This window comes from Arachis hypogaea, chromosome 6 (genome assembly GCF_003086295.3).
Source record: "Arachis hypogaea cultivar Tifrunner chromosome 6, arahy.Tifrunner.gnm2.J5K5, whole genome shotgun sequence".
NCBI classification, from domain to species: Eukaryota; Viridiplantae; Streptophyta; class Magnoliopsida; order Fabales; family Fabaceae; genus Arachis; species Arachis hypogaea.
In genome coordinates, this window is record NC_092041.1 from 101,834,271 (window position 1) to 101,906,359 (window position 72,089).

General features: G+C 36.3%; 2 protein-coding genes, 1 long non-coding RNA gene and 1 other non-coding gene across 4 annotated transcripts; 3 read left to right on the top strand and 1 right to left on the bottom strand.

The window, feature by feature from the left end:
* Window positions 1-15,563: 15,563 nt before the first annotated feature.
* LOC112805823 (monooxygenase 2-like) lies at window positions 15,564-32,499 on the top strand. The gene is made up of 4 exons (XM_025848153.2): window positions 15,564-15,591; window positions 15,770-15,892; window positions 28,391-28,566; window positions 32,260-32,499. The coding sequence occupies exons 1-4, from the start codon at window positions 15,564-15,566 to the stop codon at window positions 32,497-32,499; spliced, it is 567 nt and encodes a 188-aa protein (XP_025703938.2).
* A 5,109-nt stretch (window positions 32,500-37,608) lies between these two features.
* LOC140173372 (uncharacterized) lies at window positions 37,609-38,706 on the top strand. The gene is made up of 3 exons (XR_011862001.1): window positions 37,609-37,681; window positions 38,232-38,330; window positions 38,642-38,706. It is a non-coding gene; the product is annotated as an uncharacterized lncRNA (long non-coding RNA).
* Window positions 38,707-43,120: 4,414 nt separating this feature from the next.
* Window positions 43,121-43,818, top strand: LOC112698254 (uncharacterized). Its single transcript, XM_025751578.3, has one exon. The coding sequence runs from the start codon at window positions 43,219-43,221 to the stop codon at window positions 43,636-43,638; it is 420 nt and encodes a 139-aa protein (XP_025607363.1). The 5' UTR covers window positions 43,121-43,218; the 3' UTR covers window positions 43,639-43,818.
* A 20,512-nt stretch (window positions 43,819-64,330) lies between these two features.
* LOC112700214 (small nucleolar RNA R71) lies at window positions 64,331-64,438 on the bottom strand. The gene has a single exon (XR_003153128.1). It is a non-coding gene; the product is annotated as a small nucleolar RNA R71 (small nucleolar RNA).
* Window positions 64,439-72,089: the final 7,651 nt, after the last annotated feature.

Sequence of the window (72,089 nt, forward strand, 5' to 3'; positions counted from 1 at the left end):
AAATAGACTTTTCACCCAGGTTTTGAATCAGTCATAATGGGCATTACTTGCCCATCACAAAAAATGAGGTGGCAATTGACGTCCCCCAAGAACGGACGAAGGCTACTCGCGTGTAGGGGCCGCGCCCCTATCATGAGCGGCCGACCCGTTGAGAACCACATCAAAGGGGGGGTTGAGAAGAACGTGCCAACCACGGTGCTCAAGACCATAGTTGGCACGTTGGGAGCACTGTTCCAGCCCAGCCCAACAGACCAAAGACCCGGGTCCGAACATTCGGCCGACCCGACGGTTAACCGAACCCAAGCCGATAAGTGACCCGAACGTCACCCCCCCTCTGCGTGAACCTGGACAACTGGAAAGGAAACTTTCAGGAAAGAGGACCTATCCATGTGGGATCCACTCCAGGACAGACTATATAAGGGGAGGGCTCTATTCTTCCCCAGAGGTATGTCACCTAACCCTAACCCTAATAGCCGCATCTTGTACGGACACTGACTTTAGCGTTGGAGTCCTTGCAGGTAGCCCTACCTTATCCTCCACCCGTTAGACCAGAGGAGTCATTCACCGGAGCTCTCCAGTACCCATCTCCCAGTCATCCACACCTTCACTTCCTCCCGATCCGACCCATTTGATACCCGAACCATCAAACATTTATAAAATACCCATGTTTAGTATTAGTTCAATAAAATTTAAAAGGTGTCTGTTTTTACTTTTTAGTATTGGTCCTTGATCATGATCACAACAACACTACATCATTCAATAAAATTTAAAAGGTGTCTGTTTTTACTTTTTAGTATTGGTCCTTGATCATGATCACAACAACACTACATCATAGGTATATTTTAAAAGGTACTATCCAAGATAGGGATGGCAAAAAAATTTCGCAAAGCGAATATCCACAATGGAGATTAACGAACGGAGACACACAAAATTTCAATGAAATGGGAATACGTCCCTGCGAATAAATAGACATGGGGGTGAGGACAGAGGTACCCTCTCCATGCATACCCGTTAAATTCCTACTAAGAATAAAGTTACTAAAATATCGTCATTTATGTATATTGATATTTTTTATTGTGTTTCTTTTAATGTGTGTTAGATATTTTATATATATATGTGGATTATATTAAATTTGTCTTTGGATTGTGTTTCAATATATTAAATTTAGTTGAATTGCATTGGATTATATTATGATTTTATGTTGATTTTTTAAAAAAAAATAGAGACTAACATCCAAGGTATCCGCCTTTCCCGCATAGAGAAATAAACGGAGACCCATGATGAAAATAGAGCAGAGATGGGAGACATTTTTCTAAATGAAAATGGGGGATGGAGGAAGAATACCCGCCCTCATGGATATCTATTGACATCCCTAATCCAACTACAAAAGATAATGAATGCTTCACTGTCAAAAACTATATCATTTCCATGCTCATTTGACAGCAATGGAACATACACCACTGTAAATAACGAAATACATGAGAACTCTGTTTCATTTCACATTATCTATTGATGTAAGGATATATACAAATACATTGTTTACTATCGTAGAGGACCTAATTAGTATTTTTTCCTTCAAAGAATAATTAGTTTTAGGTCAAAATTCTCGAGAATCTAATTATCACTTAACTCCTTTTTTTTGGACATGTTCAATATTACACCACTTAAACTCATGGTTTTAAGAACTGAATCAAACTGTTTAGTTCGACTCAGTTGACCAAGAAACTGCCATGAAGCTTCAAGGTAAAAATTGCTTGGCAGTAAATTGGTCAAAAACCGTAAAAATTAGTTAAAAAATCGATTAACTAGTCGAATTGATGTCCTTTTTACCAGGTAACGATTTAATATAATAAATTAAGATTAGGTGATTTTGGTTCCTAAGGTTTATGACAAAAATTTTATTCCTCCACAACCTTTTTATGCATTCGAATTCGTCCCTACTGTCCAACTTAGTTTAAAATCGTCATTTTTCTATTTTTGGACAAACATACGCTCCTTCTTTCCACTCACCATCATTGGCTCCAAAATTCACCGCCATCCCCCCTTCCCTGACTTCTTCCAATTCACCACTCTCCTCTCTCGCCTCTCCTCCACCCCACGCCTCTCCCGCTTCGCCCTCCAACAACCTTCCACAAGCGCAACCTTGCTGCCATCATCCACTTCCTCTGTGATGCTCACCATTTCGATGAAGTCCACAACACCTTCTCCCTCTTCCTTTTCTCTAGCTTCCTCCCTGACCACTGCACCTCCAACATTCTCCTCTCCTGCTTCCTTCCCTTTTAAACCCTGCACCGAACCTGGGCTTGTGCCCTTTCTTTGATCCAAGCTAACCACGTCTTTGTTCCCTCCATTGTCATCTATCACTGCTTAATGGATTATTTTTGTAGGTTCAGTCAACTCCCAACAACAACAACAACAACAACAACAACAACAACAACACAACATTCATATTTTCTTTTTTGAAACAAACAAAGAAAGAAGAAATTAGGCAAACTTGGAGGAAGAAAGAGGAGAAGGGGAGAGTTGGGCAATGACAGGGATGGAATCCTCTACCACTATCACTTGTTGGTTCACTTGAAGCTTGGCGGCACGTTCTTTACCGCTGGCCCATCTTAATCAAAGCTCGTAGGGAGTGCATGAGGGAGTAGGGGAAGCAGAGCAGGAGCGAGAGGAAGAGAGGGAAAGAAGTCAGGGGAGTGAGATGGTGAAATGGTGAGGTGAGAGTGAGACGATGACATTTTGAGGAGATCGTGATAGGTGGAGTGAGGGTATAATTGTCTGAAGGACAAATTTAAAACTAAAATGAACGTTAGGGACAAATACAAATGCAAAAAAAGGGGTAAATATATTTCGGTCTACACCTTAGGGAGCAAAATGATAAACTCCATTTTTAGGGTTTATGTTGTGCTTAATTTAGAGGATTTTATCAACTTTTCTCACATTTATTCAATGAAATGGCATGGTTTCATGATTTTCTCCTAATTTGTTCTTGAGAGTGAAAACATGCTTTTTAGGCCCTTAATTGCTAATTTTAATTCACCTTTGATTCCACTAGATGCCTTGATGTGTTTGTTAGTGAATTTAGGTTGAAAAGGCTAGGAATGGATCAAAGGAGTGAAGAGAAAAGCATGCAAAGTGGAGAATTCATGGAAAATCAAGAATTTGGGGTGCATGCAACGACGCGCACGTGTGAAATTGAAGTCGCATGGCGATGTGTACGCGTGGGAAGTAAAACATCAATCGACGCGTACGTGTGACCCATGCGTATGCGTTGATTCTCGCACGTGACCTCATTAAAGTGAAAACGCTGGGGGCAATTTCTGCGCTTTCCAGGCCCAGATCCAACTCAATTTCTAAGGCTATTACATGCAAAATTCAAGAGGGGAGAAGATACACACACACTTTAGCTTAGATGTAGGATTCTAGAGAGAGAGGCTCTCTTCTCTCTCTAGATTAGGGTTCTTAGTTTTATTTCCATTTTAGATCTAGATCTACTTCTTCTTTTGCTTTAATTTTCCTTTTTATCTCTACTTGTTCTAACATTTTACTTTTCTTGTTCATTTTAGTTTATGAGCTCTTATGTAGATCCCCTTTTCCTTTCAATGCAATTTGTGATTTCCTTGTCTTCTCATAATTGCTTTGGTTTTCTATTGTTGATCTCTTGCTTTTGTAGTTATAGTTTTCTTTAATTCTTGCAATTTATGTTGTCTACTTTGGTTGCCTTCTATGTGTTTGATGAATTGTTTCTTTTAGTCATGAGTTAGATTTTTCTCCTCTTGGCTTAGGTTGAGTAATTGGTGACTCTTGAGTTATCGAACTCTTTTGTTGATTGATAATTGGAAGTTGCTAATTAACTTGAATGCCACTAAAGCTAGTCTTTCGTTATGATTTGACTAGGACTTGTGGAATTAAGTTAATTCATCCACTTGACTTTCCTTCATAGTTAGAGGTTAACTAAGTGGGAGCAATGGACAATTCTTGTGACAATTGATGATGATAATGAGGATAGGACTTCTAGTTCTCATTCCTTGCCAAGAGCTTTCTTAGTAGTTAGTTTATTTCTTTTGCAATTTACATTTCTTGCTCCTTATCTCAAAAATCCCAAAATATACTTTCATAACCAATAACGAAGCACTTTATTGCAATTCTTAAGGAGAACGACCCGAGATTTAAATACTTCGGTTATTATTTTTATTGGGGTTTGTACTTGTGACAACCAAAATTTTTGATTGAGGAGGATTGTTTGTTGGTTTAGAGCTATGCTTACAACGAGATTTCATTTGTGAAATTCTTTACCGACACAACAATTTTCCCTTCATCACAAAATCGCACTTAACCCAATAAATTACAAAAAATTAATTTTTAAAAGAATTATATATTTTATGCATAAATGTATTATTTTACTATGTATGATTCAACCTTGATTAAGTCTTGATTGAATTTTTGAACCTTTAATTCCATCGGTTCAATTTTTTTAACCTTACATTACAAAAAAAACGCTAAATACCGCTGGATATTAGTGGCGAATTCACCGACGGATTTGCTTAAAATTTGACAATAAATTCGTCGGATAAAAAATTACTGTCGGATTTGATTTTCTGACGGTAAATTCGCCGGTAATATTTGGAGGAAAAAAGAAAAATTGGCGCGATCATTACCGTCGGATAAATCCATCAGTAAAGCTCAATTAATGGAATGTTGCATTTTAGTCACGCGCAAAATTTGCCCTGAATTCGAATAGCATGCCCTTTCCCCTCATTTTGAAAGATCCTCTCTCTCTCTCTCTCTCTCTCTCTCTCTCTCTCTCTCGTTTCACTCTTCACAGTTTCGAAACACTCCCACTTTCACTCTGCCAGTGCGAATTTTCTCTCCCCCTCTCAGACTCTCATAGCGGAAAAACTCCTCCCTCTTCTCCACTGTGCACCCTGACTCGTATCCCGCGATGGCTTGACCCTTTTATCTCCCTCCCTCATCCTTGAAGCGCTTCTCTCTCTGTCCTCTACCACGGCGCCACGCACCAGCAGCTCCTGTCATTCTCCATCCACCAACAGCCGCTGTCGTCCTCCACGCACAACAATAGCACGCACTAGATGTAATCGTCCTCCACACATAGCAATACCTCCCTCCACGCCGTCATCCTCAAGAATGGAGCCTCCGTGTCAGGTTGGTTCCTGATTGTTGTTGATTATTATTCTTTTATTTCTTCACCGATGGCTTCTGCTATTTTTTTTGAAATTGTTAGTGACGATTTAGTTTTTTTTTTAATTCTATTTTGATGATTCTAAGTTTAAAATTTTGTTTATGATTCTAATTTTTAATTCTGTTATGATGATTTTGTGTTTCAAAATCTGTGTTTATTATTCTGATTTTTAATTTTATTTTTATGATTCTATTTTAAAATTCTTTGATAATTATGCAGTTTGATATTAGTTCAAGTGAGAACATTTGCGACATAGAAGGAGCAATAGAACCTGGTATTTCTCTTTCAAATGATTCTGCAAGTGTAAGATCCCCAATTGCATTGCTCTGATTTCTGTTATGGTGTTATTTGAGTTAATTAGTTGATTGTTATTAATTCTCTGAGTTAATCTTAACTTGTTTATTTTTTGTCTTATTAGTTTAGAAATTATTAAATTTAAATATTTAAAATTATATATTAAATTTTTAAACAATTATTAAAAAATTTAAATTTTAAGTTTACCACTGAATTTACCGAAAAAAATTTGACGATAAAAATTACCGGCGAAAATTTTTCGAAGATAATTAATGGCGGACGAAAAAATCTGCCGTTAAATAATTATGGGCGAAGTTTATATCGACGCTAAATCCAACAGTAAACATATTACTAAACGAATTTTTTTTTATAAATCCATCAATAAATTTCTTATGGTGTTAACACACATGTTAAAACACACACAGTAATTTTGGCTATCTTCTAATAACCTAGCAATCGTGTTTGTCATCATAAATATTTTATTATCAATTCTCTAAACTTAACTAAAATAAGTAATAAAAAATATCATTACAAAATATGTATGATTTTTAAATTTTGGCATATTAATAAATTCAATTTTGTTTAACATGCATTTTATCCAAATACATAAATTAACATTATATTGTACCGAACTTTTAAAATAACATAAAAAAAGCAATAAATTAAAAATATAATTAAGGATTGAATTGAAATCATCATATATTATGGGGATAAATATTAGTTATTCTTGAAGATTAATATTTTTTTCTTCTCATGTTAAGTGTATATAAAAAATCGGTCATTTATATAGAATATATGTGAAATATGAAATATAAATTAAAAAAAACATAAATAATATATATACTAATACATAAATAAATAGTAATCGATTTTTGTTGTCCATGTAATATTTTTGTTTTAACTTCAAGTTATTAAATACTAGGGGTGTTTGCGGTGCAGTTTGGATCAGTTTTGAGTCAAAAACTCATCCGATCTGAACACTAATTTTACTTGCGGTGCGGTTTGGATTGGATGATATTTTTAAGAAAATCCAATCCGATCCGATCCAATTTCAAGCGGTTTGGATTGGATTGGATTTGCGGTTTTGTAAATTAAAAAATTAAATACATATAACAAATCTCAACATCAAATTTTAAATAATTAACAATGACATAACAAGTCTCAACAATATCTTAAAAAGCCAACGATAACATAACATAGAAATAAAATTATAGGTTAGTTAAAATAAATAATAAATAACATTTTGAGCATCAACTATTTATTAAATAATAATAATACATGAATAATATAAAAATGTATAATAAATTAAACATGTTATAAGTACAATTATAAATATAATAATAAAATAATAATATTATAGCACATTGTGCGGTTTGGATTTGATTGGATCAGTTATGAAAAGTAGATCCAAAATCCGATCCGATCCAGCGGTTTGTAAAAAATAAAATCCAATCAAATCCAAATTAGTGCGGTTTTAATCGATTTCGATTTAAATTGGATTGGATGAACGGTTTAATTTAAATCGGTTTAAATTTGAACACCCCTATTAAACACGAGTTAATAGAGGAGAGTTTAAAAAGTATCAAATAATGCAAAGTACAAAATATTTTCCTTTCCTATATGATGCATGTTGCATGTAATTAACATAAGGCAACCAAAGAATACTCCGCCTCGGCTTTAAGAAAATGCTCTCCAGAGTATTTGAAGAAAAAGACGCTATCCTTATCCATCAACCACTATTCTCTCTTGCTTTCTCTATATTCTTTTGAAAAGATATATATATATATATATATATAGTTTTCTTTTCTCCATTTCATCTGTTCCACCTGGCTTGGATCTAGCAATTCATCGTATTAGTGGCCCCTAAAAGTACTTAAAACTAGGGAATTTTCCTGAATACAGTGCCAAAACACCAATACTACTTATTAGACTTCGTATCTTAATGAAGTGACAATACATACACAGCACGTATATGTTTATGGTTGTTGCAAATCATCTTTTGTCAAAATAATGCAATAACAAATCCTTAGCTTGTCTCATTATGTTGAACTGTTGAACAACATTCATGATCGGCTTGTTTATTATCGGAAATTTTGTGAAACAATAAAAATCAGTCTAAATTAGTTTAAAATTGTTTTATTTTATATTTATTAATTATCTCTGAAACAAATACATAATATTAGATATAATAATTAATAAATATATAATTTTAAATATTATGTATATAAAATTATAGTGCTAAATTAAATTAAATAAATTTAGATTATTATTTCTCTAACAGATTTAAATAAAAAATAATATTATTTTAATCTTTAATGTTTGAATTAAATTTTAATTTTGTCTTTAACATTTGAAGCGTCTTATTTTTATTTTAAATAACTTATTTTATCTTATTCTTTTCTTCTGATCAAAATTAATTTTTTTTCAAAAATATTTTTTTCAAAATATATCATATATATGTATATAATTTCGTTCTAGGGTAAATGGATAATTTTGCTTTTTTAATAATTTATTTATAGAGTAAAGTATCGTTTTTTTCCTAAACGTTTAGGATAAGTTCTAAAGTTATCCCCAATGTTTCAATCGTCCTATTTAAGTCCCTAATGTTTCAAAATTGACTCAATATTATCCTGCCATTAGAGATCCGTTAACAGAATTGACGGCAGGTAGGGACTTAAATAGGACGAAAACGTTGGAGAAAAAAAGATACATAAAAATACATTTTAGTTTTATCCTTCAATAGTATCAATTTTTTACTGTATATAGCATTCGATTATTTTTTTAATCACATCTAAGTAAATTTCACTTAATCACATTACTTTCATTCTAAATAAATTTATTTTTTTTTATAATTTTACACTTAAAGTTATAAGTTAATATAAAAATATAAAAAAATTATTTAGAATGAAAGTAGTGTGATTAAGTATAATTTACTTGGGTGTGATTAAAAATAATTGAATATTATATATATAGAGTAAAAAATTGATATTATTGAAGGATAAAATTAAAATTTATTTCTATGTATCGTTTGTCTTCAACGTTTTCGTTCTGTTTAAGTTCTTTACGTTTCAAAATCGTCTCAATTTTGTCCTGCCGTTAAGTTTGTTAACGGATCTCTAACGACAGAATAATATTGAGCTAATTTTAAAACGTTAGAGACTTAAATAGGACGATTGAAACGTTAGAGACAACTTTAAAACTTACCTCAAATATTGGGGACAAAAATCATACTTTACTCTTATTTATATATAATAACCTTCAATATCCTACTTATTATTAGGATTCTACTGAGTGATTCTTTGTTTTATAAAAAAAAAACAATTAAATATTTTTCGTTAAATTCTTGTTACATTATTAAGTTGAACGGTACGGTTGAACCACATTCATTATATCCTTAGCTTCTTAGGATTATAGGGAGTTTTTTATCTTAAAAAAAATAAAAAATAAAAAAACCCCAAGAATTATCCATAATTAAGTGAGAGGTCCGCTACTCAAATTTTCATAAATCATGTCATTCTGTTTAAGTTTATTATCTCTCGTTTAATTAATAAATTTATTCATGTTTTAGATTTTCCTCCGTCTCTAATTAACTACTAAACTATCTCTTCTCATTTGATCTAATTTAGGGTTGGTAATGGATGGGATATGATTTAGATTTTATCCTAATCTTACTCATGAGTTAAATTTTTTTTTTAAAATTCTACCCTACTCTATTCGCGGGTTGAAAATTTTTTAACTCTAACCTTATCTGCACCCTAAAATTCTAAACCCTACCCTATCCGACCCTACTCGCAGAAAAATAAAAAATTTTTAAACAAATATAAAATTCAATCATTCCAAATTTCATACATATTAATAAAATAAAAAATAAAAAATTAAGTTCAAATTAAAATTATAAATAATAAAATCTTAAAGAAATCTAACATAAAATTACAAATAATATGATCATCAACTAGTTTAATAGTTATTTCAAGTTTTTATAAGAGAAAGATTGTGAGTTCAACATTCACTTTCTTCATTATATATATATATATATATATATATATATATATATATATATATATATATATATATATATATATTTAATTATTCTGTTGGTCCCTATAGTTTTACGGAATTTTCAATTAGGTCCCTATACTTTTTTCTTTTCAATTAGGTCCCTAATAATTATTTTTTTCAATTTAGTACCTACCGTGACAAAACCGTATGAGATAACAGAATATTCTATTCGAAAATCAAATATTCTCGTGTTTGAATTAAAATAACTAATTAAATCCACTTCCATTTTTTTAAATGCCAAAACTACCCTTAGCATTTTATTCCAAAATTAAAGAACCCTAAGCAGCGCTTGCTCTCTGAATCCAGTGGCGTTTTCCCGCCGTTCATCTGCGTCGTCGTCGTACTTGGTCTGTGCTGCATTGCTCTGCTTTGTTCGTCTTTGGTCTGCGCTGCGATGCACTGCGTCTGTTCTGTTCGTCGTGTTCCGTCGCCGTGCCTCACCTGGCAATAAAAATAATAACGGATTAGCGACGTGAGAAGGATGCAACATCTTGCTTGACATCAACGACAGTGACCATCTCATCTTCGATCGTCTTTCCCCTGCAGGAAATTGAAGATTGGGAATAAGAACTGCTCTCTCCAACCGTTAATCGGCACTCAGCTTCGATTCTCTCTTTCGGCTGGATAACACTTCCCTCTCTCCTTTTATACCTTTTCCTCAAGGTATCTATGCTTATGCATCATTGCATATTATAATAGTTTAGTGCTGATGTAGGTTCTATTTTTTAGTTTCAATTCAAAAACTATTCCTAATTTATAATAACCTCCAGAAGTAGTTCTATTAAACACATGGATGAAATAAACTTATAGCTGATGCTACTAACAATGAGGAAATAAAAGATGGTGGTCAACCGAATCTTGAATCCAAGGATAATCACAAATTGGTTGACAATAATACCGCACAAACTCTCACTGATGAAGATATTGAAGCCATGCGAAGGTAACATTTTATGCGATCCTTATTTAGATGTGAAAAAGAAAATGTTTATTAAAGCATTATTAACTGCTCGTGATATGAACAAGATGAACTCATTAAATTCCATACTTCCAACAAATCAAGTTTTGTCACAAAGAAAATCACAAAATGGCCAAGAGGTTTTATTTTTTTTCATTTTTATCTTGTATTATTATTAATTTGATGGTTGATTGTTAAATAAACATGCATGATTATATATGGTCCAATAATATTCACTTGTTGATATTGTTTGACATGATTTAATCCATAAATGTGTGGAAGAAATTTTAGACTGTTGCCATATGTTTTGTTTGAGAAAATTATGTGCAGAAAAAATTGGTTTTTTGGTTTGAAAAAAACGATTTTAGTTATTACTTTTTCACAAAGATGATGGTGCTCCAACTTCTTTTATTCCAAAAGCAGGCTAGCTACTATGTTCCAAAAGGGATAACATCTCTTTCACCTCCAAATGGTTTGATGGAGAATTAAGACTTCCTGTGTTCATGTTCAATGATAACTCAACTTATTATTTCCGGAACATGATTGCATATGAGATGTGTCCAGATTTTAATAACAATTTCGGATGTAGCTCATTCTTTAATTTTCATTCATGCATTCTTTGATTGATGATGCCGAAGATGTAAAAGAGCTCAGATTAGCTGGTGTGTTCCAGAACTTGCTAGGGAGCGATGAAGAATTGGCGAAATTCTTCAATGAATTGGGCCATGACTTGCCAACTAAATTGTTCCATTACATCAGAACTGATGCTGTGGCCTATAGCAAAAATAATATCCAAGTCAAGTTTCAAATTCAAAAGCATTATAGAAAAAGATGGAATAAGTGGCTCGCTGAAGCACGCAATACTTACTTCAATACCCCATGGTCTCTGCTTACCTTTCTTGCTGCATTACTAGCCTTACTTCTCACTTTGATTCCTATGCTTGTTCAAAGAGTGAAATTGCAACACAAGAATTAATTTTCAGCTGTATTATATTGAAATTATATTTTTTATGATTTTTATTTTTAGATTTTAAATTTCAATAACACAAATACGTAGCCTTGAGATTTTTTATGGTTTACCATAATATGATAAAGACACAAATTATATTTCATGAATTTAAATAGATATAAAATGTTATATGATCATAATGAATATTTGAATGATAGAAGTTTACTTTTATATATACTTATTAATACTATTTCTGTTTCATTTTATCCCGTCATTACCTTTTTTTTGTATATTCTTAAGATAGGGTATTTTAAAAGTCAAGAAAAAGGAGAAAGTATTTTTGGTATAATTTGTATATCAATAAGCAAAAGAATGATAATGACAAAATAAAAGGGATTATATGAATATTTTTCATGTCGTAGAATCATTGAATATGGATTATAGTAATATCTTTAATTGAATATTTATAATTTTACTGAATTTTCAATTAAATCCTTATACTTTTTTTCTTTTCAATTAGGTCCCTAATAGTATACAAGTAATTTCACAATTCTCTAACATTTTTTTTACGTTCAATGTTAACAAGGACTAAATTGAAAAAAAAAATGTATATAGACTCAATTGAAAAGAAAAAAAGTATAGGGACCTAATTGAAAATTCAGTGAAACTATAGAGACCTGCAGAATATTTAAACCTATAATATATTAGGGGTGCGAGTAAGGTATACCCTATATCCGTATCCGATCCTACTCGCAGGCGAGTAGGGTAGCGAGTAAGGTAAACAACCCTATCCGAACGGGTTAGTCCGTGAATAGAATATAGATTGTCAATTTTAATCTAACCTTACAATTAAATACTCTTGCAATCTACTGTGAATAGGATAGATAACTCTACTTAAACGAGTTATTTTGGATTAGACATCCACAAATAGAGTATAGATTGCAAGCCCTAATCTAACCTTACAATTAAATACTCTTGCAGTCTTCATATATAATATGTGCTCACACCTCCTAAACCGAGATTCTATCGCCTTTTGTCAAAATAATGTATAAAATACAAAACTTCGGGCTAGTGGGTTGGGTATAAGTCCTCTGCGTCTCGTTACGCTAATCCAATAACGTACACAAAATAAGCTTATCCCAATTGCATGATTGCTGACTAATTAACTAGAACCAACTACATGTTTAAAATGTATTTAAAGTTGAGCAAGTAAATATTAAGTGAAAGATATGATAGACTATGAAGCCTAACATCAAAGAAAATTAGATTCCACTGAGAAATTAAAGTTTGTCTGATTCCTTTTCCGTTTTCTCTGCGCTTGGCAGTCTGGATTTTTCTAGCTAAAGCATTAGTAAAGAAAAGATATTATATAAAAGATTCTATTTGTAGAAAGTGACCAACTTCATATATTCCAAAACAAGCTAAATTAACCAATAATTACAATAATAAGAAGATAACACTTCTAGACTTTTGCTTAAGGAGTTTTTATTACTAAATAAAGGAAGTATATAATATGCTCCGTGATGTTATATGACCAAAGTAATTAAGTTTAATTAAGTCTAATAATTTATTGATATAATAAAAAATTAATTAAAACAACGGAGACATAAAAAAAACTTAGTTAAAATTAATTACAAAAATAATTTATTCATCTAATATCTCTTTAATCTATCCACTACTACATTTTAAAAATTTAATAACATTTATCTCTTAACATTTACTAAAGTGTAGTAATTATTATAAAATTATATATAAAGTAACATTTATAATGAAATGTTAGTAAATACATGTAATTAAAAAAAACTTAAAGAATATTACCTATTTCTATTGACATGAAAATAAATGAACATCCCCTCTTTTGAAAATTAAAACTGGAGACCTAACTTAACGGCTGGGACGGAAGAAAGAACGGGGAATCTGCTAGTGCAGAGAATCAATGCGCTAAAGCTATTGGCGTGATCTCACTCCAAATCTTGCTCTTCTTCACACTCTCGCTCTCAATTTCACTCGCACTCTTGATCGCGATCTCAATCGTGCTTTCAATCTCGCTCGCACTCCGCTCCTTGAATCTCTCTCTTATTTTAACAAACTCTATTTTTCTCGCTCGATCATATATAGGGTTTGTTACTCTCTGTTTTGAGGTGAGTCTGACGGAGAAAGAGAAGAAGAACCTCGTTTCGTGTTCTCTATTCTCTAATTTTCACTGCTTCATTATTATTATTGCAATCTTCTTAAGAATTTTGTATATATTTGTTAAGATCTGTTGGCCATGAATTGATTGAATTCCTAATGTTAAGATTTACTCAATTCAAGCCCAGGAGCCTCGGGCAGGATACTGATGATTCCAGAATCGCATCTCCAACTGCTAAGGTACTCCTTTTTCTTTTCTCGCTTCATTTCCCAAATTCATTTAGTTATAGTAGAAATTTTTTGTACTAGAAAGTAAAGTGTTAGTAGTTAGTAACTAAAAAAGAAGCATCACTTGGATATGATGTGACATGTTACGACTATTGCGTGCACTGGGAGTTATAGGCTGAACTTTTTGTCAATTTTGTGTATAATTGGATTTGGTTCAGTTATAGCAGCAGATTTGTCTTGTTCTACAAATATATAGAAAGTTGATTAGCAAAATTTTGTAACAATATTATTACTGTTTCAATAGAATTATTTGATTAATCAATTATTCATTATTTTTAATACTTTGATGCAAAGATCTCTAATGGGATTTTTAGTCTTGTTGCTTCTATACTTATACAAAAATTCAATCAAATGTATATTTCTACCAAATTAACTGTTTAGGAAAAGAATGATTTGCAGTCATGATTCATGCCTGATTGAGCTATTCTGTTATTGCTAGTAGAAAAGAGCGCTAAGAAGCCATTGTTCATTGTATTGCACATTGTTCAGCATTACTTTGATTTGGCTGCTAAGAAGCCCTAAATTATTAATCAAACAATGATAGAGGAAATCTTGTTTACAAATTGTATTGTTACTTGTTAGTATAAAAGAGGTTGAGAATTGGTGTTAGTAACCCTTTCCTTATCCTCATGCAAATATAGTATAATGATTCTACTGTTGCTGTTGTTGGATATACAAATATTGTAAGTGGTCTAAGTTTATTTGTTTTTGCTATTTGTTGCATTTAGAAGTTAGAACCATCATTATTACATACTTGTCTGGGAAAATCTACACTAGTTAGTAAGCTATTAAACAGTGATCTCTATGTTGTTTGTTGGTAAATATAGTAACCCTGATCCTCATCACAAGATTTTTATTTTATTGTGTGTGTTATGTAAAAAGAAAAACTTATAGTATAAATTTAAGTTGAACCTACTAACTAAACTAAGCCTCAATACCTTTGATCCTCTTGCTTGAAAGTTGAACTAAAGGGGAATGTGAACCAGAACAAGCTCAACTGATAATAATTATAAGAAATAAAGAATGAATAGTAATACAAGCATGATGATTTCAGTAATGTATTCATTTTTCTTTTTATCCTTTTTTTAAGCACAAATAAGGTCACTTCTGGACTGCTCATTCGTGATTCCATTTTCTAGGCTCATTTGTGATGGAGTATTTGCATTTTTACTCTTACATGTAGGTTATAAAACATTGATAGACTGCTTCCCAACTTCTGCTTGTTGCCGCCACCGTCAATCCCCATTTTAGCAACCATTTAAGCTTTAAAACAAGTAGGATTTTCTTATCTATATCTTAATAAGTGAATGCATGTGTTAGATTATATGTTGTACTTGATTTTATGCATTATTGTCAAGAATTCTTTGATCTCTTCTTCTAATTTTTTGGTAGAAAGTTTGAAGAGGTACTTCTCCTATATTTAGTCTTGAGATTTTATCTTACATACCTTCTATAATTTATATTTTATATATCTATTGTATTTCTGTAAAATTCGTGTCCACATGTGGTGTCATTGTGCATCATAGCTCTTCACCGTTGCTTGCTTCTTCACCGTTCAGGACTTTAGGTCTATGCCTCTTTTCTGCCTCAGTAAAGAACAACAAAATCATCCGTGCCTATCGCTTTTTAGCTCCTTCAATTTGGGATTTACATGGTCTATTGGGTTCCATGTTAGTTCAAGATAGAACATGTATGTTACGAGAAATCACCTTCAAGGTGAAGAATAAAGCTCAAGCACAATCTTAGCATGGATACTATTCCAAGCGTCTGCACTTAAAAGGTCAAATTACTTGCTTGAACTACAAGCCACTAACACCTTATGAGGGCTTAAGTATGTTTTTCTCTCTCACATGATCATAGTCCTAATCCCCTTGATGGTTTCTCAAACTTGTAGCGGGTTCTTTCTTGGAACCTGTTGGTTTTAACACTAAAAATTATTATCAGCTGTATAGGATGGTGGTGAAGTTTGAGGATGGCAAAGAACTACGCTCCTTCACTTTCAAACAAGAGGATCAATGTAACACCCTACCACACAAAGTCTTATGCTTAAGTCATAAAACAGAGGTGGTGAAGTATTACGACCTCTAAAAGTAAAATTATACATATATAACATAATTGAAAGGAGTTTTTATCTAGGAGCTTTTGGAGAAAAGTTAACACAAAAGCGTTAAACAGAAAAGTGCATCACTCACATAAGTGATAACGTAAACGAAACAGGATACGAATGAAACAACACATAAGTATATCTAACATAAGAGAAGAGTTCCAAGATATAAATAACTAAGCTTCTGACTCAACTCGTGAAGTTATAACCAGCCAGAGTACATAAACATATATACATATACACATGAGAATCCTAAAAGAGCCTAAAATACGGTTTACAAAATCTGTTTCTCCAAATCAACCTCTAAGAGGGATAAAGCATCATATACATAAATAGTGGAGATAATAAGTATTTATATATATACATCAAGCCAAAATAAGTCCCAAAATACAAAAGGTCTTTGCTGTAAGAAGCTCCCAGTATGCCTCAAGGAGGTGCCTCATATCCTGCGTCTGAAAACCACAAAATATGTATAGGGTGAGAACCAGAGTTCTCAATATGGTAACAGTGCCTACATAACTAAACATATAAGGTCTTGGGAAAGCCAGAGGCAATCCTAGAACTTTCGACAATTGAATCAATCTTAAAAAATAATTAAACAAAAAACAGATTAGGCGACTAACTAAGGATCTTCATTCTGTCTAACACTTCCCTTTCCAACTCCTCCGAACCTCCCAACTGCCACTGGACATATTTATTTTCAAACACAGGTTTTAAATACAAAGAAATCACAATTAGAATGCAGATACAGTAGATAAACAAGTAACAAGTAGTTCATATAATCAGTTAGGCATTCCAAACAAAGCACACCAAACAAACACATAGATGCATATAATGCATGCCTGTCCTATGGCTGATGAGTCTCATCTGTCGGTTATCAACCCAATCTGACATGTCTGGTAGCTAACCCAGGCACAGTCTCTCTGTTGTACATTAATACCATTAGAGGGGATCCGTACTTTGTCATCGTTAGAGGGTATCTGTGTCCTGTCACAATTAGAGGGTATCTGTGTCCTGTCGGGTATCGGTGCCTTGTTACCCTTACAACCAGAGAGAAACATACAAGCATACTGACATTCAATATTTTCTATCATGACTCATTTACCACATTCATTCATTTTTACCCCTTTTTTCATCAATAAAATGCTTATTTCCATCATACACCACACTCTTCTACCCAAGGACCAAATATTAGGATTTAAAACAAAATTTACCAAGGCTTGAAAGTTGAAGGAATGGTTTAAAAGCACAATTTCATATTCCAGAAAAATAGGAGTTCGTGTACGCGGGGAGTGTGACTCGAAACAAAGGCCTGCGTCACGTGTTACCCTTCACATACGCGACCCTTCAAAATTTCACTTCTCGCGTACGTGAGCAGGTGCACGTACGCGAGACACCAAACCCGAAGAGAATGGCCACATCACGTGCGAGACTCGCGTACGCGAGTTATGCAGGGTAGCCAAAATGTTCATATGTTGCAGAATTTTAGTTTTAGACTCCGAACATCCGACGCGCATAATGTTTTCGTTTTAAAATATTTTTTATCCATTTTTCAAACAGTGTAAACTTCTCGGACTAAATTTTCTTTCAAGAAAATTTTGAAAAAATTAGAAGGTCCGAAGGCCAATTTATACTCCGTCAAAATTGGTCAAAAATTAAGCTTTTCTCAAAAATTACCAAACCTCAACTTTCAAAACATTTTCAATCTCAAACCCTTTAAAACTTACCAAATTTGCATCAACCACATTCAATCCTTCCTCAACACCCCTCAATTACTCCACAACACACCAATTCACAATTATAATCACTTCACACAATAATTCATATCTAAACAACATCATACATAATCATCAAATTCTACACACACACACACACACACACACACACACACACACACACACACACACACACACACACACACACACACACACACACACACACACACACACACACACACACATATATATATCATCAAACATCACAAACTTGTATTACCCACCACCATCAATTTTCTGATGCCATTATTCATCAACCCAACTATTTCACAACAATTCAACATAATATGCATATCAATACATGGTTCAACCTTTACATACATTAATATACATCACAACATTACTAAACCTCATACATATCCACCAATTTCAATCATCAATATCACAATTAATTTAATCTTATTCTACGGTCAACTAGCCTAAATTTTTATGACACATTATATTTTAGTTACGATAAACCGAAACCATACCTTGGCCAATTCCTCCTAATGCACGGAACACCTCACAATATACCTCACCACAAGCTTGTCAACCTCAGCTCCTCCCCAACAAACCTAGCCTCCAAAACTTGATCTCAAGCTTCCTTTTTCTCAAATTGACTCCACTTCACAACCAACTTTCAATCTAACATCATAATTTACTACTATAATTTACATAGAGTTCACTAACTCAATAATACATAAAGAGGTTGAGGGAGCTTACCTTGCTCACAGCTCAAGTGACCTAAACTCGACAAAACCCATAAGCTAAATCGAATCTAAATACCAAAATTAAACAATTTTCAACATAATTGCTCATCAATTTCGAAATTGGGAAGGAGAAAGTTGAGGAAGAAAACTTGACTTCCTTACCTAATTAAGTACTGCAATTTGTAGAGCTTGACGCGTTGGTCACATGGCCACAAACGGTGCGGTGATCAGAGCTCCGGATCAAAAGTTATTTGGATTTGATTAGAGGGTTAGGTTTTGGAACTCTCTTCTTCCCCCTCTTAAAGTTTCCAGTGTGTTTCAATGTGTGAGTGAAGGGAAATGAGCTAAGCTCATGGGTATTAGTGTTTTGAGTTGGGCCTTGGGCCCAATACGGACCCAGTTCGCTCAGTTCGGCCTATTCAGCCCAATTTTGGGCCAAATTCTTTAAAATTAGTGTCAAAATTCTTATTTTAATTAGCTCTATGGTGCACGAAAATTACACTCACTCATATGTAATTCCGCACAACTAATCAGCAAGTGCACTGGGTCGTCCAAGTAATACCTTACGTGAGTAAGGGTTGAATCCCACGGAGATTGTTGGCTTGAAGCAAGCTATGGTTATCTTATTATTCTTAGTCAGGATACCAATAGGGTTCTTTAGTTTCAATTGTAAAAAGTGAAAGGGCATAAAATAAGTAATTGTTACTCAATAATGGAAAATATGTTGGAGTTTTGGAGATGCTTTGTCTTCTGAATCCTTACAACATAATGCTTTCTTACTTTCAAACATGCAAGGCTCCTTCCATGGCAAGCTATATATAGGGCGTCACTGTTGTCAATGGCTACTTCCCATCCTCTCAGTGAAAATGGTCCAAATGCTCTGTCACAGCACGGTTAATCATCTGTCGGTTCTCGATCATGTCGGAATAGGATCCATTGATCCTTTTGCGTCTGTCGCTACGCCCAACACTCGCGAGTTTGAAGCTCGTCACAGTCATCCAATCCTTGAATCCTACTCAAAATACCACAAACAAGGTTTAGACCTTCCGAATTCTCAAGGATGCTGCCAATGGATTCTAGCTTATACCACAAAGATTCTGATTAAGGAATCTAAGAGATACTCATTCAATCTAATGTAGAACGGAGGTGGTTGTCAGACACACGTTCGTGGGTTGAGAATGGTAATGAGTGTCACGGATCATCACATTCATCACGGTTAAGTACGAATCAGTATCTTAGATAGAAACAAGCATGTTTGAAGGGAAAACAGAAATAATTGCATTAATTCATCGAGACGCTGCAGAGCTCCACACCCCCAACAATAGAATTTATAGACTCATGCCATCAAAAAGTACAAAGTTTATTTCTAAAATGTAATGAGATACAAAATAAGTCTCTAAAGGTTGTTTAAATACTAAACTAGTAACCTAGGTTTACAGAAAATGAGTAAACTAAGATAGATAGTGCATAAATCTACTTCTGGGGCCCACTTGGTGTGTGTTGGGGCTGAGACTTAAGCTTCTCATGTGCCTGGGCTGTTTCTGGAGTTAAACGTTAGGTTGTAGCCTGTTTTTGGCGTTCAACTCCAACTCCCAACCTGTTTCTGGCGTTCAACGCCATAATGTAACATGGAACTGGCGTTAAACACCAGTTTACGTCGTTTATCTTCAAGCAAAGTATGGACTATTATATATTACTGGAAAGCCCTGGATGTCTAATTTCCAACCCAATTGAGAGCGTGCCAATTGGACTCCTGTAAATCTGGCATTAAACACCCAGAAGATGCTTTTTTCTGGCGTGTAACACCCAGATGGCTATCTCTACTGGCGTTGAATGCCCAGTAGATGCTTCTTTTGGGCGTTTAACGCCCAAAATAGCTCTTACTGGCTTTTTCGCACCAGTGACCTTCTTTTTGCTATTTTTATCCTCTGAATCCTTCTGTGACTTTGTGAACTCGTGCAATTTCCATTTTACCTTGAAGAAAATTAATATGAACCTATGAAAATCAATTAATTGAAAAATAAGCTTTGTGAATGGCTGGGTTGCCTCCCAGCAAGCGCTTCTTTATTGTTTTTAGCTGGACTATTACTGAGCTTTAATCAAGCCTCAGTTTTGAGCATTCTTGCTCAAAATTTCTTTCAAGATAATGTTTGACTCTCTGTCCATTAACAATGAATTTTTTGTCAGAGTCATTATCCTGAAGCTCTACATATCCATATGGTGACACACTTGTAATCACATATGGACCTCTCCACCGGGATTTCAATTTCTCGGGGAATAATCTGAGCTTAGAATTAAACAGCAGAACTTTTTGCCCTGGCTCAAAGACTCTAGAGGACATCTTCTTATCATGCCATCTTTTTGTTTTCTCTTTGTAAATTTTTGCATTTTCGAAAGCATTAAGTCTGAATTCCTCTAGCTCATTTAACTGGAGCAATTGTTTTTCTCCAGTTAACTTGGCATCAAGGTTTAGGAATCTGGTTGCCCAGTAGGCTTTATGTTCCAGTTCCACTGGCAAGTGACAGGCTTTTCTATACACTAGCTGGTATGGAGAGGTCCCTATAGGAGTCTTGAATGCTGTTTTGTATGCCCACAGAGCATCATCCAAGCTTCTTGCCCAATCCCTTCTACTGTTAATCACAATCCGTTCCAGGATTCTTTTAAGTTCTCTATTAGAGACTTCATCTTGCCCATTTGTCTGTAGATGATATGGAGTGGCCACCCTGTGGCTAACTCCATATCGAACCAAAGCAGAGTAAAGTTGTTTATTGCAGAAATGAGTGCCCCCATCACTGATTAGTACTCTAGAGATACCAAATCTGCTAAAGATATGTTTCTGGAGGAATTTCAGCACTGTCTTAGTATCATTAGTGGGTGTTGCAATAGCTTCCACCCATTTGGATAAATAATCCACTACCACCAGAATATAAGTGTTTGAGTATGATGGTGGGAAAGGCCCCATGAAGTCAATACCCCATACATCAAACAACTCAATCTCCAAGATCCCTTGTTGAGGCATGGCATAACTGTGAGGCAGATTGCCAAATCTTTGGCAACTGTCATAATTAAGTACAAACACTCGGGAGTCTTTATAGAGAGTAGGCCAGTAGAAGCCACATTGGAGGACTCTTGTGGCTGTTCGCTCACTTCCAAAATGTCCTCCATACTGTGATCCATGGTAGTGCCAGAGGATCTTCTGTGCTTCTTCTTTAGGCACACATCTGCGGATTACTCCGTCTGCACATCTCTTGAAGAGATATGGTTCATCCCAAAGATAGTACTTTACATCCGTGATCAATTTCTTTGATTGCTGCCTACTGTACTCTTTGGGTATGAATCTCACTGCCTTGTAGTTTGCAATGTCTGCAAACCATGACACTTCCTGGATGGCAAAGAGTTGCTCGTTCAGAAAGTTTTCAGAGATCTCAGTAAGAGGGAGGGACGCCCCTTCTACTGGTTCTATTCGGGATAGGTGATCTGCTACTTGGTTCTCTGTCCCTTTTCTGTCTCTTATTTCTATATCAAACTCTTGCAGAAGCAACACCCATCTGATGAGTCTAGGTTTTGAATCCTGCTTTGTGAGTATATATTTAAGAGCAGCATGGTCAGTGTACACAATCACTTTTGATCCTAATAAATAAGATCTGAACTTGTCAATGGCGTAAACCACTGCAAGTAACTCTTTTTCTGTGGTTGTGTAGTTCTTCTGTGCGTCATTTAAAACATGACTGGCATAGTAAATGACATGAAGAAGCTTGTCATGCCTTTGTTCCAACACTGCACCAATGGCATGGTCACTAGCATCACACATCAGTTCAAATGGTAATGTCCAGTCTGGTGCAGAGATGACTGGTGTTGTGACTAGCTTAGCTTTCAGAGTCTCAAACGCCTACAGACACTCCTTATCAAAGATAAATGGCGTGTCAGTAGCTAGCAGATTACTCAGAGGTTTGGCGATTTTTGAACAATCTTTTATAAACCTCCTATAGAATCATGCATGCCCAGAAAGCTTCTGATTGCCTTAACATTGGCAGGTGGTGGTAATTTTTCAATTACCTCTACCTTAGCTTGATCCACCTCTATTCCCTTGTTCCAAATTTTGTGTCCAAGGACAATTCCTTCAGTCACCATAAAGTGACATTTTTCCCAGTTTAAAACCAGGTTAGTCTCTTGGTACCTCTTTAGAACAAGTGCTAGATGGTCAAGACAGGAGCTGAATGAGTCTCCAAATACTGAAAAGTCATCCATGAAGTCTCCAAATAGAGAGCATGCACCTTTGAAAGGTTGCAGGTGCATTGCACAGGCCAAATGGCATCCTTCTGTATGCAAATACGCCGGATGGACATGTGAATGTTGTTTTCTCTTTATCTTGGGGATCTACTGTAATTTGATTATAACCTAAATATCATCCAGGAAGCAGTAGTATTCATGACCTGCTAGTCTTTCTAGCATTTGGTCTATGAATAGGAAAGGAAAATGATCCTTTCTGGTAGCTGTATTGAGCCTTCTGTAATCAATACACATACGCCATCCTGTAACTGTTCTTGTAGGAACCAGTTCATTTTTTTCATTATGAACCACTGTCATACCACCCTTCTTAGGTACGACTTGGACAGGGCTTACCCAGGGGCTATCAGAAATGGGATAAATAATCCCAGCCTCAAGTAATTTAGTGACCTCCTTCTGCACCACCTCCTTCATGGCTGGATTCAGCCGCCTCTGTGGTTGAACCACTGGCTTAGCGTCACCTCCACTAGGATCTTGTGCATGTATCTGGCTGGGCTAATGCCCTTAAGATCACTGATGGACCACCCAAGAGCTGTCTTGCGTGTCCTTAGTACTTGAATTAGTGCTTCCTCTTCCTGTGGCTCTAAGGTAGAACTTTTGATTACAGGAAAGGTATCACCTTCTCCCAGAAATGCATATTTCAGGGATAGTGGTAGTGGTTTAAGCTCGAGTTTGGGAGGTTTCTCCTTTTCCTGAGGGATTTTCAGAGGTTTTATTATTCTCTCTGGTTCCTCCAGATCAGGCTGAGCATCTTTAAAGATATCCTCTAGCTCTAATTCGAGACTCTCAGTCATGTTGACCTCTTTTACCAGAGAGTCAATAATATCAATGCTCATGCAGTCATTTGGGGTGTCTGGATGCTGCATAGCTTTGACAACATTCAACTTAAACTCATCCTCATTGACTCTCAGGGTTACTTCCCCTTTTTGGATGTCAATGAGGGTTCGTCCAGTTGTTAGGAAAGGTCTTCCTAGAATGAGAGTTGCTCTCTTGTGCTCCTCCATTTCCAGCACCACAAAGTCAGTGGAAAAGGCAAATGGCCCAACCTTGATAATCATGTCTTCAATCACGCCTGATGGGTATTTAATGGAGCCATCATCAAGTTGGAGACATATCTGGGTTGGTTTGACTTCTTCAGTCAAACCAAGCTTTATGATAGTGGATGCAGGTATTAGGTTGATACTTGCCCCAAGATCACATAGAGCTTGCTTGGTATAAGTGCCCTCTAATGTGCATGGTATCATAGAGCTTTCGGGATCTTTAAGCTTTTCTGGTAAGCTTTTCAGAATGACTGCACTGCATTCTTCAGTGAGGTAAACTTTTTCAGTTTCTCTCCATTCCTTCTTATAACTTAAGATCTCTTTCATCAACTTAGCATAAGAGGGTATTTGCTCAAGTGCCTCTGCAAATGGAATCTTTATTTCAAGAGTCCTGAGATAATCTGCAAAGCGGGCAAATTGCTTATCCTGTTCTGCTTGGCGGAGTTTCTGAGGATAAGGCATTTTGGCTTTGTATTCCTCAACCTTAGTTGCTGCAGGTTTATTGCCTACAGATGGGGGTTGAAAAGCCTTTTTAGAGGGGTTGCTATTAGCACTTGTATGTGTCTGATCTCCCACTGGCGTTTGAATGCCAGCGGTGGAAGTTGGAGTGGCGTTTGACGCCAACTCCTTACCTGTTTCTGGCGTCTGAACGCCAGAACTGATCTTCCTTTGGGCGTTCAACGCCAACCTCTTGCCTGTTTCTGGCGTTTGAATGCCAGAACTGAGCATGGGTTGGGCGTTTAACGCCATCCCTTCACCCTTTTTTGGTGCTTGAACGCCATAATTGTTCCTTTCTAGGCTCTTATTGTCCTCAGAGGGATTTTGGGTAGAGTTTGTTTATTTCTTGGCTTCTTGCTGCCTTGAAGTGAGGTATTTAATGTTCTCCCACTTCTTAATTGAACTGCTTGGCACTCTTCTGTTATTTGTTTTGATAACTGCTATTCTGTTTGCTTCAACTGCACTTCCATATTCATATTAGCCATTCTTGTTTCTTGCAATATCTCCTTGAATTCGGCTAGCTGGTTTGTTAGAAAATCTAATTGCTTATTGAATTCAGTAACTTGTTCTGCAGGACTTAGTTCAGCAGTTACTGTTTTAGCCTCTTCTTTCATGGAAGGTTCATTGCTTAGGTACAGGTGCTGATTTCTGGCAACTGTATCAATGAGCTCTTGAACTTCTTTAATTGTCTTTATCATGTGTATAGATCCACCAGCTGAGTGGTCTAGAGAAATCTGAGCTTTCTCTGTAAGCCCATAATAAAATATGTCTAACTGCACCCACTCTGAAAATATTTCAGAAGGACATTTTCTTAGCATCTCTCTGTATCTCTCCCAAGCTTCATAAAGAGATTCATTATCTCCTTGTTTAAATCCTTGGATGCTCAGCCTTAGCTGTATCATCCGTTTTGGACGAAAATATTGATTCAGGAATTTTTCTGACAGCTGTTTCCATGTCCTTATGCTAGCCTTAGGTTGGTTATTTAACCACCTCTTAGCTTGGTCTTTTACAGCAAATGGAAACAGTAACAATCTGTAGACATCCTGATCTATTTCCTTATCATGTAATGTGTCAGTAATTTGTAAGAACTGTGTCAGAAACTCTGTAGGTTCTTTCTGTGGAAGACCAAAATACTGGCAACTTTGCTGCACCATAATAATGAGCTGAGGATTCAACTCAAAATTACTGACTCCGATGGAGGGCATACATATACTACTCCCATATGAAGCAGTAGTGGGGTTAGCATATGACCCCAGAGTCCTTTTGGACTGTTCAGTTCCACTTAGATCCATGATGGAGAAAAGGAGATGATGTGGATTTATTTTATTATATAAGAAAAATAATTTTCGAAATAATAAAATAAAATAAAAACTAAAATAAAAATTTAAAAAAATATTTTATGAAGATTTTTGAAAAAGTGGGGATAGAGAAAGTGGTTAGGATATTTTTGAAAAAGATGTGATTTTTAAAAAGGATAAGATTTGAAAAAAAAATTTGAAATTGAAATCTGAATTTAAAAAAAATTCGAAATAATTGCTTAAAAATAGTTAGAAAAGATAATTTTTTTTTGAATTTTATTATGAAAGAGAAAAACACACAAAAGACACAAGACTTAAAATTTTTAAATCCAATGCTCCTTGTTTTCGAAAATTTTGGAGGAAAAACACCAAGGCATACCAAACTTAAAAATTTTAAGATTAAAGCACAAAGAAGATTCAAGAACACCTTGAAGACTCACAAGAACAACAAGAACAAAAGAAAGAACACCAAACTTAAAATTTTTAGAAAACCAATTTAAAATTTTCGAAAACTAAAGAAAAATTAACAAGAAAACACCAAACTTAAAGTTTGGCACAAGTTTTAATCAAAGAAAATTTATTTTTGAAAAAGTTTTAAAAAGAAGATACCCAATTACCAAGAACACAAACCAACGCTCTAGCCAATTGAGCTATAAATGTAACGTGTTTTAAAGAGGAATCTTTAATAAATAAAAATATTTTTTTTAAAACTAATATTTTGAAAAATGCACAAGAAAAATAAGAAAAGAAACAAAACAAGACAAACCAAAGATCAAACAAGAAAAATTGACAAGAACAATTTGAAGATCAAGGAAGAACAAAGAACAAAGAACATGCAATTCAAAAATTGAAAGACAAAGAAAAGCATGCAATTGACACCAAACTTAAATCATGACACTAAACTCACACAAAAGACTCCAAGAAAAATTAAAACTAATAAAGAAAAATAATATTTTTGAAATTTTTTTTAAAAAGGAATAATAGAAGATGCAATCCTAGTGACTCTAAACAATAAAAAGAGACAAATTTTTCTTAATCTAAGTAACAAGATAAACCGTCAGTTGTTCAAACTCGAACGATCCCCGGCAACGGTGCCAAAAACTTGGTGCAAAAAAATTACACTCACTCTATGTAATTCCGCACAACTAACCAGCAAGTGCACTGGGTCGTCCAAGTAATACCTTACGTGAGTAAGGGTCAAATCCCACGGAGATTGTTGGCTTGAAGCAAGCTATGGTTATCTTATTATTCTTAGTTAGGATACCAATAGGGTTCTTTAGTTTCAATTGTAAAAAGTGAAAGGGCATAAAATAAGTAATTGTTACTCAATAATGGAGAATATGTTGGAGTTTTGGAGATGCTTTGTCTTCTGAATCCCTGCAACATAATGCTTTCTTACTTTCAAACATGCAAGGCTCCTTCCATGGCAAGCTGTATGTAGGGCATCACCGTTGTCAATGGCTACTTCCCATCCTCTCAGTGAAAATGGTCCAAATGCTCTGTCACAGCACGGTTAATCATCTGTCAGTTCTTGATCATATCGGAATAGGATCCATTGATCCTTTTGCGTCTGTCACTACGCCCAACACTCGCGAGTTTAAAGCTCGTCACAGTCATCCAATCCCTGAATCCTACTCGGAATACCACAGACAAGGTTTATACCTTCCGGATTTTCAAGGATGCTGCCAATGGATTCTAGCTTATACCACGAAGATTCTGATTAAGGAATCTAAGAGATACTCATTCAATCTAATGTAGAACAGAGGTGGTTGTCAGGCACACGTTCATAGGTTGAGAATGGTGATGAGTGTCACGGATCATCACATTCATCACGGTTAATTACGAATCAGTATCTTAGATATAAACAAGCGTGTTTGAAGGGAAAACAGAAATAATTGCATTAATTCATCGAGACGCTGCAGAGCTCCTCACCCCCAACAATGGAGTTTAGAGACTCATGCCATCAAAAAGTACAAAGTTTAGTTCTAAAATTTCATGAGATACAAAATAAGTCTCTAAAAGTTGTTTAAATACTAAACTAGTAACCTAGGTTTACAGAAAATGAGTAAACTAAGATAGATAATGCAGAAATCTACTTTTGGGGCCCACTTGGTGTGTGCTGGGGCTGAGACTTAAGCTTCTCTCGTGCCTGGGCTGTTTCTAGAGTTAAACATCAGGTTGTAGCCTGTTTCTGGCGTTCAACTCCAACTCCCAACCTGTTTCTAGCGTTCAACGCCAGAATGCAACATGGAACTGGTGTTAAACGCCAGTTTACGTCATTTATCTTCACGCAAAGTATAGAGTATTATATATTGTTGGAAAGCCCTGGATGTTTACTTTCCAACCCAATTAAGAACGCGCCAATTGAACTCCTATAGCTCCAAAAAATTCATTCTGAGTGTAGGGAGGTCAGAATCCAACAGCATCAGCAGTCCTTTTTCAACTTGAATCAGATTTTTGCTCAGCTCTCTCAATTTCAGCCAGAAAGTACCTGAAATCACAGAAAAATACACAAACTCATAGTAAAGTCCAGAAATATGAATTTTTCCTAAAAACTAATAAAAATATACTAAAAACTATATGAAATTACCCCAAAAAAGCGTATAAAATATCCGCTCATCACTCTACCTCATTAAACTATAAAATTTTATTTTCTAATTTCTTAAATTAATAATTAATTTATTGACTAATTATTTACTGATTTCTCATGTTTTACAATCAAAGGTACCCAGGATGGATTCAAAAATCTCAAGCTTTCTTAATTTACCTTTTGGTGGCTTAGTTTATACTATAAGTTTCTCTATTTATCAAATGGTTAAAGAAGGGGTATGCTGCAGCGAAGAGGTACGAGCTATGGAAAAGCGAGTACTTTTGGAAACTTTAGCTGGTCAGATCTCCCAGGATCTGATTCAGTTTTCTTCAAAGCTAGCAATAATTAAATCAAATCCAGATAGGAAAACATTGTTGGAACATGCATATGGGTCTAAGCTTCTTGCAAAGGTTAGTAGTGCATATTCTGATTTAATTAGCTCAGCTCAATTCGTCTTAGCTATCCATATATATTGATCCAAGAATGTTACAAAAAGTAGCAGTAACAACAAAATGAGTAATTAGTTGAGATAAGCCTCAATGTAGTCCCTGAAGCTGCACTCGAGCCTCATAGTAGTCCATGAACTTAAAAGTTCCTCAAATTCATCCCCGAACTTGCACTCCGGGACTCAAAGTTGTCCTTCCGACAATTTCTGGACACCTGGCGCAACCGAAAAGCTGAGCTGACAGCCTTCGTGACACGTGAGCCTTACAACGGTTAGCTGATGTGGCAGAGTAAACTCTCCCGCATCAATTTGGTCCCTTAGTTGAAGTTAAAACCCTAATTCCCAAATTTGAAGGCCACAGTGCTCACTCTGTTCTCTTCTCCTCGGTTTTGTGTTCTTGTCTTATCCATCTTTAAAACCCGACGGTTATGACAAGCACGAGCTATGGCATAAGTACATAGATATCACACAATTGTGGCGTAGGATTTACCCAATTGTTATGAAACTAGGCAGTGTATATTGGATAGAAATAGTGCCACGATACAAAAATTATGTTATTATGTAGCAGAGGAACTTCGATGAACAAAGCTGAAAACCACTCGAGCAATTTATTTATTTTTCCACTGTAACTCTTAAAAGGGTGCCTAATGATGTTAGTATATGGCATTGTATCAAACATAGATCTTGAGGAAACCATGATTTTCACAGAATATAGAATGTAAAGCCTTTCAACGGAGCAAAGTTAGCTTTTGTATCTTCAATAGCTATCTGCCTACATATCTTCATTTCCAGAATGAAGAAGTGCCATTTACAACTATATGTAATCATACCTAGTCAGAGCCGTCCAACAAGACCCAATACTAATGTACTCAGTTGCTTATAACTGGTATTAGAAACTGATGAATGTCTGTGGAAGTGAATATCAGCTACATAAATGAAATCCTCTGCTTTAGAACAAACAGTAGCTCAAAAGGAGAACAGTATAATCGTATGATGACCAAAACAAAGAGCATCAGAAGCACTAGAAGTATGAAAATACAACGCATCACCTTAGCTCATCTGCTGGTTGACGAACTTAATCAGGTCAGAAGAGGGTGTATTCTGATTGACCTTATCCCTCTCACTTTCTGTTAGTAGCTCATCCGCTGTTTCAGCGGTCTATGGTGTTCACTTCCTCTTGCTTGAGATAGCCGTAGCTTTGCCCTTTCCTTTCCTCTCAGTCATCCTGAAAAATTACAGGTAACGAAGATATGAAATTTAATCTAAGACATACAAGGTAAAAACAATATGACAAGCAAGCAAGAAATAGAAAACAAAGGATAACAATTAAGTGCATGTGAAATGAGAATAAGAATTGATTGGAAGTTGAAAAAAATGTCATAAAGCAAAAATCAAGCAGAAATTTCAATTAATCGGAATCAAGTTAAAGCAACTAAGCTTGCTTGTTTAATCAAAAGGAAAGTAAAGGATGACGGCATTATGCACTAAAGAAAACAAAATAGTTAGTTAAACAAGAAAAATTGTTAATTAAAAAAGAAAAAATCAAAGGTTAGGTGCATAACAATCAAGATCATAAACCTTGAGAAGTTTAAAAAAGAGTATCACACAAACAAGCTTAGTTTCACATTCACAAGCAATACGCTATGCTTAAAATGACCAGATTGAATATGTGTAATGCACATAATAACTCAACCAAGCATTACATGTCATTCAAGCATATACGCAAAACATTGATGACAAAAAAGGTGCCAAACGAGGTATAATCATCCATCAATGCTTTTGATCACTCAAATTGCAAAATTGGTCTAAAAAGAGCGAGATTAAAACTTAATGTAACCAAGAATCATTTAAGATGCAATAGTGTAATTGAATGGTTACAAAAGTGAAGATGCACCAATATTCCAAATATAGTCAAAAGAAAACCTCAAATAAGCAAATTTACAAGCTTTGGCCATTTGAAAAATTTAAAAACATTCACTTCAATGGTTGAGGTACAAAGAGTTGAAAACAAACTTTGAAGGAAAATTTTGACCAAAAGTTGACAAGGAAGTCATAGAGGTAATTCAAAACCAGTTTAGCAAACAAGGGTCTATTAGAGACAGAAATCCGTCAAATAGAGCCTTGTTGCTCCAAATCAATCAACGCATCACCTTAGATATTCACTTACACACAGTTAATCCACATTTGTGCACTATTCAACAGTAACTGTCCTATGATAGTTACTCAGTTTCAGATCAACTCTGGTCTCGCTGGGAAATGGTCACAGCAAATTTATACCTTCTTTGCACCACCTTAGATAAATAAACATCTACACTCAACAGAACCAGAAAAACAATCCCAAATATGCCACAGGGATAGTTTACATATTAACACACAAAAGGTAACATGACTTTGTTTTTCTTGTTCATCAAGGACTCTTATACATCAACATCACATTGGAGATCACTAGCTAATCCTAACTTAAAAAATGTCTTGAATGCAATGCGGATGACGAAAAATGTGAGGATAAGTAAGAAACAAAAATGATATCCATTGTAAGTAAATACAAGCTAAAGATTTCATCCATCTGGTGACCTTTAAGGATCTGATTTAACAGTTTGTATGATTTAAACAGAACTTAATAATACACAAATGGCTTGATCAGGACAACCCATCAAATTGCTCTTTCGAAGTAAAGGCATGAGAACATTAGTAAAATTCAGACAGTTTCTCACCAATAATTTTTTCCATTAAACAAATCTTCAAAACATAGCAACAAGTACGACCATCAATTTGATTAAAGAATCAGGTAAACTTTTACAATTAAGAAACAAAACCAGCACAAATCAACAACAATCAGAATAAAAATGAGAAAAAGGAAAATTGATGAAAGTTTCAATGAGCTGCACTGCAGAAGATTGAGAAATAACACCAGGTATCGTTTTTTATTTGAATTTTTTCTCTTTTTTTTTCTCACCGTAACAAACCTAGTAACTGATCAAACCCTAGCATAGAGCCCAAAATAGAGGCGTTCATAGCCACAGATTACATTCGAAAGAAACGACCTGAACTTTAGTGAATGTTAAATTAACAACAACATCAAAACATAGAGAAAGCACATATTTTTTTCATTTTCGGCTTACCTATGTCAGAGAAACTAGCCTTCCCAACTCTGTGTATGAAGGAAATGACAACAGCGATGCTCCAGGGCCTCAGTTTTCGACTGAAATCGGTGCGGTTAATGCAATCGCACATGCACCATTGGTGACTGTCTGAAAGAAGAAGAACCCTCACTCTCTGTTGTGTTTGTTTTGTGTTTTGAGAGGAGGAAGGAAGGAGGAAGGAGAAAGGAGGCTTTCAGCATGAAACGACGTCGTTTCATCTCATTTTGGCGCCACAGCCAAAACGGCGTCGTTTCAGTAAGGCCTATGTGTCACGAAAGCTTCTAGCTCAGCTTTTCGGTTTTGCCAGGTGTCTAGAAATTGTCGGAAGGACAACTTTGAGTCCTGGAGTGTAAGTTCGGGGATGACTTTAAGGAACTTTTAAGTTCACGGACTACTATGAGGCTCGAGTGCAACTTTAGGGACTACATTGAGGCTTATCTCGTAATTAGTTATGTGATTGAAATATGATGGCGAATTATGATTCCCTCTGACAGGTTAATCTCATGAATAATTAGATTTTGATAAGTTATAATGCGATTCGATCACCAATAGCAAAGTGGATGGGATTTTCTAAGGAAAATTACGTTGGTCATTGTGCTTTCCGTGGACTTGTTTCTTATTCAGAAGGACAGCCTTATGGACCAAGAGTCAATTATATCTATGATAGAGGGGTGCATTCAGGATATGTTCCTGTTTCTCTAAGAAAAGTTTACTGGTTCATTTGCTTCAACAGTTCATCTCCAGGTCCTAAATGATAGCTCCATACATAATTAGATTATCCATATAGACATATTATACATAATTTTATATTTAATCATGTAAGCATATTGAAAAAATAGGAAAATTGACCTATCGGACCAATTTTAACGTTTAAATATCTTGGGTTTAATTTGTAAAGTAGGTGTAGAATACGTAATTGAAGAAAAAGATTTTAATTCAATATTTTTTTATTGTTAGCAAAGAAAATCTTTTGTAACATTTATTAGAGTATTACTATAGAATATCTATTGTAACATTTTTTAAAGTGTTATTAGAAAGACTTATTATGACATTTTTTAAGTGTTACATAAAATATCTATTGTAACATTTTTTAAGTGTTACAAAAAATATCTATTGTAATATTTTTCTAAGTATTATAGAAAATATCTATGGTAAATCATTCTACTCGTGGTTCCTTAATCTATCATCATCTTTTGAATTTCCCTAAATCGATGCTACTCGTGGTTCCTTCTCTACTCGCACTGAATCATTCCTTCTCACTTTGCATTCCTCTACTCGCGTTTTATGGTGCATGTTCTTTCAATTGATGACTCCGTTGTTGAATCTCCTATGCCAGCCCGTGAAAGAGCTCAATAGCAAGTCCGATTAGAAGCGTAGTCTCACCGAATGATTATATCTTCATATGCGGCTTCGGTTTTTGTCTCTAGTGCTTTGCAACTCTCTCTCTTTCTCTCTCTCTCTATCTCTCTCTCTCACACACTCCTCTTTCCATTGTGCCTTAACAGTTGTAATTAGTTTCTTCTTCACTCATGGCATTGTGGTAGCACGAATCCCCATACTTTCATACTATTGTACCAGCAAGTACACTGGGTCGTCCATGTAATACCTGAGCAAGTCAGGGTCGATCCCACGAGGATTCTGGTTTAAAGCAAGCTATGATTATCATGCAGGTCTTAGTCGGGTAGATTAGAAGACTTGGTTGTTGGATACGGAATTGTATTAGAATTATGGGTTAAATAATAGGAATAGAGTTGACATAAAAGGGATAAAACCAATTGGATTAAATCAGTGAAAGGAATAGAGTTAAGGATTGGAGTTGCTTGCCTTTCTGAATTAACTCTGGTATTACTGTCTTATTTGCTTGTGAATGATCTTTTTCTATGGCAGGCTGTATGTGATCAACACTATGGGCCATGGTCATTGATCTCCTCTGCTACAGATTGAATGCCATTAGTCGTGGTCATCCAATCTGATGAAGGGTGAAGCTCTTAGCAAGTCATTCTCCTGGCGATCCTACTCAAAGTGCCACAGACAAGGTCGAATCTTCCGGATCAGAGAACACTACTTCTTTGGATTCTAGCCTATACTACGGAGACCCTAATCTCCCTGAAAATTGGCTGAACTGGTGTCTCAAAAAGTCCCCAGCGAAGTCGTGGATTAACCGTCTAAGAGATGTATAAACATAGCTGTTGGCTTGTGCTTTCTAGTCACGTATTCACACAAACCCAAGTAGACGCGAGTGTTTGTAAGGAACGTTCATCTTAATGTGATGAATAGAGCTAATTTTTTAGATCATCCTATCCACCACGATGAAGATCGAATATACATCTTAGAAATAAATCAAACACGGATCGAAGAAGAAATAGTAACACTTTTATTAATTCATAGGGCTCAACAAGGCTCCTCCCCTCAACCTAGGAGGTTTAGAAACTCATACTGAAAGTAAAATACAACGAAAAACATGTAAAGTGTCAAAGAAGGTCCGAGTAACATAAATCTAATCCCTTAAATACTAAACAAATGACTAGTAAGGGTAAAACAATCTATTTAGTGCTAAAATCCACTTATGGGGCCCACTTTGTGAGTGTTTGGGCTGAGCTTTGATGATATCCACATGCTATGAGGCTCCTAGAGCATGAAACGCTGGCTAGAGGGTCTTCTCTGGGCCTTTGGACGTTGGGCTCTGTTCTTTGGGTGCTGGACGCTTGAAAGGGAGTAGGAAGCTGGCGTTGGACGCCAGTTTTGAGCCTTTTAATCCAAAGAAAAGTATAAACTATTATACATTTTTGGAAAACTATAGAAGTTAGCTTTCTATAGCCATTGAGAACGCTCTATTTTGACTTCTGTAGCTCTAGAAAAGCTCTTCCGAGTGCAAGCAGGTCAGATCTGGACAACATCTGCAGTGCTTTCTCTATCTCTGAATCAGACTTTTGCTCCTGCTCCTCAATTTCAGCCAGAAATTACCTAAAATTGTACAAAAACACAAAAACTCATAGTAGAATCCAAAAATGTGATTTTAACACTAAAACTGATAAAAATATAATTAAAACTAAATAAAACACACTAAAAACTATATGAAAATGATGTCAAAAAGCGTATAAAATATCCGCTCATCACAACACCAAACTTAAACCATTGCTTATCTCCAAGCAACTAAAAACATAGTAGGACAAAGAGAAACTTAAGATACAATAAATTTCAGAGTTTCAAATGAAGCTCAGTTATAATTAGATGAACGAGACTTAGTAGCTTTTTGCTTCTGAATAGTTTGGGGGCTCTGTAATGCTCCACACAAAAAGAGAGGATTGGCACACTAGGTGTTGTACATTTATCTCTCTTTTAGAGGGAGAATTGGGATGAGGCATCTTGAATAAGATGTGGTCCTCCCCTAATTGTAGGGTCATTTCTCCCTTAGCCACATCAATGATGGCATTGGCTGTGGCTAGGAAAGGTCTTCTAAGGATGACAGAGTCATCCTCATCCTCTCCAATGTCCAAGACAATGAAGTTTGCAGGGATGTAGTGGTTTTCAAATTTCACCAAAACATCCTCTACTAAGCCATATGGCTTTTTCATGGTCTTGTCGGCCATCTCTAATGAGATGTGTGCAGCTTGTACCTCAAGGATTCCCAGCTTCTTCATTACAGAGAGTGGTATGAGGTTGATGCTTGACCCTAGGTCACACAGAGCCTTATCAAAGGTCATTGTGCCTATGGTGCAAGGAATCAGAAAGTATCCAGGGTTTGGAAGCATCTGAGGTAGCTCTTGCTGAACCAAAGCATGGAGTTCTTTGGTGAGCAGTGGAGGTTTTTCCTCTAGAGGCTTTATACCAAATATCTTGGTATTCAACTTCATTAGAGCTCCTAGGAAACGAGGAACTTGCTCTTCCCTAGTGTCTTCGTCCTCCTCCGAGAATGAATAGTCATCAGAACTCATGCATTGCAGAAGTGTATTCAAAGGAACCTTAATGGTCTTTATGGTTCTCTTTGGTTCTGAAATAGAGGGTTCTTGAGTGGGGTCTAAGCACTCAAAGGGTGTGCTTTGACTGGAATTCAACGCCAGCTCTGTTAGCTTATTGGGAGTTGAACTCTCTTGCTGTCCACCCTGGCTGGCGTTAAACGCCAGTCCCTCTAGCATTCTGGGCATTGAACACCCAGCAGGGATGTCCTTGCTGGCGTTCAATGCCAGATTGGCTGCCTGGTTTGGCGTGGAATGCCTAGTGAAGGGTTCTTCACTGGCATTCAGCACCATAAAGCCTGGGTGTTTGGGCGTTGAACGCCCAACCAGTGCTCCCTGGTTGGCGTTCAACACCAGCTCTGTTGCCATGATGGGCACTGAACACCCAGTGAAGGCTTCTTCACTGGCGTTCAACGCCTTCCCATTCTCCTCTGATTCGACATCTACCTCTATGGTTATGGCCTTGCACTCTTCTCTTGGATTCACCTCGGTGTTACTAGAAAGAGTGTCTAAAGGAGTCTCAGGGATCCTCTTGCTCAGCTGACCAACCTGTACCTTCAAGTTTCTAATGGAGGATCTTATTTCATTAATGAAACTATGGGTTGTCTTAGAGAGGTTGGAAACAAGAGTGACTAAGTCAAAGAGGCTCTACTTAGTAGTTTCCATGTTCCCTTGAGAAGATGGGAATAGTGGTCTATTATTGAACCTGTTCTGGTTCCTTTCACCTTGATTGTTACTGAAACCTTGCTGAGGTTTCTGTTGATCCTTCCATGAAAGGTTAGGATGATTCCTCCATGAAGGGTTGTAAGTGTTTCTATAGAGTTCTCCCATGTAATTCACCTCCTCCATAGTGGGTTTATCAGGATCATAAGCTTCTGTTTCAAAAGAAGCTTTCTGATTACTGCCAGCTACAGTTTGCATTCCAGTCAGATGCTAGGAGATCATATTGACTTGCTGAGTCAAGATCTTATTCTGAGATAGGATGGCATTCAGAGTCTCAACTTTATGAACTTTTTTCTTCTGAGTGATTCCATGGTTCACAAGATTCCTCTTAGAGGTGTACATGAATTGGTTGTTTGCAACCATCTCAATGAGCTCTCTTGCTTCTGCAGGGGTTTTCTTCAAATGGAGGGGTCCATCTACAGAGCTATCCAATGAAATCTTGGATATCTCAGACAAGCCATCATAGAACACGCCTATGATGGACCATTCTGAAAGCATGTCAGGAGGACATCTCCTGACCAGTTGCTTGTATATTTTCCAAACTTCATAGAGGGATTCACCTTCTCTTTGTCTGAAGGTTTGAATTTCCACTCTAATCTTGCTCATTCTTTGAGGAGGAAAGAATTTAGCAAGAAAAGCATTAACCAGCTTTTTCCAAGAGTCAAGACTCTCTCTAGGTTGGGCATCCAACCATGTCTTAGCTCTATCCCTTATAGCAAAGGGAAAGAGCATAAGCTTATAAACCTCAGGATTAACTTCATTAGTCTTTATAGTATCATAGATCTATAAAAATTCAGCTAAAAACTGAAGTCCTTGTTACTTGCAGTTATTCTGGTAATACTTAAATTGAAATTTAGCAAAACTTCTGCATAGTGGTATAATTGGCGAAAAGTATTGATGTTATCAAAGTGATATGATGTTTACTCAATTTAATTTATTTATTGTTTAATTTGATTAAAATGAGCTTTGTGGTGTGGTCTGGTGTGATGATTGAGTTTGACGATTGTAGGATGTTGTGGCACTTTTCGTGGAACCTTATAAAAGCCAAACAATTATTGTCAACGTTTTGTAGATTAAAAAAAAGGCCAAAGGTGCTAGCTTTGAACTTCTCTGTTCTGAATTATTAGTTAGGAATACTTTTTAAGGTCAACTTGTATTGCCTTGTAATAGGAATTTCACTAATGAATTTTCTTTTTTTCTCCAAGGGGCTCAGAAACCAGCATTTATTGAAAGAGAGAAGGAATATCGATTTTAGGCTGTGAGTAGCTTCCCTTATTATCTTAAATAACAATGGTTGTTATTTATAATGCTAAAATTAAATATTTGATGCTAATATTTTATTTGTGGTTTTGATGAGAAATTACTGCTTAATTATTTTTGGTCCTCTAAAATCACTACAGTGGTTTATTGTTATGATATATTCTTGTGGTAAAAATAAATAGCCAACCAGCAAAAGGCTTCATGAAATGATGTAAATTTTAGGCTTGTTATTCAATTATTGTTGGTGGAATCTCAATTTGGGGAATTTAACATTGGATTCATCTTAGTAGTGAAATTCAATGCTAAAATTGAAACACAAATGGAAAAGAGTTGCAGACCTAGAAAATCCTTAAACACGGCAGGAAATTGTTGAAGTTTCAAATTAGGAACTCATTTTGTAAAAATATCTCAAATCAAAAGAACTCAATGTCTTAAGAAATATTATGACCTCTTATATTTTTTTATTCTGTAGTTTTTCTCATATTAATCAAATTCTTGACTTAGTGCTTCATATGATCTAATGGAAGCTAGTGCTTTTGTTTTTGCAGAGGTAGTTTAAGAGAGCTATTGATTTTTCATGGAGTATATTTAATTTTCAGAAGGACCAAGATGTTAGAGTTAGACTTGGCTATAAAGTCTTTGAACAGGTTTCTTTAGTCTCTATTGCACTTTTGCTAATGCCATATGCATTTTGCTATGTCCTTCAATTTGTTGTTTGCATGTTTCTAATTGTTATTTGGTGTATGAGTTATCTATAGAAAATAAAATTGGTTTTTGAGATTTTTGAGAAAAATTATCTAATGAATCATAGGATCCAAGAAGTAGATGTAGGATTCAACTCCAGTAATAGTTCTTCTTGTGATACACAATTAAACTAGAGAATACTAAGAGCAATGCTCTTAACAACTTTGAGTGTCACTGTGTGGTTTACTTTGAAATGTCATTTTTAAATGTGCAGGGCATACCCAATAGAGTCAATTACGAGGATAAAGGGGATAAGCGGACTCTTGATGATATCAGGTTGTTTTCTATTTTTTAATTTCTCTTAACAAAAATATTTAGATATGATAGTCATATTCATACTTGTCTTTTACATAACTCACTCATGATTTATGAAAGTTTCTTATCTTTGTTGAGTATATTATTTGCAGATTTAACTATTATTTCTCTCCTTAAATGAAATTATGATCACTGTATTTAAATTTGGTATGAGTTAGGATTTGGAAAATTGAAATAATGGTCCAATATAGGGTGTTCATATTATAAGCTTTTATGTACAACTTAACTGATCTAACACTTAGGTAAAGCATCAATTTACTCACTAGAATTGCAACCTCCATTCATTTATTTCCCTCATATATTTTTAAGAAATAATGGTTTAAAGTTTAGTCCTTCAAGTTGAATTTTGTGAATTAATCTAATACCTATTTTCTGATATCACAAATTACAAAATGTTTTAATTAGTCTTAGGTGCAGGTGAAAACCTTTTTCTCAGTGCCACAGTGCTAATCCTTGATGTTAATTATAGTTCTCAAATTCTAAATCAAAGGTTTTAAGTTTAAGTTTACAGTGCTTTCCACGCCGAACTAGCAGTGGCATGAGTAGAACGGTGGTAGAAGAAAAGCTATGAGTGAAGTTAAAAAAATCAACGACTCAAGTGCTTGAATTTTCACAACAAAGTAAAGAGTATTCACACAAACTTATTAAAATTCATCTTTTGTTATATTGGTTCTTTTGGTTTCGTGATCAAGATTCATCACTACGCTCGATGTTTGAGAAATCTCAAACTTGATAAATGCCAATCTTATGTCTAACCGAAGGTAGTTTTGCATCTTACTTTTTAGGTTTGGGATTAATCTTTATTGAATTAAATTTGTTAAAGACAGAGCCAAGTAAAGAGGAACATGGTTGGGGAGGTCTATATCAATACTCATTGTTCAAGACACAAGACACCAAAAATGAAAAAATAGAAGCAAACCAAAAATGAAGGTGTGAGAAAAATGGAATAATTAATTATGCCCTTCTTGTATTGTTTAGTCGTTAGTTTTGTATTTAGCTCTTTTTAAGTCAGAATATGTATTTTGTTTAGCAACTTCTTATTAAATTAGCTTATCATATTTTGATATGTCAATTAGAAATCTTTATATAATTATATATAATATATTTGAAACTTTAACATGATAATACTTATTGGTTTTGTCTCTTTTTTCACGTCTTTAATCTTATTGAACCCAAATTATAATTGAATGCTTAATTACGAGAAAAATGCCAAAATATAACTATAGTACTACTACAAGAAAAAAAATAATATTTTTAAAATGTTTTGTACAATAATAATAGAAAAGGAAACATCTCTAAATTGATGCCATAATAATAGTAGAAGAGACAATGCTTTTAAAGTGAAGCCATAGTAGGTTGAATATGTATCACTTACAAAGGTTGCTTTATAAAAAAGAATAGGCAATGCTTTTTATTAGACTCTACCTTGAAGCGTTGTCTGTGTTTTCGAATAGGTGATGCAGGAGCATATATCTTTACATTTGTATTGTTAATTAAAGAAGTCTAGTTTAACATATATTATTATATTGTGTTATGAGTTAGTCTCATATGCCCGAGTCATGAAGGTTACTCCTCCCCTACTAGTATAAATATGTATATGTATCCCTTTTGCTTATGAAGTTAAGTTGATTGAGTTATATATGAAATAAGCTGTGTGCTTATTTTCCTCTAGGCTCTTTGAGAGTAAGAGGTGCATCCTTGGCTTAGCCAACCAAGGTGGGTTCTTAGCTACTTTCACCATAGCGGGGTTGTTAACCTCGCTAAAATTGGTGACCCAAGCGACGTCCCAACGTCAGTTTGGTATCAGTGCAAGGTCTCTGTTGGTAGGAGTCGTCGTCAGTAGGGATCGTCTACTGCGAAGTTTCGGGTAATATCATTCTTTTCTCTTTTGGTGCCTTTTCTGTTGGTGATTATCTTCGTTCATTCCCATCATTATCACCATTGGTGCATTCCCATCATCATTGTGCATCATCATCTTCATAACATCGACACCTAAGCATCAAACTCATTGCATAGTAGTAAAAGATGGCTCCAAAGCGTAGAACTACTCAAGAGATTGAAATGGAAGAGTTACGCCGTCAAGTTAAGGAGTTGCAAGAGCAACTTGCAAAATATGAAGCTGCTCAAAATAATCATGACAAGCGGAGTAACGACAGTTCTTCTAGTGAAGAGGATAATGCAAATCCCTTTTATTATTCTTCTCCATCTGAAGATTTGTCCACATGAAGAACATGACACAACACAACTCACAAAGCTAAAGGCTTAGGAATCAAAATTGATATTCCTGAGTTTGAAGGGATACTACAACCAGATGATTTTATCGACTGGCTTTGCATAGTGGAAAGAGTGTTTGAGTTAAAAGACATTTCAGATGACAAGCACATGAAGCTTGTAGCAATCAAGTTGAAGAAGCATGCATCAGTATGGTGGGAGAATCTCAAGTGTTGGCGAGAAAGAGAAGGAAGAAGAAAGGTCAAGACATGGGTAAAATGCATCGTGAGATCAAGCGCAAGTTTCTTCCTGAACATTACAGGCAAGACACCTTCATCAAATTTCATAATTTGGGGCAAAAGTCATTATCTATAGAAGAATATACAATGGATTTCGAAGAGTTGCTTATAAAGTGTGACATTCAAGAGCCTGAAGAACAAACTGTTGCTCGTTATCTTGGAGGACTAAATACAAAAATTTTTGATATCGTTCAACTGCAACCATATTGGACCTTGGATGATGTCATTAGGTTGTCATTAAAGGTTGAAAAGCAAAGAACACAAAGAAATAACACTCAGTCGCCGATGAACAAAGAAGTCATCCTTGATGTTCAACAATAAATGAACACAAGATCTTATAAAAGCAACAAGGAGCGTAGATCATCAGGTAAGAAATGCTTCAAATGTCAAGGTTTTGGGCATATTGTTGTGGATTGTCCAAACATAAGGGTTATCACTCTTGTCTAGGAAGAGGTTAACGAAGAACCAATTTAGGAGCAAGAGCAAGAGGAGGAAGGCTAGGTTAACTATGCTATTGAAGAAGTTCCAGCCGATTGTAGAGAAGCTTTAGTAATTTGTCGAAGCTTGAATACTGTAAGGGTAATAGAAGACGAGAGTTGGCGATGCCACAACATCTTTTACACAAGATGCACAGTTGAAGAGAAGGTTTGCAAGGTCATCATAGATAGCGAAAGTTGTGAAAATGTTGTCTGAAATTATATGGTACACAAACTGAAGCTTCCAACTGAGTTACATCCTCGTCCTTACAAGTTGCATTGGTTAAAAAAAAAGAGAATGAAGTTAAAGTCACAAAACGATGTTTAGTCCAATTTTCTCTAGGAAGTAAATACAAAGATAAAGTGTGTAGTGTTACATCATCCCGATGGACGCGTGTCACCTAATGTTAGGACATCCTTGACAATATGATCGTCGAGCTATTCATGATGGTTTCAAAACTACATATGCTTTTATCAAAGATGGCAAGAAGATCGTATTAACTCCTTTACAACATGTAGATGGTCAAAAGAATCAAGCTGAGCTATGTCTTTCACATCTTTCAAGACCAGACGCACTCACCAATGGAATCTTTTGCCAATACGAGATGAGCCGTTTTCAACCCAGGGAGGATAATGTAGGAGCTCTTTCCAACCCAGGGAGAATGATGCAGGAGCATATATCTTTACACTTGTATTGTTAATTAAAGTAGTCTAGTTTAGCATATATTATTATATTGTGTTATGAGTTAGTCCCACATCGTCTAAGTCATGAAGGTTCCCCTCTCTTACTAATATAAATATGCATATGTACCTCTTTTGCTTATGAAGTTGAGTTGATTGAGTTATATATGAAATAAACTGTGTGCTTATTTTCCTCTAGGCTCTTTGAGAGTAACAGGTGCATCCTTGACTTAGCCAACCAAAATGGGTTCTTGGCTACTTTCACCATAGTGAAGTTGTTAACATCGCCAAGATTGGTGGCTCAAGCGACGTCCCGGCATCAATAGGAAACACTTTTTGAAGAGTTACTTTCAAAAGCGTTGCTTTGATCTAATGCAATGGCCACATCAGCAAGGCTCCCAAAGCGTTGTCTCAAATCGAAAAGTGTTGCTATAGAGTAAAGGTAATTCGTTTTTAATCTTTAGGCAACACTTTCTAAATGTTGTCTCTGACGACAAATATTATAGTGACGTATTTTATGACAAAGGTATGCACACTAGTATAAGATTTTGTAAGAGATGCTTGGTTCCTGTCAACATCTCACATGAGACATCAAACTTTTATAATTTTAGTTAATATCTTTAATATTGGTCAGGAATCATATGCTCGTTACTCATATGCTTATCCAATTCAACCAAAAAAGGACACCAATAATTAACAAGAGAGCAAATATATATACCAGCACACTCTTGAACTACTACACTTCACACCGTATAACGATCCTTCATATAACTTGCATAGTCTTATTGTTCTTGAAAACGAACAAAAAAATGGAGGCAAACCGTAAGCGCACCAACAGAGGCTTCTTGAAAGGAAAATTAGCACCTTTCTACAAATCACAAACAACAAAGTCTTCCCCAACAACAACTACAAAGGTTAATAAGCCAAATCATTCTTCTCCTTCTTCTTCTTTGTCGTCGTCTTCTCCCTCCTCTTTCGGTGTTGTCCACCACCATCAAGACTATGCCGTGTCGCAGGCGAAGCCGAATCCAAAGGTTTCCATCATTGTAGCTGATGGCAGGGGCGGTGGTGACTTGATGAGCCGTTTGGAAGAGTTCTATGGCGTGCCGGCAGACGAAAGCGTCGACATAAAAGCAAAAATTTACATATCTATGGTTCAAGAACGTTTATCGCTTGAGCGAGTAAACAGTAATGAATCCATACCCAACAAGTTTCAAGAAAAGAATTGATGATGATCGAGCACAAGGATGTGCATGATTAATTTTAGATGCTGCTGGGGGCATAATAATTCATGGTGAACTCGTTAATAAGTTTGTAATACTGCTAGGTAGTGCAAAACTCGTGTCAATTTTGACACTTTGTGCAGAATTATTACTATGATATATATTATATATGCGGTTTTGTGTTGACAGGTAAGTCTGCTACTATATTGTTTGTTGCAACATAGCCTAATAAGCACAACAGCTCCTCTTTTTCAGAAATATAAGTGGATAATTTTTGTTAATAAAAACTCACTGAACTTTAATTTCATTTTTTATTTTTAAAAAATCCAGTAGATAGTTAATATCGAATCTGCTAATTTCAACCAATAAATCAAACAAGTTCTCTCATTCACCATCTTTTGAAAAACTACTCTAAATTTTAAATGATAAATTCTAAATTGATTTTATTTAATTTTATGTTCAGTTATTCTTTTTATTTAAATTTTAAATGTTTATTATTTTTATTTTTAGACGTTTCTTTCTAATGTTCTTTTCTTTTTCAATTGTTAGATGAATTTTAAACTAATTAACTGAATTAATATTAGTTTCTTAGATTTGTTCTTTTTAAAATTGTTCAATTATAATTATTTTAGAAGATGAACTACTTTTGTTCAAAAGTTAATTAACATACTAAGTTTTTAACATTTTATCAATTTTTGTACAATGCATGCTTTATATGTTTTCAAAGTATTTTATAAGATGACTTTCAAAATCAATTTGTGTTTTTTAAAATTAAAAAGATTAATCTAACTATATATTTTAAATAAAATCATAATTCACCTTTTTATTAATGAATGATTTCAATAGTTAATATATTTATATCTATTATTGTTATTATTAAAGATTTTAATATAACTTTATCAAATATTATTTTTGTTATTTTTAATTATTAAAAACAACTTTATTTATCATACAATTCAACAACTACACGTGTGTGTAATATGATTTTTTTTTCTTAATAATTTATAAAAATAATATTTTAAAAATAAAAATACCAAATATTTTTTTTTGTGAGAAAAATCGGATGAGTCCATACTAATAATTATAGCCAAAATTGGGTAGATTCCACCTGATGATTTTTATTTTTTGGATACTTTTTTACATTTGATATTTAAAGTTATTTTAATTTATTTTAAGAAATATTATTTTTTAAACTTATTTAAGAAATTTTTTTATATATATACAAGACCATCGTACGGACCGTTTACTTAAGAAAGCAAAATAAAATAAAGAAAATATATGGAGCTAGACAAGTATAGGATTTTTCTTAAATAAATAATTTAATTTTTTTTTTTACTGAAATAGATAATTTAGAGATAATTTATGTTTTTTTTATCTTATTACATATTTTGTTTATCCTATAAATTAATAATATAAGACATTATACCGATTAAGATGTCATGAATGTACATGTATTATGTAATAGAGCTTATCTCGTAAACAAAATATATTATAAATAAGATGTGTATAATCAACTCATTTATTAGGATACCAATACATAAAACTAATGTAGGAAATAATAAAATTAATACAAAGTACTAGAAAAAACTAATACCACATACAATAAGATTTACCTGTATAACTTATATTTTTTCTGCACACTTAACAACCTTATCCGTCTCATTTCGAAATCTCATAGAAATTAATTTTTCTATTACTTTTCGACGCATGGTAGGATTAAGATGCAAACATGTCTCATATTAATTCGGTCATAGCATCTCATTTAGTATCAATAAAAACTCTATCTCATACATCTGGATGAACATATTTCTCTCGCCCAATATTTATAGCAGCATAAATATATATCTAATCTCGTTTAGTAAACGAGATATGTAAATAGAACGCAAAAACATGAAGTGTTTCCAAATTTTTTATTTCAATAAATAAAAAAATAAATTATTTATTTAAAAAATTAAATTATTTATTTAAAAAAATCCTACCATTATAGTAAATATTTGTACATTACTTTAAAAAACAAAAAAAATGAATTCTCCATTTGTGCCGCATTTTTTCACTCATCTTAAAACCCAGCAATAAATAAAGTTGTTTCATACTGCTATTCCATCAAAATAAAAGATATATATCATTGTAACAAAAAATCAACTTGAGTTGGTTGAATGATCAGCTCACTCGTCCATTTAAACTATGATTGGTGAGTAATTAACTTTTAACTTCATTCATAGCTAAGGTCGTCCATTTATTAATAAATGAGACAAAATTGATGTCATCGGAAACATTATTTAAATCATGATTGAAAAACAACACAGTAATTTTTCATTGAACTAACTCGATCGGTTCTATATTTAGGAATATATCATAGCATATATCTACACAAAAGTTAATTTATACGCTGGATTTCATTTATGCCAAAATTTCCTCCTTATTCCTTCTTTGAATCCCTTTCTTCCCATAACATTTATTGCTTTTAGTTTAGTTTTTGTCTATAGGTACAATAGATATTTTCGTTACTTTCTTCGTGGTTCCATTACAATTTCTTCAGAAGATATTTGTTGGGTATCATAGATATTTTTGTTACTTTGTTTCTTGTGATTCTGTTACAATATCTAACTTGAGAAGTGGATATAGTATTTTATACATCAAAATCCGCATTTGTCAATGAACAATGGCGTTCACATCATGATCCACTATTCAGAACTACAATGACAATATAGTTTTAAGAAAAATACTAAACGGTCATTAGAATTTATTAGTTTAGTTTTTAATTAATCATTAATATTTAAAAATATAGATAAATTATGTTATTGAATTATTAAACTAAAAAAATTGAATTAAAGACTAAAAGTGATGACAAAAAATAATAAATTATGATAACTCTTTAACATTTTTTATTCTTAAATTAATTAACTTCAAAAAATGATTTTATTTAAATATCTAAAGCATTGTGTAATTTTTTGTATTAAATATAAAACAATGTGATTTAAACACGTGGAAGTAGAATATATATTGGATTTTCTTTCTCTTAATACGCATAAATAGTTCATTTGATTATCGGCCTTAGTAAAACTATATTTTGAATATGACATGTTATATGTTTATTATCTCACTGCAGAATATTATTTTTGGCAAATCACTTTTTAAAAGTATTATTCTTGTCATGTTTCTTGTAAGTTTTTTCCTTTTTTTTTGTTCTTCCTTTTAAGAAGAATCTCACTTGGTTGAGGTGATCTGATTAACAATTGAGAAGTTATAAGAAATATCATTTTTTATTATAAGAAAAACGTTGATTATCTTTGAATTTAGCGTTGTTTATTACCGTTGAATTTACCAGCGGATTTTGCGATGGTTGCAACACTAAATTAATCATCCATGATACGATACTGTTGGATTTATATTTTTGACCCTAAATCCAACGATAACAAATGCTGCAAAAAAAAAAGTTTAGCGGGATCGCATTTGATCGTCAGATTTTGGGGCAAAAAATCCGACAGTAAGGTAATTAAATGAAACGTACCATTTTGATCACAGGCTATATGATACTGGAGAATTTTTTCGGCGGTAAATTCTCCGGTAAAATGGACCCTAAATTCAAATTTACGAACCCTTCTCTCATTTTTGTAACATCATCAACATCACTTCTCTCTCCTTTTTCGTTCTCTCTCGCCGTCAACCCGCATCACCACCGTTTGCCATCGTTTCGCCATCGCCAACCGCTTCCCATGACTCCAACCATTGTCGTCGTCGAGGAACGTCCACCTGGAGCTTATTTTTACGATGAAGGAACTTGTTTCTCCCTGCAAGTTGCTGCCTCCGTCATTTGCTGTTGCCAGCACTTGCTTCTGTCAGCTACGACACTACCCTTCCTCTTTCATCTAGGTATGTCTTCTTCCCTTATCCCATTTTTTTGACATTGTTGGTATTTGCTAAACTCTAACCCTACATTCCTCATCTTCAAGTGTCCCCCGCCGCTGCCACCACACCGGTAAAGTCTTTCGCATCGCTAATGTCTCTATATAAGTGACTTATTAATAATAGCTTATTGAGTTGATAAATATTTTTAGTTTGATTTTTCTTATAATAACTGATTGGTTTAATTTTAATATTTTTTGTGTTTAGTAAAATATTAGTAATCGAACTGGAATAGTTGGAGGAATTAAAATGAGTTAATATTGGTTGAATCTACCACTATCTCCTCCAACCTCTACTGCTGCCATTTTCGTTGCTTCCACCACCACTACAAGAAAAAGGTCTATGGCCACGCTTTTTTCTTGCCACGCTTTTACGGTCTATGGCCACACTTTTATGAAGGTGGTGATTGATTACAGATTTAACCACATTTTTCTTGTTACGCTTAAAAAGCGTGGCGAAAAGGGTCTACGGCCACGCTTTTATGTGGCAATTGATTCAAGATGTAGCCACGCTTTTTTGTCACGCTTAAAAAGCGTGGCTATAGAGAGAAACAGGCACGCTTTTAAAGCGTGGCGATAGAATTTTATTATGGTGACGTTTTAAAAACGTGTGGTCGCTTCTTGTAATTTTTTTGGCACGCTTCAAAAGCGTGGCCAAAAGGTTTCAAAAAAAATTTATTTTTTGTGTATGAGTGAGAACGGACTAACAAAACCCTTGTTCCCCCATTCCCCTAACCCTAATTCACACAGCAGCAGTGCCTCGTTCTCTCCCTCGTTTTCTTCGTTCGAGCACTCCTCCTCCATCCTTCTCACACAGACACTCAGGACGGTAGCAGCGGTGGTGAGTTCGTTTTCCCTCTCATGATGCCTTCGCGAGTCCCAGCTACGGCATCGCCTTCCTCTTCTCCCGCTTCTTCTTCTTCTTCTTCTCCTTCTTCTCCTTCTTCGCCCTTGTGTCTTCGTCTTCCCAAACCGCTATTCTCGCTTCACTTTCCGGTGTTGCTGCCGTTTCAGCTTCCGCTACGTCACCAAACGACACCGTTTTGAAGAGGAAGAGGCCTGCTAGGCTTGATATACCTGTTAGCTCATTGGCCTTTGGGATTCCGCCCACACCCTCTGCTGCGGCGCCGCGTGATGTTGTGGAGGAGGAGCGTGATGCCTTCTCAATTTATTACAAGAGAGGGAGGAGGGAGTACATGGAAGATCGCTACTCTGGTGCTGATAACCTACGCGAACAACAAAAACTGGTAAAAAAATTTTACTTTTTCTTTTTAATTTGTTTCTGGAATTTTTTTAATTTGTTTCTTTTTAGTTTTCTAAAGCTAATTAATTTTTGACGTAATTTAGATTATAGATTACGTTATTATCATGCTTTAGATTGGAAGTATGAAAATTAATTTTTAATGTTCTTCAATCTGTTGTGCTGAAGGATATATGTGCGTTTAATAATTCTTATGAAGTGAAAAATTAGAAAAGGAATTAGTCTTTTGATGGTTATGCAGATGATGGCATGGCGATTATGATGCCATTTCAATGCCGTGAGGTGGAGGTGCTGGGTTTTACCACCATTTTTGGTAATATTGCTACCACAGATGCTACCCAAAATGCTTTGCTTTTAGTATGTGTTTTCTAGCTTCCAATTTTCCATGATAATAACATCTTTTTTTAATATGTTTCTTGAACATGTTCTTGATTTGTGTTTTCACTACGCAAAAAGGATAGTGTGAGATCCCAGGCCGTCAAAATCTTCCTGTTGCAGAGGGTTCCCCTGAGTCATTGAAGGTAACTATTTAATATTTAGTTTGACCTTGTTCAATGTTTGGTCAAATTAAGTTTTAGAATTGTTGCAGCAGGTTTGATATATTTTTGTCTAGCAGCACAGGAATAAAACAAACCCAATCATCTTCACTGCATTGTGTTGTGACTTATACTGAGTTTTTCTTGAAATGTTAACACACACTTATATATTAGAATAAATTACCAATTATGCCCTCGAATTTGTAAAACGCTGACATAAATACCCCTAATATTAGTTAACGACAATCGAACCCTTAAAAAATTAAAAAACGGTGCAAATCTGCCCAACTGTGAGGAGAACCCTTCTCCGTTAAACGGAGCTTGGTGATGTGACAAATGAAAATCCAACATGGCATCCGTATTAGGCTATCAACCCTGTTTTGTCCATGTATCCCCAATTCAACAAACCCTAATTGCCCAATTCAAATGAAATGACCAAATTAACCCTAAGTGAAACACCATATTTAACTAAGACCTTGTTGACTCGCGAAAGTGAAGAGTTTGTGGGTGGTCGTCTCTGTTTCTCTTCGTCTGTTGTCGCTTTATATTCGTTTCTTGGATTTGGCAACGTCACATGAAGTATCACATTTGGCGTTGATACGGAGTGAAGAAGTCGCCGTCGATCAACCAAGATTTTGGTAAGCATTTTATGTTTGCATTGTTGTTATTATCAGTCGTTTGGGGTTTGCAATGGGGGTATGATGATGGTGTTTTCATGTGTTGTGTTAGTTGATTATGACTTTTTTAATAAATTTTGTTAGATGGCTACGCATATCACATTTGTTTATCACCATCGGGGTTGGTTAGAGAAGGATGCAGATGGTGTGCTGGAGTATAATGGTGGTTTAGTGAGTATCATCGAAAGGGTGCATGTTGATACTTGTAATCTATTCCTTGTTGAAGGCTTGTTTCTAGATTTAGGTTATACTAGGTATAATGAAGTTTATTGGTTGGAGCCAGGGATGGATTTAGCTAACGGGTTACGGGTGCTCGGAAGGGATGTCGATGTGGTTAAGATGTGTGATGCTGCACAGAGGAATAAAAACAGAGTCCACTTGTATTTTGAGCATCCAGTTGATGCGGATCCCGAGTATGTTGATGAGGCTGAGGTTTTTGCTAACGAAGAAGTTAACATGCCTCCTTTAAAAGATCAGCAAATCATGACCAAGAACCCCAACAAAATGAAGAGGAGGAAGGATCTGAACATACAGAAGTAGAGGGAGCTCCTTTATTAAATGAAGGAAATGAACAAGAGGATCCCCCACAGCACGAGGAGCAACTACAAGAAGAGGATGAACCAACGTTGAACAAAAGGGGGTATGATGAAGCATTACCAGAGGAGGCTGCTACTGAAAACCTTTCTAATCAAACTCAGGCTAACAATTGAAAATGAGGTCCCCAATTTAGGAGACAATTAGCAGACACATGTTGAAGACCATGGGAGGCTATCTAATGCTGAAGAAGTTGATGGCAGGGGAAGAAAATGCAAGAAGAAACATGCGAGGCCCCAACCATCTGGTAGAGATTAACCTGCACCACAAAACAATAGTGAAGCACATGTTGGTTAGTATATGAATTGTAGATCCTAGTAGTAATGTTGTTTTTTTGGATTGTAAATGTAGTTGCCGTAAACTGTCCGTTAATTAATAACCTAATCATATGAATGCGTAATGTTGTTGAATTAGATGAGGATGCCTCTTGTGGGGTTCAAGGTCGGAGGATTCATCGAAGACCCCGTCCATCTGGCCAGAGGATTCTGCCACCTAGGGAAGAGAATCAGGCCCCAAGGGTGGTTGTTCCTAACCCAAATGACCATGATGAAGAGCCTACTAAATATCAGTATCATTCTGAAGAGTTGCACACCCCACTAGGTTCTGACTCTGAGGATGAAATTCCAGTATTCCCTCAGCATAATCCTGATACAAAGTTTGGCAAAATTAGACTGGAGTTAGGAATAGAGTTTGGCACGATGCAGCAGTTTAAGGATGCAGTCAGGAAGTATAGTATTCAGATGGGCAGAGAGGCATTTTTTCTCAAGGTTGAACCACATAGGTGCAGGGTCATCTGTTACAACGAAACTTGTCCATGGGAAGTTTACTGTGCAAAGAGAAACCAGCCACCTAGTTACCAAATAAAAATATTGGTCGATGAGCATACATGTCATAGGAGTAATAAAAGCAGGTCAGTAACTTGTAAATGGGTGGCCGAGGAGTTGATTAGCAAGATTAGGGTATGTCCCAACTTGTCCCATAGAGAGGCTCGAGATATATTCAAAGTTGAGTTTGATATTTGTGTCGGAGAGAGGATGATGTTTAGGGCAATGGAGAAGGCTAAGGATGTCATCGAGGGCACAAAAAAAGAACAATATTTGAAGTTAAGGACTTACTTGATTGAGCTGCGTAAGGCCAATCCAGGATCCACTTGCCGTATGAGCACAACCCCACAACAAGAGGGTCTGCCTAAGTTTATAAGTCTATACATCTGTCTAGATGCCTGCAAGAGGGGATTTAAGCAAGGATGTAGGCCTTTCCTATGCCTTGATGTAGCATTTCTGAAGGGTTATTTTAGGGGGCAGCAGGAGGAATTGTGCCACCTAGGGGCTTATAAGACATGTCAGACTTAGAGCAGGAGATGTTTTGGGAAGAAACCATGGATGCAGTTGAAGAGGAGCTCACCCAAGGCCACCCACAGTCTGAAGCTGATGAAGAGGTAGCTCATTTCTCAATAATTGCTGTTGATAGTAAATTCACATGTACTAATTAGACTTAATTTATTGCAGGCCAACATGAACACATCCGGTTCAACAAGTCATGGTGAAGGAGGGAGAGCTGCTAGATCCAACCCTGCAAGGAGAGCACCAAGATCTAAAACTCCCTCCAATGCTGCTGCGGCTGCTGCTGCGGCTGCTGCTGCATCTACTAGCAAGGAAAGATCCAGGGTAAAGATGCCTATTAGGAGACACCCTTTAGCCCAACCGATTATGAGGCCCACATCTACAGCTCCAATAGCCCAACCCAATGTTAGGCCCACAGCTCCAGGCCCACCAGCCACTCCAAGGCCTAACCCACCATTTAGTCCCCCACAGATAAGGCCCGTTGCACCTTCTACAAATGCTGCTGCTGGTTCAGGAGTTTCAGACTCCACAAGGACTCCATTTGTGTCAACTGAAACCATGAATGGTGCATCTAAAGCAACCACTTCTAGGTTCTCAAAGTTCATGCCAAATCAGTCAACTTGAGGGAGACTTGGGTGCATAAGTAGTTGATCTTTTGGGTTATAAGTTGATATTTAGTTGCAATGATTTATCTAATTTTTGGGTTGTATGTTGATATTTAGTATGGTTGGTTATTGCCTTTTGTTAAACAATTTGAGTATTTTGATGTCTGGTATTAAGACTGATTAGCCAGTATATAGTATTTTGAATGGAACAATTAGTTCTAATGCTTAATGTTATGCAGAACAATTAGTTAATCTTGTGCCTTTACCATTTTTTATTTCTTAGGTCTATTTGAAATTAGTTTACATATCTCAGTTACCTTTTTAGTTAGATTCACTTCACTCAATTCATGCTTCCATTAGTGATGCAATCGAATTCAAGACACAGATCCAATTCCTTAACAAGTGACTAAATAGCCACAACAATGTCAACATAGCTTCTAAGCAATAATAACAATTAACATTCATTAATAAACCATGTCCTACAGTCATCCCTTGTCCTATCTAACCAAACAAATCAAACTCATACATAAACTCAGTACAAGTCCACCCAGAATGAAACACAGAAGCAACTCAACTCTCTTCATCTGCTATATCAACATCTTTCCATCTATGTGTGTCATCTCAGTCTCAATACTGGTAAACCTCCCTTTCAAGACTCCACATGTATTGCATACTACTGTGCTATTATTAGAGGATTCCTCTACTCTATTAGATTCCTCAGTAGTTTCATCCATCCACTGAAAATAACGGCACCCAGTGTTCTTCGTCTGCCCAACACAGATACAGTTCATCAAGCTCAATTCTCAACCGGGGTGGGGGGGGGAAATGAAGCAGAAAAATCATACATACCTTCCACAGAGGACACCTGAAAAACCATCTTCCTGGGTTTCTCCTCGTCTTCGACCTCAAGGCCACCAACTGAAGACGGCAGAAGCATGTCCCATCATATGGCTTGCTCACATGTTCTTCGAGCCCTTCAGAGCTACAATTTTCCATAGACTGTGTCTTTTGATTACAATTTGACATGACTCTGCTTCCACCATGCATGGCTCTGGTTAGGGTTTTCCTTGCTGCTCAAATTGGGGAAAACGTTCTCAGCTAATACTATATAAGGGAGAGAAGGGATTGAGAGCCTAATACGGATGCCACGTTGGACTTCCGTTTGCCACATCACCAAGCTCCGTTTAACGGAGAAGGGTTCTCCTCACAGTTGGGCAGATTTGCACCGTTTTTAAATTTTTTAAGGGTACGATTGTTGTTAATTAATATTAGGGGTATTTATGTCATCATTTTACAAATTCGGGGGTATAATTGGTAATTTTCTCTATATATTATATTGGCTCACTGATTCTTGCTTGATTCACTTGTCAACTAGATTTTATGTATCAAGATAGTTGATTAAGTAATAAAGAATAAAGTCTTACTTATTATATTGGCTCACTGATTCTTGCTTGATTCACTTATATATTATATTGGCTCACTTATTATATTGAGTTTTTCTTGAAATGTTAACACACACTTATTATATTGGCTCACTTATAATTAGAGTTTGGCCAGTTCATCATTTTTCTTATAGCAGTGATCATGGACGAAACTCATTTCCTGTCATGGCAAAGCCTTGCTCATACATCATATTTGAATCCTTATTCTGCAGTCAGCTTACTGTTAATTTTTCATCAGATTTAAATCCTTGCTCATGGATGTTTTTGAACCTTTTCTTATGTATGCATGAATCTTCTTCCAATTTTAGGTTGTGGTAGGGTTAGTAGCTGACGGTAGGCAAATTCTTGCGAGGACCAAGTCTGAAGCAACTAACTATGACAGGTTTATTACATTATCCTGAAATTTCACAACAAAGTCCACCTTGCCCTTTTATTCTTCATTTTTTTAATGCATTCGTTTAAGTGTATTGTCTATATTGACTAAGATTGGATTGGATGTGTTATTGCTATTGAAAACAAATGAACTAATTGGAAATTTAAATCACTGAAAAGTGACTAAGCCTTGTTTTGATTTTGATTTCAACCAATTATCATTAATCTTTTTATTCTGCTATATTTTGCTTGACTTATTGTCAATGTGACAATGTAGCGTTCCCTGAAACTGATCGTTATGTTTTTCAACTGCTGTCCAAATAACAGAGTGATAATTTAGTTTATTTTATTGCTCTTATTTCTCAGGCTTATAGTGATAGAATATAATCAAAAGCTAAAATCCTCATTCAGAAAGAAACTTTAGTAGACCATTAAAATTATTGGTTTATACCTTAAAACATTCGCCACTTCAAACATCTATGATCTAACACATTGCTGTTGGTGGCTCTGGATTGAAATGAACCATATCACGCTTGGGTTTTCAGTACTCATGCATTTTCATGCTTTAGATTGAATGTCATGATTGAATCACTATGGGATAAGAGAATTAGTGTAGCAGTGTTGAATGGACTAGGTTTGATGTGATGCTAATATTGTGTTTTTACCCATTTCCTTATGTGTATAGTTCCCAGTTAACAGTAAGCTAAGAAATTAGATAGCTTGGAGGGAAACACAATTGCTGAGAAATTAGATAGCTTGATTGAGCTAACTTTTTTTCATCTTGAGTCCTGTCAAAGCAGTGGCCGGTTGTTTGAGGTATTTTTCATACATTACATATATTGCTTTAATTACTTTGTACTATATACTTAACTTCTATATGTTCATTAAATTCTTAATTAGGTATTTGATGTTCTAGTGAGATCATTTTAAAGGACTATTTTGAATACCTACAAGTTAAAATTCACCCAGGTACTCTCTCTCTCAAGTTGGTACTGCTGTGTGAAATATATTATCAATGCCTTTATTTTGTTGCAGTTTGTGGTGTTCTATGCATCTGCACTTGATCAATTGATGAACTTGAAAATTAAAAGTTCAGGTAGCTGTCAGTACCAATTGATGAACTCTTAAATATTTTGCCCCCATTCATTGTGAAGTGTCATAATTGATGCCTCAATCAATATGTTATTCATTGTAAGGAGTTTTTCTTAATTAAGGAGTTTTTCTTAATTAAGGAGTTTCTTACTTATTATATTCACTTACTCATTGTGTTTGTTTCTGAATAAAATCTCTTATTTATTGTTAGATTAGTCTAGCATAGAGCACTCAAACCCATCAAGATTGTTCCAGAAGAGGAGGAGAAAGAAGAAGAAGAAGAAGGGTTCAAGACTCCAACATCAGAAGAACACAGAATCCTGGCCATGGTTGAGTGTCCACCTGCACCCACAAAAAACAAGAACAAGAACCGCACCAAACAATCTTGTTATTTTAGCAGCCATCATCATGGATTCTGTTATTCGCTATTCCCACCAAGACATCGACTCTGTGTTTCCCGCGCTTCATCATCTCCATGGCGGCAATGACAAGAAAATCAAGCTCTCATAAATATCCATCTTCACTAATTTTTAATTAATTTGTTGCCACATATCTAGCTAGCTCCTCAAGGTTTCTAGAAAATTTCTACCACCATTCAAATTAAGAACATATACACCTCTATATTGGTACGATTTTAATTTTCATATTATAAGAATTAAGATGTGTATGCATATATGCCTGCTGCACTTAGTTATTGTTATTATTAGCATAGATTTTATTTCAATTTTATGAGTGCTGAGGATGATGATGAAGGTGGACTAATTGGTATATATATGAATTTAGGGTATTTTAATTTGGATGATCAAGATTTATTTTGTATTTGAGTATTAGTTTTTTAATGTATAAAATAATTATAGCAAAAATTATATGTCACTAATTGCTGTTTGGTTTTTCTTGTAATAAAAATTGCATACTATATTTATAGGTTTGGTAATAAAAAAGGACTAAAAATTTATAGTCTAGTGATGAAGGAAAAGTCAAAATAATGATTTTTTTAAATTAATTAGGCTATCACCAGGCTTTAAAAGCGTGGCTGTATCTCCTACATACGGCTACGCTTTTAAATGTGGCAATCTATAAAAAGCGTGGCGGAAAAAAAGAGTGGCGATAGGTCACCAAAAGCGTGGCGGTAGCTCAAAAAGTGTGGCGAAAAGCTATTGACACGTTTTTTCAACTTTTTACCACGCTTTAAAAACGTGGCAATAGAGATGTTTTCTTGTAGTGCACGCATGGTTCTTCCTTTTTTCTCAATGATGTTAGCTAAATTTCTAGTTTTTCATAAATTTGGAAACGGTATTTATTATTATTATCAAATTACTAATCAGATTTTATAATACTGTGAACAGTTACCCTACATCTGTAGAATTTATTCAATAGCCATTTATGATATATTGGATGAGTAATGGCGAGTAGTCATATTTAGTTATATGTTTAGCCGCATTGTTAACCTTGTTAGCAAAGGAAGCTTTATGAACTATTCCTTTTTGTCTTGATTACATTTCGGTTCATCTTGGTTGGTAAAGTTTACCTTTTCTTACCCCAGTTCCAATTTCATTGGCTTCCATCACTACAACAAATAAGGATTTTTGCACTGGTAAAAAACCATTGCCATAGATCGAAAAATCGTTTTTAAAACTTTAGGCAGCGCTTTGGCAACGATTTTTTACCTGTGGTATATGCGGCCGTTAATAATGCTCATAGGCAACGATTTTTTACCTAAGACAACGGCAACCAAAAAACCGTTTCCATAGTTACTAGCATAGACAACGGTTTTGACAATTTTTAAAGAACGGTTTAGAAGCGTTACTGAATAGGCAACATTTTAAAACCGTTCTCTTTTATGACATAACGGTTTAAAACCATAACTGGATAGACAACGGTTTTAAACTGTTGTAGTTTTGTTATTCACAAAGACAATTGTTTAAAAGCGTTGCCTTTGTTTTTTTTTTGCAACGGTTTTAATACCATTGCCATTTTGTAGTTGTCTTTGACAACAGTTTTAATACCATTGTCTTTTGTGACTTTTCACAACAATTTTTGTAATTATATAATTCTTTATTTACAATAGTTTTCTCATGTTGCATTAAAACTAGTTTCAACTATTTTAATTTAGTGTCGATAAATAAACTTAACCATTTGAATCAAATCAGTAAAAAAAACCAATTGAACATTTACCATTAAATTTGATTTACAGACAAATTTTCGTGTCATTGAAGTTTGACTAAAGAAAAATATACATAATAAAAAAAAGTGGTACTCAATGCTTTGCATCATTTTACAACTTAAAATGCACCAAACAAAATTCAAATCTAAATTAGAATCAATTAATTCATTGTTTGCACACTCAAAAAACTTTAAAGTTTAAAATCTATACACATTGACAGTAGCCAAGCCATTATCGACTAAGAACTTGCTGCAGCAAGTAGCATTTTCAATCAACATGTAACTGCCAAAGTAATTAAAAGAACATTGATTAGCATCAAACAAAATGTAAACTACAAGAAGCATAGAAGAGAAACATGCAACACAAAGCACACCACAACTTTAATCTTAGCAACATTGTTTGCTCTCTCTTTATCTGTTGAGGAACTCCTAAGGACTTGACTCTCAGAAGAGTCACAGAATTTGTTTCCAAGTCTGCTGCCACCAAGAATGTCCTCAGCCAAGTCATCAAACAAATTTTGTCCCTGAATATTACCAAAATTTAAATACTCATATTGTGAAACACTAAGACATCCATTCAGAGAATCAACTCGAAATTCCCAGCCACTTTACATGCTAACAAAATAAACTAACTAGCAATTAAGAAACAACCATTAACATTAACATTATGCTCAATAAAACAACTTAGCTTAATTTCAAACTAAATTGAATTAAAACAAAACTTCTATGCTTAACTTTTTACACAGAGAGAACATGTTCAGCTAAATGACTCTTTTAATTAATTGAAGAGTAAAGTATTATTTTTGTCCCCAACGTTTGGGGTAAATCCTATAATTGTCCCTAACATTTCATTCGTCCTATTTACGTCCCCAACGTTCCAAAATTGATTCAATGTTACCCTCCCGTTAAATCCACTGACGGAACACTAATGTAGATGCCTACGTGGCTAACTTTGTCCACTGTGGAAAATGTTTTTCCTAGTGACCGTTACTGAGAAACCAAAAAAAAAAGAAATATTAATTTAAATGGGTGAACCCTAATTTGAGAATGCACCTCTTGTCCCTTCTTCTCACCATCGCCATCTCTGTTGTAGTCGTGGGTGAGTCCATGGCTTCGCAGGCCTCCCAGGCGGAGCGTAGTTGCAGTGCTTCGTATCGAAACAGCAGCCAAGGGAGGCGACGGAGAACAACTTGTTACTATAGGGAGAGGCCAGTGCTTGTGACTTCATCAACGGCAGAGAATCCCGAAAGGAGGTTTTGGGGCTGTGTTAACTATGGGGTAAGTAGAAAATGTAATTGTTGGGTTTAGCTGTTACTTGGTTATCTGATTTGAATTTTCTTTTGCTTTTGGCCTAGATTGGACAAGAGTGTGGGTACTTTGTATGGGCAGAGTCAGAAAAGGAGCAAGAAGTTGCTCGATTGAAAAGGAAAATCACATGCTTGAAGGGTAAAGTGACAACACTTGAGAGGATGTTGACAATGGCAGTAGCAGTAGCTCTAGTTGGATGGACATGTGCTATGATTTTATTGTGTGAAAAATTGTCACTGATAAGAAATGTGAGGTTTTTTCTGCATTAAGGTTGCAGAACATAGGTGCTTGTGTAGGCTTGTTGGCAATATGTTGTCTGTATTTTGGAGTGTTGCTGTAGGAATTGGGTTGGATCAAATGTAAGATGTTGATTGAATGATTTTGAATGAAACTTCATTGTTACCCAATTTTATCTGTTTAGTTTACATTGTCATGGAACATCATTGAAGTAACTATTTGCAACCTTGATTAAATGAATTACTGACACAGGAATAACATAAAGGATTAACCTCAACATTAGACCTATATAGGCGATAGTTCAGAAGTTAACCAACATAGATGTCATGTAGATATCCAAAAACTGGAAATATAAGTAAACCTAGATGCTAAACATTGTTTTTGAAGTAGCAGCACCTCCAGATACAAAAAGTGAAACCAATAATCATAGTTTCTAACAGAATACAAAATGCAAAATACAAAAGGTATCACAAGTCATATAAATTCACAAGTGACAGTAAATCACTCCACATTCTTCCATGCTCTTGGTAGAGTCCTGGCCATGAACCTAAGGTTGGACTGGCTGACCCTCTTCACTGGAGTGGGCAGAACCCTTGTAGTTGTTGGGGCTGGTGCAGAAGCAGTTTGTGAATGATCCACTTTAGCCCTTTTCACTACAGCTTGTGATTACTGCGAGCTGACACCTAAATTTCTCTTTGGGTGTGAGGGTGATTTGTTGTTGTTTCCCTTCTGCTTCCTATTTCCACTTTCAGTAGCCTTACTAGAAGGTGTCTTGGCAGAGAGTCTCACACTTTTTTTGACCCCTCTCTGTGACCTCCCCTTTGAAGCAGAATTACCATCATTGTCAACCTATACACAAGACAGAGCAACAAATAATTGAGATACCAAAATGATGAAGACACCAGTAAGCACACCAACAAATAATAAATGACATATACTTACAGCAGGACTTGGAGTTACTTTGCGCTTCTTTGGACAACTCCTTTTTGTTATGACCAGAGCATAAACAATAAGAACACTTTTGTTGCTGTCCTTCACGAGACTGGCCAGTCCTATTTGATTGCTCATCAGCAGCTCGTGTCCTCTTCTTCTTTGGCCTCCTAATGGGTTTTCTATAAGTGGGAGGCAACACATCCTCGAATTGAGTTCTGTCCCAAAGGTTTGGTCCATTAACAAGGAACACAACATGTTGGTAGCAGGAGATGTATGCAGTCTTCTTATAGTAGTCAGATACATAGGTATCAACGTTGAAGCACATTTTCCTTATACAACTCATCGCATGTTGATGAGCGGATAATTTGTACGCTTTTTGGCATTGTTTTTAGTGTGTTTTTAGTATGATCTAGTTAGTTTTTAGTATATTTTTAGTAGTTTTGAGTTAAAATTCACTTTTCTGGACTTTACTATGAGTTTGTGTGTTTTTCTGTGATTTTAGGTATTTTCTGGCTGAAATTGAGGGACCTGAGCAAAAATCTGATTCAGAGACCAAAAAGGACTGCAGATGCTGTTGGATTCTGACCTCCCTGCACTCGAAGTGGATTTTCTGGAGATACAGAAGCCCAATTGGCGCACTCTCAACGGCGTTGGAAATTAGACATCCTGGGCTTTCCAGCAATATATGATAGTCCATACTTTGCCCAATATTTGATGGCCCAAACCGGCGTTCAAAGTCACCCTCAGAAATCCCAGCGTTAAACGCCGGAACTGGCACCAAAATGGGAGTTAAACGCCCAAACTGGCACTAAAGCTGGCGTTTAACTCCAAGAGGAGTCTCTACACGAAAATGCTTCATTGCTCAGCCCAAGCACACACCAAGTGGGCCCAGAAGTGGATTTTTATGTCATTTACTCGTCTCTGTACACCTTAGGCTACTAGTTCTCTATAAGTAGGACCTTTTACTATTGTATTGAGATATCTTGGTAGCTATCTTCATTTTTATGCTATCTTAGATCATTGGGAGGCTGGCCATTCGGCCATGCCTAGACCCTGTACTTATGTATTTTCAACGGTGGAGTTTCTACACACCATAGATTAAGGTGTGGAGCTCTGCTGTACCTCGAGTATTAATGCAATTACTATTGTTCTTCTATTCAATTCCGCTTGTTCTTGTTCTAAGATATCACTTGTTCTTCAACTTGATGAATGTGATGATCCGTGACACTCATCATCATTCTCACCTATGAACGTGTGACTGACAACCACCTCCGTTCTACCTTCGATTGGGTGAATATCTCTTGGATTCCTGATACACGATGCATGGTTGATCGCCTGACAACCGAGTGCTCGCCTGACAACCGAGCCAGCCATTCCGTGAGATAAGAGTCTTCGTGGTATAGGCTAGAACTGATGGCGGCATTCAAGAGAATCCGGAAGGTCTAACCTTGTCTGTGGTATTCTGAGTAGGATTCAATGATTGAATGACTGTGACGTGCTTCAAACTCCTGAGGGCGGGGCGTTAGTGACAGACGCAAAAGAATCACTGGATTCTATTCCGGCCTGATCGAGAACTGACAGATGGATAGTCGTGCCGTGACAGGGTGCGTTGAACATTTCCACTGAGAGGATGGGAGGTAGCCACTGACAACGGTGAAACCCTTGCTTAAGCTTGCCATGGAAAGGAGGAAGAAGGATTGGATGAAGACAGTAGGAAAGCAGAGAGACGGAAGGGAAGGCATCTTCATACGCTTATCTGAAGTTCCTACCAATGAATTACATAAGTATCTCTATCTCTATCTTTATGTTTTATGCGTCTATCACCATACCCATTTGAGTTTGCCTGACTAAGATTTACAAGGTGACCATAGCTTGCTTCATACCAACAATCTCTGTGGGATCGACCCTTACTCGCGTAAGGTTTATTACTTGGACGACCCAGTACACTTGCTGGTTAGTTGTGCGAAGTTGTGTTTATGCCATGGTGTTGAATACCAAGTTTTTGGATTCATTACCGGGGATTATTTGAGTTGTGAAAAGTATTGATCACAATTTCGTGCACCAAGTTTTTGGCGCCGTTGCCGGGGATTGTTCGAGTATGGACAACTGACGGTTCATCTTGTTGCTTAGATTAGGTATTTTTTTTTCGAAATTCTTGAAGATGAATTCTAGAGTTTCATGATGATTTGTTGAAATCTGACTGGCTGTGAAGCCATGTCTTATTTCATTGGACCGAGGTTTCAACTTATCATCACAAGAGCTTGTTGATTTCTATCAATCTTGCTTTTGGAGCAGTGATCTGCTAAGGCTTGGCTGGCCATTGGCCATGTCTAGTGTTTTGGACCGAAGCTTTCCTTGAAAGCTTGGCTGGCTGTGAAGCCATGTCTAATTCCTGGACCGGAGTCTTAGACTAGCATTGCACTGATTCCTGGAATTCTCATTAAGAATTTTGATACCTTTTTCCACTAGATTTTCGAAAAAGCACAAAAAAATTACAAAATCATAAAACCCAAAAATTTCTTGTTTGAGTCTAATGTCTCATGTTAAGTTTGGTGTCAATTGCATGCATTCATTCATGTGTCTTAAGGATCTTCAAATAATTCTTGATGATTTCTTACTCTATTCTTTGAATTCTCTTGACTTGAGTGTTTATGTGTCTCATATGCATTCTCATTAGTGTCAGTAGTATACAAACTGCTAAGTTTGGTGTCTTGCATGCATTGTTATTTGATTCTTGTTGCATTTTTGATTTTTCCTTATTATTAAAAATCCAAAAATATTTTTTATCTGTGTCTTTTCAAGTCAATAATACAGAGAATTGAAGATTCAGAACATATTGCAGAGGAATTGCACAGGAAAAGCTGGGCGTTCAAAACGCCCAGTGAAGAAGGACAGACTGGCGTTTAAACGCCAGCCAGGGTACCTGGTTGGGCGTTTAACGCCCAAAAGGGTATAGTTTTGGGCGTTAAACGCCAGAATGTGCACCATTCTGGGCGTTTAACGCCAGGATGGCACAAGAGGGAAGATTCTGTTTTCAATGCAGATTTTTTTTTCAGTTTTCAAACTTTTTCAAAATCAAATCTTTTTCAAATCATATCTTTTCAATCATATGTTTTCAAAATCAATTTCTTTCTATTTTTAAAAATACTTGCTATCAATTAATGATTTGATTCAACATTTCAAGTATGCTGCCTTTTCTGTTGAGAAAGGTTTAATGTTTGAATCATATCTTTTCTTGTTAGCCAAGTTTTTAATTTTCAAAATCAAATCTTTTTAAAATGTTTTTCAAGTCATATCTTCTCAATCACATCTTTTTAAAACCAATCATATCTTCTTAACCACATCTCTTTCAAAATAGTTTTCAATCAAATCTTTTTAATTTCTAATTTCAAAATCTTTTTCAAAAATCACTTGATCTCTTTCCCACTCTTGGTTTTCGAAAATTAATTAGTGTTTTTCAAAATGTTTTCAAATTTCTTAATTTTCGAAAAAAAATTCTTCCCCTCTTTTCATATCCTTCTATTTATGGACTAACACTATTCCTGAATGCAAAATTCGAACTCCATCTTTCTTGATAAGTTCGAATTTTCTACTTCTGCCTTCCATTTTCTTTTCCTCTGACACCTCAAGGAATCTCTATACTGTGACATAGAGGATTCCATATATTCTTGTTCTCTTCTCTTTCTTATGAGCAGGAGCAAAGACAAAAGCATTCTTGTTGAGGCTGATCCTGAACCTGAAAGGACCTTGAAGCGAAAGCTAAGAGAAGCTAAGGCACAATTCTCTGTAGAGGACCTAACCGAATTCTTCAAAGAAGAAGAACTCATGGCAGCCGAAAACAACAACAATGCCAACAATGCAAGGAAGGTGCTGGGTGACTTTACTGCACCTACTCCCGATTTCTATGGGAGAAGCATCTCAATCCCTGCCATTGGAGCAAACAACTTTGAGCTTAAGCCTCAATTAGTTTCTCTAATGCAACAGAATTGGAAGTTCCATGGACTTCCATTGGAAGATCCTCATCAGTTCTTAGCTGAATTCTTGCAAATCTGTGACACTGTCAAGACTAATGGGGTTGACCCTGAGGTCTACAGACTTATGCTATTCCCTTTTGCTGTAAGAGACAGAGCTAGGACATGGTTGGACTCTCAACCTAAAGAAAGCCTGGACTCTTGGGAAAAGCTAGTCAATGCCTTCTTGGAAAAGTTCTTTCCACCTCAAAAATTGAGTAAGCTTAGAGTGGAAGTCCAAACCTTCAGACAGAAGGAAGGAGAATCCCTCTATGAAGCTTGGGAAAGATACAAACAATTAATCAGAAAGTGTCCATCTGATATGCTTTCTGAATGGAGCATCATAGGTATTTTCTATGATGATCTCTCTGAACTATCCAAAATGTCTTTGGATAGCTCTGCTGGAGGCTCTCTTCATCTGAAGAAGACGCCTACAGAAGCTCAAGAGCTGATTGAAATGGTTGCAAATAACCAATTCATGTACACTTCTGAAAGAAATCCTGTGAACAATGGGACTAGTCAGAAGAAAGGAGTTCTTGAGATTGACACTCTGAATGCCATATTGGCTCAGAACAAAATATTGACTCAACAAGTCAATATGATTTCTCAAAGTCTGTCTGGAATGCAAAATGCACCAAGCAGTACTAAAGAAGCTTCATCTGAGGAAGAAGCTTATGATCCTGAGAACCCTTCAATGGAAGAGGTGAATTACATGGGAGAACCCTATGGAAACACCTATAATCCTTCATGGAGAAATCATCCAAATTTTTCATGGAAGGATCAACAGAGACCTCAACAAGGTTTTAACAATAATAATGGTGGAAGAAATAGGTTTAGCAATAGCAAACCTTTTCCATCATCTTCTCAGCAACAGACAGAGAGTTCTAAGCAGAATAACTCTGACTTAGCAACCATGGTCTCTGATCTAATCAAAACCACTCAAAGTTTCATGACTGAAACAAGGTCCTCCATTAGAAACTTGGAGGCACAAGTGGGTCAGCTGAGCAAGAAAATTATTGAACTCCCTCCTAGTACTCTCCCAAGCAATACAGAAGAAAATCCAAAAGGAGAGTGCAAAGCCATCAACATGGCCGAATTTTGGGAGGAAGAAGAGGCAGTGAACGCCACTGAGGAAGACCTCAATGGACGTCCACTGACCTCCAATGAGTTCCCCAATGAGGAACCATGGAAATCTGAGGCTCAAAATGAGACCATAGAGATTCCATTGAACTTACTTCTGCCATTCAGGAGCTCTGATGAGTATTCTTCCTCTGAAGAGGATGAGTATGTCACTGAAGAGCAAGTTGCTAAATACCTTGGAGCAATCATGAAGCTGAATGACAAGTTATTTGGAAATGAGACTTGGGAGGATGAACCCCCTTTGCTCACCAAAGAACTGGATGACTTGTCTAGGCAGAAACTGCCTCAAAAGAGATAGGATCCTGGGAAGTTTTCAATACCTTGTACCATAGGCACCATGACCTTCAAGAAGGCCTTGTGTGACCTAGGGTCAAGTGTAAACCTCATGCCTCTCTCTGTAATGGAGAAGCTAGGGATCTTTGAGGTGCAAGCTGCAAAAATCTCATTAGAGATGGCAGACAACTCAAGAAAACAAGCCTATGGACTTGTAGAGGATGTTCTGGTAAAGGTTGAAGACCATTACATCCCTACTGATTTCATAGTCCTAGAGACTGGGAAGTGCATGGATGAATCCATCATCCTTGGCAGACCCTTCCTAGCCACAGCAAAGGCTATGATTGATGTTGATAGAGGAGAGTTAATCATTCAAGCGAATAAAGAATCCTTGGTGTTTAAGGCTCAAGGATATCCCTCTGCCATCATGGAGAGGAAGCATGAAGAGCTTCTCTCAAAACAGAGCCAAACAGAGCCCCCACAGTCAAACTCTAAGTTTGGTGTTGGGAGGCCACAACCAACTTCTAAGTTTGGTGTTGAACCCCCACATTCAAACTCTAAGTTTGGTGTTGGGAGGTTCCAACATAGCTCTGAGCATTTCTGAGGCTCCATGAGAGTCCTCTGTCAAGCTAATGACATTAAAGAAGCGCTTGTTGGGAGGCAACCCAATGTTTTATAATTAACTATTTTCTTTTGTTATTTTGTGTTTTTTGTAGGTTGATGATCATGAGAAGTCACAAAATCAATGAAAAGAGCAAAAACAGAATAAAAAACAGGAAGAAAAACAGCACACCCTGGAGGACGCACCTACTGGCGTTTAAACGCCAGTAAGGTTAGCAGATGGGCGTTTAACGCCCAGTCTGGCACCATTCTGGGCGTTTAACGCCAGAAAGGGGCACCAGACTGGCGTTAAACGCCAGAAAAGGGCAATAAGCTGGCGTTAAACGCCAGAAAGGGGCACCAGACCGGCGTTTAACGCCAGAAATGGCTAAAAACGCATTTTTGCATGCCATTTGGTGCAGGGATGACTTTTCCTTGACACCTCAGGATCTGTGGACCCTACAGGATCCCCACCTACCCCACCACTCTCTCTCTTCTTCACCCATTCACCAATCACCTCAACACCTCTTCCCCAAAAACCCTTCACCTATCAAATCCCATCTTTCTCTTCACCACTCACATCCATCCTTCATAAAATCCCACCTACCTCACCATTCAAATTCAAACCACTTTCCCACCCAAACCCACCCATACATAGCCGAACATCACCCTTCCCCCTCTCCTATATAAACCCATCTTCACTCCTTCATTTTCACACAACCTAAACACCACTTCTTCCCCTTTTGGCCGAACACAACGCCATTCCCTTCTTCCTCATTTCTTCTTCTTCTACTCTCTTCTTTCTTCTTTTGCTCGAGGACGAGCAAACCTTTTAAGTTTGGTGTGGTAAAAGCATTGCTTTTTGTTTTTCCATAACCATTTATGGCATCCAAGGCCGGAGAAACCTCTAGAAAGAGGAAAGGGAAGGCAAAAGCTTCTACCTCCGAGTCATGGGAGATGGAGAGATTCATCTCAAGGGTGCATCAAGACCACTTCTATGAAGTTGTGGCCTTGAAGAAGGTGATCCCCAAGATCCCTTTCAAACTCAAAAAGGGTCAACTTTGATCAAAGGTTGGACCAAGTCCTCATAAACATTTGTGAAGAGGGCGCTCAATGGAAGAGAAACTCAAGAGGGAAGCCGGTTCAACTAAGAAGGAATGACCTCAAGCCCATAACTAAGAAAAGGATGGAGCAAACAAGAGACCCCTCTCATCATCAAATCCCTGAGATGCCTCAAGGGATGCACTTTCCTCCACAAAACTATTGGGAGCAACTAAACACCTCCCTAGGAGAATTGAGTTCCAACATGGGACAACTAAGGGTGGAGCATCAAGAACACTCCATCATCCTCCATGAAATTAGAGAAGATCAAAGAATCATGAGAGAGGAGCAACAAAGACAAGGAAGAGACATTGAGGAGCTCAAGCACTCCATAGGATCTTCAAGAGGAAGAAAGAGCCGCCATCACTAAGGTGGACCCGTTCTTTAATTTCCTTGTTCTTTATTTTTCTGTTTTTCGAATTTTTTTAGTGCTTATGTTGGTCTATGTTTGTGTCTTGTGATCATTAGTGTCTTAGTGTCTATGCCTTAAAGTTATGAATGTCCTATGAATCCATCACCTTTCTTAAATGAAAAATGTTCTTAATTGAAAAAGAAAGAATTGCATGAATTTTGAATTTTATAACAGTTTAATTATCTTGATGTGGTGGCAATACTTTTGTTCTCTGAATGTATGCTTAAACAGTGCATATGTCTTTTGAATTTGTGGTTCATGAATGTTGGCTCTTGAAAGAATGATGAAAAAGGAGACATGTTACTGAGGATCATAAAAATCATAAAAATGATTCTTGAAGCAAGAAAAAGCAATGAAAAAAAAAATTCGAAAAAAAAGAAGAAGAAAAAAGAAAAGAAAGAAAAAGAAAGAGAATAAAGTTGTGATCCAAGGAAAAAAGAGTGTGCTTAAGAACCCTGGACACCTCTAGTTGGGGACTCTAGCAAAGCTGAGTCACAATCTGAAAAGGTTCACCCAATTATGTGTCTGTGGCATATATGTATCCGGTGGTAATACTGGAAGACAGAGTGCTTTGGGCCACGGCCAAGACTCAATAAGTAGCTATGTTCAAGAATCATCATACTTTACTAGGAGAATCAATAACACTATCTGGATTCTAAGTTCCTAAAGAAGCCAATCATTCTGAATTTCAAAGGATAGAGTGAGATGCCAAAACTATTCAGAGGCAAAAAGCTAAAAGCCCCGCTCATCTAATTAATACTGATCTTCATAGATGTTTTTGGAATTCATTGCATATTCTCTTCTTTTTATCTTATTTGATTTTCAGTTGCTTGAGGACAAGCAACAATTTAAGTTTGGTGTTGTGATGAGCGGATAATTTGTACGCTTTTTGGCATTGTTTTTAGTGTGTTTTTAGTATGATCTAGTTAGTTTTTAGTATATTTTTAGTAGTTTTTAGTTAAAATTCACTTTTCTGGACTTTACTATGAGTTTGTGTGTTTTTCTGTGATTTCAGGTATTTTCTGGCTGAAATTGAGGGACCTGAGCAAAAATCTGATTCAGAGACCAAAAAGGACTGCAGATGCTGTTGGATTCTGACCTCCCTGCACTCGAAGTGGATTTTCTGGAGCTACAGAAGCCCAATTGGCGCGCTCTCAACGGCGTTGGAACGTAGACATCCTAGGCTTTCCAGCAATATATGATAGTCCATACTTTGCCCAAGATTTAATGGCCCAAACTGGCGTTCAAAGTCACCCTCAGAAATCCCAGCGTTAAACGCCGGAACTGGCACCAAAATGGGAGTTAAACGCCCAAACTGGCACTAAAGCTGGCGTTTAACTCCAAGAGGAGTCTCTACACGAAAATGCTTCATTGCTCAGTCCAAGCACACACCAAGTGGGCCTGGAAGTGGATTTTTATGTCATTTACTCATCTCTGTACACCTTAGGCTACTAGTTCTCTATAAGTAGGACCTTTTACTATTGTATTGAAATATCTTGGTAGCTATCTTCATTTTTATGCTATCTTAGATCATTGGGAGGCTGGCCATTCGGCCATGCCTAGACCCTGTACTTATGTATTTTCAACGGTGGAGTTTCTACACACCATAGATTAAGGTGTGGAGCTCTGCTGTACCTCGAGTATTAATGCAATTACTATTGTTCTTCTATTCAATTCCGCTTGTTCTTGTTCTAAGATATCAGTTGTTCTTCAACGTGATGAATGTGATGATCCGTGACACTCATCATCATTCTCACCTATGAACGTGTGACTGACAACCACCTCCGTTCTACCTTCGATTGGGTGAATATCTCTTGGATTCCTGATACACGATGCATGGTTGATCGCCTGACAACCGAGTGCTCGCCTGACAACCGAGCCAGCCATTCCGTGAGATCAGAGTCTTCGTGGTATAGGCTAGAACTGATGGTGGCATTCAAGAGAATCCGGAAGGTCTAACCTTGTCTGTGGTATTCTGAGTAGGATTCAATGATTGAATGACTGTGACGTGCTTCAAACTCCTGAGGGCGGGGCGTTAGTGACAGACGCAAAAGAATCACTGGATTCTATTCCGGCCTAATCGAGAACTGACAGATGGATAGTCGTGCCGTGACAGGGTGCGTTGAACATTTCCACTGAGAGGATGGGAGGTAGCCACTGACAACGGTGAAACCCTTGCTTAAGCTTGCCATGGAAAGGAGGAAGAAGGATTGGATGAAGACAGTAGGAAAGCAGAGAGACGGAAGGGAAGGCATCTTCATACGCTTATCTGAAGTTCCTACCAATGAATTACATAAGTATCTCTATCTCTATCTTTATGTTTTATGCGTCTATCACCATACCCATTTGAGTTTGCCTGACTAAGATTTACAAGGTGACCATAGCTTGCTTCATACCAACAATCTCTGTGGGATCGACCCTTACTCGCGTAAGGTTTATTACTTGGACGACCCAGTACACTTGCTGGTTAGTTGTGCGAAGTTGTGTTTATGCCATGGTGTTGAATACCAAGTTTTTGGATTCATTACCGGGGATTATTTGAGTTGTGAAAAGTATTGATCACAATTTCGTGCACCACATGTGCACAGGGAATCCCGGACAGTTGGAACTTCCTACACGAGCACTCTTGATTCCTAAGATCCACCACAAATTTTTCCTCCCCCCTGGATGCTAACCACCTCATATCTATCATGTCCAGCATGCACACTCACCCAATTCCCACTTAGTTCTACCTGTTTTTCTACTTTAATTCTAATTCGTGGTAACACATCTCTATTGTAAGGAATTATCCTATCCCTATTGTCAGCACAACGTTTCATTATATAAACTCGAATATCCTCTAGCATAGTCACTATTGGCTTCTCCCTAGCCTCAACCAGAATAAAATTAAACACTTCACACATATCGTTAACTAAAATGTCACACCTAGGTGTACACACAAACCTGTGACGACACCAGTACTTTGTCAGTATCTCCATTAGATAGTTGTATGCTCCTTGATCCACCTTCTGTATCTCACTCATCCTCCTTTCCCATTCTTGATAATAAGTAGCCTTGGCAGCATTCCACATCATTAGCTTCAACTGGATCTCTGGATATCTCTTCTTGAAATTTGCATACAGGTGTCTAACACAAAACCTATGGTCAACCCAGGCAGAAGCTCCTTAAAAGTTGGCACTAAACCCTGTTGCATCCACAAAAAAAGAATGAGTGTGCCTTATTCAAATGTTTACTACAATAATTGTACAGTAAGGGGTAGAGAAAAGAATGGTACCTTCTGTTGGTTAGACATAAAGGTGCAGGTCCTAATCTTGTCAACTCCCAGGTCATCACACAGATGCTGGAGAAACCATGTCCATGAGTCCTTAGTTTCAGCTTCGACAACTGCGTATGCTATCGGTAGGATTTGATCGTTTGGGTCCCAACCCATTGCAGTTAGGAGCCAGCCTCCATAGGGTGTTTTCAGGAAGCAGCCGTCCAACCCAATCATCGGCCTACAAGCCATGAAACTCCTCCTACAGGCATCTAACATCACATAGACCCTCTCAAATCTGGGTCTTAAATCTACCCCTGGCACTGGTCATTCAGAAGCAAACTCCGGAATCCTCTGGACTTTCAAATGCACTGAAGACCCGGGGTTAGTCTTCAACAACTCATGGCAGTAGTCATACAACCTTCTATACTGCTCTATGTATGTCTCCTGCAACTCATCCAGAGCAAACTGTTTGATCCTAGAAGCCTTAGATTTGGTCAACTCCACATTCCACTTTGTGTATGCTTTCCTCATTAGTGTGGTTAACATAATCTTCGGGTTCTCAGCAATTTTATTTAGAAAAACTTTACTCAGCCACTTGGCATGCATGATACCAATCTTCAACTCCCTGGAGCAGTTGTGCTTGTTGTTGCAACTCTTCAACTGCCAACTTCGCTCATGCTTCGATTTTCCACAGTATGCGTACCACTCATAGCCCTCCACACACTCCACTTTAACCCTCCTCAGATCCACCTTAGAGAATCTAAGACCCCTTCCACTACTGACAGCATATGCAGTCGCACAGTCTTTGAACTCCTCCCTTGACACATACAAGGTTCCCACTTCCCACTTGTATTCACTCATGTTCTTCAAGGGACTGTGAATCGGAAACCTCTTTCCCATGTCCTCTTCATCTTCACTCAATGGAATATCTAGAAAATCCTCACTCGAGGGCGAAGAACATGCGATCAAAACTCGATAGGGTTTACGGAGTGTGGGTGGAATGTGAAGTTTTACGTTTTTGGTTGCTCTCCTCTGTTTGCAAGCATTTTGTATGGTTAAAGCAAACATTACGCGCGAAGGAAAACTCGTGTCAATACACACGAGTGGGGTTACCAACGTGTCTGGTCCACATAGGCATCTTCGTTAGTGTTCCGTCAGTGGATTTAACGGGAGGGTAACATTGAATCAGTTTTGGAA

Coding starts and splice junctions, on each gene's coding strand:
- LOC112805823 (XM_025848153.2), top strand. CDS start 15,564: ATGTATGTTACGAGAAATCACCTTCAAG. Junction 15,592..15,769: donor TACGAGAAATCACCTTCAAG/GTGAAGAATAAA, acceptor TCAAACTTGTAG/CGGGTTCTTTCTTGGAACCT. Junction 15,893..28,390: donor TTTCAAACAAGAGGATCAAT/GTAACACCCTAC, acceptor TGGTTAAAGAAG/GGGTATGCTGCAGCGAAGAG.
- LOC112698254 (XM_025751578.3), top strand. CDS start 43,219: ATGGAGGCAAACCGTAAGCGCACCAACAGAGGCTTCTTGAAAGGAAAA.